General features: G+C 31.4%; 5 protein-coding genes across 7 annotated transcripts in view; 3 read left to right on the top strand and 2 right to left on the bottom strand.

Moving 5' to 3' along the window:
- Window positions 1–7,057: 7,057 nt before the first annotated feature.
- Window positions 7,058–16,258, bottom strand: LOC118045917 (ethylene-insensitive protein 2.1). 2 transcript variants are annotated; one of them, XM_035054668.2, is made up of 8 exons: window positions 16,018–16,258; window positions 14,317–15,123; window positions 13,583–13,669; window positions 13,337–13,447; window positions 13,048–13,260; window positions 11,061–11,246; window positions 8,249–10,942; window positions 7,058–7,765 (listed from the first exon to the last, which is right to left on the bottom strand). In XM_035054668.2, exons 2-8 carry the CDS (start codon window positions 14,563–14,565, stop codon window positions 7,436–7,438), a joined length of 3,870 nt encoding a protein of 1,289 aa, XP_034910559.1. In that variant the 5' UTR covers window positions 14,566–15,123; window positions 16,018–16,258; the 3' UTR covers window positions 7,058–7,435. The 2 variants fall into 2 exon arrangements, with proteins under 2 accessions (XP_034910559.1, XP_034910560.1); XM_035054669.2 differs by having other exon boundaries at window positions 14,317–15,118.
- A 6,868-nt stretch (window positions 16,259–23,126) lies between these two features.
- Window positions 23,127–25,575, top strand: LOC118045916 (RNA-binding protein CP29B, chloroplastic). 2 transcript variants are annotated; one of them, XR_004687063.2, is made up of 5 exons: window positions 23,127–23,691; window positions 24,077–24,178; window positions 24,417–24,713; window positions 25,110–25,250; window positions 25,340–25,575. XR_004687063.2 is itself a non-coding variant. In XM_035054667.2 (5 exons), exons 1-4 carry the CDS (start codon window positions 23,332–23,334, stop codon window positions 25,170–25,172), a joined length of 822 nt encoding a protein of 273 aa, XP_034910558.1. In that variant the 5' UTR covers window positions 23,129–23,331; the 3' UTR covers window positions 25,173–25,219; window positions 25,340–25,575. The 2 variants fall into 2 exon arrangements, 1 of the variants encoding a protein (XP_034910558.1); XM_035054667.2 differs by having other exon boundaries at window positions 23,129–23,691; window positions 25,110–25,219.
- Window positions 25,576–34,705: 9,130 nt separating this feature from the next.
- LOC118045915 (cytokinin riboside 5'-monophosphate phosphoribohydrolase LOG3) lies at window positions 34,706–38,784 on the top strand. The gene is made up of 7 exons (XM_035054666.2): window positions 34,706–34,975; window positions 35,386–35,483; window positions 35,616–35,646; window positions 36,276–36,375; window positions 37,809–37,879; window positions 38,004–38,147; window positions 38,429–38,784. Exons 1-7 carry the CDS (start codon window positions 34,838–34,840, stop codon window positions 38,519–38,521), a joined length of 675 nt encoding a protein of 224 aa, XP_034910557.1. The 5' UTR covers window positions 34,706–34,837; the 3' UTR covers window positions 38,522–38,784.
- Window positions 38,785–46,545: 7,761 nt separating this feature from the next.
- LOC118045914 (BTB/POZ domain-containing protein At5g03250) lies at window positions 46,546–50,204 on the bottom strand. The gene is made up of 4 exons (XM_035054665.2): window positions 49,986–50,204; window positions 49,275–49,344; window positions 47,849–49,078; window positions 46,546–47,276 (listed from the first exon to the last, which is right to left on the bottom strand). The coding sequence occupies exons 1-4, from the start codon at window positions 50,042–50,044 to the stop codon at window positions 46,761–46,763; spliced, it is 1,875 nt and encodes a 624-aa protein (XP_034910556.1). The 5' UTR covers window positions 50,045–50,204; the 3' UTR covers window positions 46,546–46,760.
- A 13,761-nt stretch (window positions 50,205–63,965) lies between these two features.
- LOC118045913 (auxin response factor 18) overlaps window positions 63,966–67,513 on the top strand; it is a 3,947-nt gene continuing 399 nt past the window's right edge. Inside the window, exons 1-4 of the mRNA XM_035054664.2 lie at window positions 63,966–64,788; window positions 64,906–66,035; window positions 66,460–67,379; window positions 67,499–67,513. The exon at window positions 67,499–67,513 is cut by the window's right edge and continues 399 nt beyond it. Coding sequence (XP_034910555.1) covers window positions 64,908–66,035; window positions 66,460–67,379; window positions 67,499–67,513 — 2,063 coding nt within the window. The 5' untranslated portion in view covers window positions 63,966–64,788; window positions 64,906–64,907. The remainder of the gene's footprint in view (window positions 64,789–64,905; window positions 66,036–66,459; window positions 67,380–67,498) is intronic.

Raw genomic sequence — 67,513 nt, 5'->3', positions numbered from 1 at the left:
TGGAGGTCGAGATGTAAGATGTTAGAATTTGGCAATTTATAGAAGGACTAACAAATTTTTTATTTGGCGCATATTGACCTGGCCACATGATCATTATTAAACATTACTCATCTTTTTTTTTTTCTTTTTTAAAAAAATAATGATTTAGATCAAAATGAAGGCTTGCACTAGAATATCTTTTAGGAGTGTAGAGGAGGCGCAGGGTTTTTTAATTTTTATTTTATTAATTTTGAGTTGTAGTAAACTTGTGCTTCACGAATTCTTCTGGAAAGAAAGAATACTAATTAATTCCGAACTCCTTCCTATAAAATTTACGTTCTTCCTTTTCTTTTTTGAAGTGAATCATATATTTTTCTTTTTGAAGTGAATCATAGTATTTATCTTCATTATCTTAAACAGTTTTTAGTTGAATATATTTTTAGAAAAAATATTATTGCATAAAAATAATTTAAAACTGAAAAAAAAATAGTAGGTATAGGATACAGTCAATATGTATATATCTTATCAAGAAACTAATATTCGGTGAAAATAAATAAATAAAGCATAAAGAAAAGAGGCAACTACAGGACGTATATGGTCGTTGGGCAAAGTGGCAAACACGAGTCTTCGTTGCCGACAACATCCGTATATGGGGTTGGGTGAGAGAAAGGCCCAACTTACGACGAAATTGCCAAAAAGAAATGCAAATTGATTATCGAAATAATGCCATAAAGTAATAGCTGAGAAAAATATCTATTATAAAAAAATAATGAAGTGGTAAGAATTTGAGAATAATTTTTATATATATATATATATAATTTAGGTTTGAACCTATTGGTTGTTAATATAATGAGTCACTAAAAATTTATATAATTATTAACTTTAGAATCTATGATATTAATTGAGATACGTATAAACTAATTTAGATATTCATATTTAATAAATAAAAAAAAAATAATGAAGAAAATAAACTTTGGAAGGATTCTAAAATTTATATGATCCTAACTAGTTTTGTATAGGCTCTGGACAAGACTTGTTAGAAGTTGAAAAACCACCAGACCTTCAGAAGAAACCATGAAAGCTTACAGGTGAAAGCTGATGATGTCTAACGCTCCCACAGTCTCTGCTACTAATAGATTTTAGAACACTTCAATTCAATTGGCCAATCAATCATTATCAAAGTGATTTATATATGAAATAAAAGACACGCCAGCTGGAGGGGCGGAGGGGAGGAGGAGGCGTTAATAAAACATTTGGACGGTAGGTCCAAGAAGACGAGTCCTGATTCCACGCCATACATGCCACCTACTACTCTCCTCATCATTTGTCCACAATCTGACACGCTTATACAAGCCGTCGAATCCTGTACCTCCACAAAGCGTTAAATTAAACATCCAACTATAAAAAAAAAAAAAAAAGAGCATGATATTTATCTATTCACAATCCCACGAAAAGCTTCTACTACTGTATTATTCCTGGAAGCAGATTCACTGTCAAAATTTATAATGTTACCGATGAAAATTTACATCAATATTTAAATTCAAACTCATAGCATATTTATATGTATTTTACAGACAAACTCATGAATAAAATTAATCTATTAAAAAAACTTTTATAAATAATTTTTAATTTATCAATAAATCTATCAATAATAAATTTATTAATGAATTTATAAGCAGACAAAACATGTTATTTTTTTTTTATCAACTTCATTTTGTTGATATTTTACCCGGGAAGTTTGCTATGTAACCGACAAAAATACAATATGCAATATCATCAATGTTTTTATTTATCTGTTCATATATCAATTAGTAAATATAACATATCATCGATATAATACCATTTATAATTCCATCGGAGAGTTAACAGCAACAATGATATTAATGATAATTCTTTTTCAATTTTTTGGAATATACAGACAGATGTGATCTCTTGGTGGTCTTGTCTGTAATATTTTAAAATATAAAAAAACTATATTGAACAAAAGTAGTAAAATAATTAAAATCAAATATATAAAAAATAAATTATTTTTTTATACCATATATATATATATATATAATGTGTGTTTGGTAATGAATTTTTTTTAAAATATTTTTTAATTGAGAATAAATTAAAATAATATTTTTATATTAATATATAAATTTTATAAAAAAATCTAAAAAATTAATAATTTTTTCAAGGTAAAATGGTTTGGAAAGCAAATCCAACAATAAAAACAAACACTACGGCCTAACATGGTAATTAGTGAACGCAGGAGATGCCTCGGCCAGCTGGGAACATTCTGGATTATTATAAAAACATTGTTAGTTACTTGGCTGAACCAATGCTCCTCGCTTAAATCTACTTAATTGATCTTCTCTTGTGTTTTATTAAATTAAAAAACCAAAGGACAGTATCATCCTTGGTTACGCGGATAAAATGTACCTTTTCCATTTGTTTGTCTTTACGTTCACGTCGTGTTTTTCAAAAAGAATTATTATTTTTTTTCAAGTTATTTTTTTAAATATTTTAAATTGATTATTAAAAAAAATAAAAATAAAAATAAAAATATTATTTTAATATATTTTTAAACAATAAAAAATATTTCAAAAAACAATTAACATCCCAGTTCAAACATTACCACACAGTAATAAACTGACAGTATGCAGGGGTCAGCTATCAATATTGTTGTTTAGAAAAAAAAAACCACAAATAAAGAAGAAAAAGGGAATGAAAAATTCTTACATTTATTGTATGCTTAGTTTCGGCTAAAAAAAAAAATGTTAAAAACACGAGAAGAAAAAAAAGAAGAAAAACAATATATCTTGGGATGAGAAGAGAAGATGATGCTTGGTGAGAAGAGAAAAATAATGCGAACAACAGAGCAAATAAGAGAATATAAGATAGAAGAAGAGAGAGCAAGAAACGAGAACAATGAAGAAGATGAAGTCGTGTCTGCTGTGCCCATAGTCTTTATATTAGGCTTATACTGACAGAATTACCAATAAAATATTAATATCTTTAAAATCTTTGGTTCATCCATCAGTGAAGTCAAGTTGAGATTTTTAATTCACACCAAAATTCTCAATACCCTTCAAATATTAATTATAGTTTTTTATTCTGTTGGTAAAAAAATAACCGATCAACTATATATATAAAAAAAAAAACATTAATTATCATTGCCTTGGAATACCTATTTTGTCGGTGATTTCATTGAGAAAAGTGTACCTCAATAAAAAAGAGCATTAATTGTCAGAGTGTTGGAGTTTCTATTTTATCGGTTATTTTATTGGTAAAAAAACACATTAATTATCACTAAACAATGTCAAGGAAAAGAGGAACAGTTCCATCACCACTAGAATATATCAACAGAAACATTGTATCGGTATACCCATTTGTAATTGACACTATGAACAATTTTAAAGAGAAGGGAAGCAATTCTCATCGCCATTAGAATTACTTACTGAAACATTCTATCGGTATACTCTTTTGTAATTGACATCATGGAGGGTGCTAGAAAGAAGGGAAACGGTTTCCATTGCCACTGGAATATACTGACGGAAACATTTCATCGGTATATCCATTTGTAATTGACTCCATAAAAAGTGTCAGGAAAAGGGGAATAGTTCCATCATCACTGGAATATACCGACAAAAACATTTTATCGGTATACCCATTTGTAATTGACACTATAAACAGTGTCAGGGAGAAGGGGAATATTTTTCATCATTACTGGAATATACAAACAAAAACTTTCTATTAGTACATTCATGTGTAATTGACATCATAAACAATGCTAGGGAGAAGGGGAACAACTCTTGTCGCCAACACAAATATTTTTTTAAAAAACTTTTTTGTAAAAGATGCATCGTTATAATATCTAGATTAAAATTTTTTTTATCCTTACACCTCTTGCATGGACATTTAGTATTGCCTCCACTAATATTTCTTGGATTAGATGGTGTGTAATTAATAAAATCTTTAATCACATTACAATAATCCATCCTCCACAACTCTTAGAGTGAATTCATGAACGATTATCCATTACCTATATCAAACCTATTTATTGATACTTTTTGGTGTTGGTAAAAGTTACATATCTTTCATGTTTTTCTGATATTTTTTTTTTTTATTTTTCTACTGTAATTCTTTCAGTATATACTGATGAAATGTTTTTGTTAATGTTTACTGATAGATATATTGATGAAAAATTTTATCAGTAAAATTCATCACAATCTATTGACAAAAAAAATTTTGTTAGTGTTTCCCTTTATATTTGTTAAATTCTTGAAAGTGAATACTTAGGTTTCGTGATACTTGGCATTGCATTTGTTAATTATTATTTACCTGTAATATATATTTACAAATGAATTGCAAAACATATCCTGCATAAATTGTAAATAAAAAAAGACAAAAATAACTCTTAATTTCATATTCTAAAGTACTTTTGGATTTAAAATAAAGTTCATTTATGCATGTAAACTGTTGTAAATGTAGGACTGCAAAGATATAAAAAAAAACGAAAGAAGAGAAAAACAGAGATAGAGAGAATAAAAAACTTGGAGGGGAAAAAGAAGCAAGAGGAAGGTGTTAAAATAGATTTTAATGAACCCGAAATTGAGAAGAAACACTCGCTTGAAAAAGTTTTTATAAGCATTGACTTCTAGTAGTTTAATTAAGTGTAATGGTGGTTCGATCCATTCTTGCGGGCTACATGATAAGCTTTTTGGTGGTACTGTATATGAACATTTATAATTTATAATATCAAATAATGATACTTGAAAAAGAAAACAATTATTTGATTTAATTTAAAAAAATATCTTTATTTGATTTTAAAGGAGTGATAGAAAAACTACGAGAAAATATTCGCCATCTTACTTAGATTACCATAAGCAATTTCCTAATTATAAAAATGAATAATCAAATATAAAACATAATACCTACTCTTATAATTTAATTTTAGATCCTTCAAAAATTCTCCATTTTCTTTTAAAATATTTCAGAGAAATTTCAAAATAATGTGTTTTCAAGCCACAAACAGTTAGGGATAAGGATAGACAATTTAGGAGCATTGTTGAAAAAAATTGAAAAAAATAATTAAAGTCAGTTATTACTGCGCAAATTAAAAGTTTGAAGATCAATATAAACAAGATTGTAAAGTTAACATATATGATGAATAAGAAAAAATCAGTTACGAAAATAATAAGAGAAAAATAAATAGTAATAAAAAGCATAACTATTAAACTCAACTCGGGAGTTGATCCGGTCAATGGGTCAGGTATTGGGTTACATAGGTTGACCCGAGTCAATCCGGAAAAAAAAAAATAAGTTTAATATTTTATATGAAAAAATTAAAAAAAACAATCATGTGAATCTAGACTATACATGTTGTAAATAATCAAATTTATAAGATTATTTCAAAAAAAAAATTTATCTCATTGAAAAAAATAAAACATATTTCTAGTATTTATATAAGTGAACTTTAAAAATGGTTAATAACCAACTTAAAAATATGAAAAGAAAGGGTATCTGGCTAGGAAAAAAACACATTTGAAAATAACAGGTCTTTACCGGGTTTTGTTGGGTTGCCCGGGTCACGGGTCAACCTGACAGGTCTATCGGGTTTGACTTTTTTTGTTTTTGTTTTTACCGGTCTTTTATTTTACTCGAATCAGTTCAGTCACCGAGTTTTTTTTTTTTTTTTTTATCATTTGATAGCTTTGATGCTAAATAATTTTTTTTTATTATTAATATATGTATTTAAGTCAACTTTCACGCGCCTCAAATAATTTTACGGGTCTTAAAATTAGACGCTAAACAATTATTTGATTGGGCATATAGATGGGTTATGGATAATTATAAAATGGTGGTTGGTGTATCAATGCCATTTCTTTTATACCCTTAAAAAGTCGTCTTTTTACAACTCAGTTGATATGGCTTTGCGTAGTAGGTATGTTTTAAAGTGTAATTGCGGTTGTTTTTAAAATTATTTTTTACTTGTAAATGCATTCAAAATAATATTTTTTATTTTTTAAAAATTATTTTTTAATATCAACACATCAAAATAATTTAAAAATATCAAAAAAAATATTAATTTAAAGTAAAAAAAAAAAAAAAAAAATTAAATTTTGAAGAGCTAGTATGATACGGCGGCTGGCTGGCTGGCTGGCTTCTCATATGTGGAGGCAAGCTGACGCACTGGGGCCGGCACAAAGGAATAGTTTTCGGAGGGTATCGTCTATTACAAAAAATCAATGGCACCGGAGGAAAGTAAGTCCGGGAACAGTAGGGAGACACAGAACAACGCAGGTGGGGGCCACAACTGTCTTCCTCCATGTTATATCACGCAAAATAACCCTAATTTACTTTATTGAAAAGAAAATGATAACCCGATCGATCGGATTACCTCTCAGTAGAAAATCCAACCGGAAATAGCTGAAACCATTTACGCTTCGCCTGCATGTGGGAGCTACGTGAGCAAGCCTCGCCTGTCGGTTCTTAGGATAATAACAAATCAACGTCCATGTCAACAGTAAATTGACTGCATGTGCGGTTGATCGTTTTACGCACAAGTCCCTTCCACTGTCATGTCAATTTTTTAAACCATGCTCCTCCCCAGTCGTCTGAGCACATCTTTAATTAAATTTTAAAATTATAATAGTTTTTACTTTTATTTTTATTTAAAACAGTCAAAGTTAAGGTTAATCTTTCCAACTCTAACTCGAAATCTAAATCTATCAACTCTTAAATAAAATATAAAATTAAATTTTAAAATCATTATAATAATATTTTATATCTTTACATATTTTAATTGGATAATTTTTAAAATTAAGTTTTCTACATAAAATATTTTAAGAACAAAAACACCTCTATATTCCTCATTTTTTTTAAATACAAAGATTTACTTTAAAATTATCCTTAAAAACATGTAATTTTATACTTATCTAACCAAATGCTAACTAGTACTTGAGTGGAAGAGTTGAACGCAATTCACGTTGCCAGATAGAGACATTCCTGCCTCCTATTTTGTATTTTTCTCCTCTTAAACTGGATTTTCTCGTGCAATAACCAAAGAGTACACAAACAGGGGATACACAAGTGATGAGAAGGGTAATCTTGCTATACAGTACTTGATGAGACATTTAACACAAGGTGATTCTTAGTTACAAAACAAGAACTGCAATTACTCTACTTTCCTCCATTCTACCCATTTTTCTTTAATTATGCTGCAATTACATCTCCACTTATCTTTATCCCTACGTATACATAACATACAAGGAAAATTAAATTTTGCAGCATGGACTTTTTAATACAAGAGAGAGAGAGAGAGACCCAACAACTGAGCTGTCAGCATTCCTGGATTAGCAAAGCTGCATTTCAAAATTATACAGCTCGATACCATCCAGCTCAGGCAAACTGATGAACAAAAGCAACGAGCTCTTAGGAGCTGATGTCAGAACCTTGCTCGACTCACTGTTCATTTACTACCGATTGGTTTGTTGGATAACCGGCGCTTGTAGCGCTTAAGCACAGAAGCCAGATTCTCTTTTCCCTTTGGGAAAGCAACATCACCAGCTGCAGTTCCCGATCGACCCTTTCGGCAAGATATGGCAATCTCCACATCCTTAATTAAGTCCAGAAGCGTTGCTGCAGTTGTGCATTTCCCCCTACCTGGTTTTGAAGCAGGGGGCAACATTCCATTCGAAGCAGGTGGACTTGACCGATGCTGGTGAGATGCAGGGATTTGAAGGCAGAAGCATGGGGACATGGGAGTGCGGGGCTTTGAAAATGCCAATTCTATGATGCCCTATTATTATTCAGAAAGCATAGTTTTAAAGGACAAGGAAAAAAAGAAGACAATATTTGGAAAACACACCATCATAGGATTTCAAGCCTCCCAAAGGGATGTTACAGAGAGGAATTGCTTTCAGTAACATGCCTTGAGATTTTTAATATATGTAGATGCCAGTTGTAATGGAGCAGGAGGGGCGAGAACTAAAGGGTAGTTGACTAAAATGACTTGGTTGCAGCTCAAAAAAATAATAAAAAAGGCACAGCAGCAAATGATTTGGTATAGCAGCGTCTAAAATGCCTATACAAACTCATTGAAATTAAGTGCAGGACATGAATGGTGAGTTTTGCCAATTTATTCATGAACATGATGAAGAGGTTTTTTCCACCTTTTCCTGGAAAATCTACAAGCAGTAAACAAAGTAAAGCATTTTTTGCAGATGAAAAGATCCCTTAATAAAATTGAAATTGCATATAGCAAAATATTGAAGAAATTTACCTGAAGACGATTCAACACATAAGTGTATTTCCCCCACAACTCTGGACGGCTTTCCATTAGTGACAAATCAAGAATCCGGTGAATACTCCAGACCCCAAAGCTTATTATCAAATCCAATCTCCAAACACAGCCCTCCCCACAATGAGGAACTGAGGAAACCATAATGTTGGTAATACTGGCATCATCATTCCTCAAAGCAGAACCAGATTTCCTATCAGAATATAAATATGTAGATCCACCCATGTGATCTACATGGTTCATTTCTCTTGTTTCAGCTTCATACAAATACCTCTCCCTTGCTGCCACACAATCAATTAGATCCTCATCAGCTCCATCGTTTTGCCTAAACAGCCAATCAGATCCTTCCAATTTCAAAAGCTTCACAATACAATGCCTGAAAGACCGAAGAAGTTGGGCCTCTGAATCCACAGAAGAAGTTACTTCGCGATTAATTGAATTAGACCGGTTTCCTAATCCACTCCCAACAGCACGAATTTTTTCAGCAACACCAAACTGTTCAAATGGTTGCTTGGACCAGAGGGATCCAGGGTCTGGAGTCATGTGACGCGAGAAAGCATCCCCATGCCCTTTTGATAGTCCATTAAAAGACAAAGGACCTCCTGCTCCTGATCCAGTATTTGAATAATAAGATTGTTTATAACCTGATCTACTAACAGAGGAACCAAATCCTGAAGACTTGTCCCACTGAGCATTCTTTTCAGACAAATATAGGTCCCTATAGGGACCAGCAAGCCCTGAAATGTCAGGCAAGCTATGGTACTTCTTTGTATTAGCTGACATTCCTGTATCATCAGCAGATCCAGAGTATACATCATGATAAGGTCTTTCAGACTGTAATGGGCTATTTCTAGTTCCTGCAAGATTCTGAAATCCTGACACTTGTGAAGAGCTTAGACCATTTTGCAAATTTTTCCCCATAGAGACAGTGAGTGGATCCCTATAATTTCTAGGTCCCAAGGATGGGGATATTGGTGCTGGTGACTCCATTTGGCCATTTAAGCTACTGAAACCCCTGTCCTTGGCAATTCGATTGACAATAGATGCAATCTGATAACCATGAACTGTAGCTGGCTGATTATCCCAGCCATCAGAAGATGGTGGCGTGCGTACACCAGAATACCGTCTCTCACTTGAGTCAGCAATACTCTGGCTGGGACCTTGTACATATGCATCCAGCAACTGCATGTGGTTGGACCACAATGAGGATGGTCCCCTCTGAACTCCATAAGATGAGTCAATATTGCTTTGCACCCGCAATTGCTTGGGGGAGTCACATAAACTTGAATTGATCAATGAATCAGATGCTCTGCCACCTACCGATGAGAAATATCCACTAGATTCCTTCCCAGCAGTGTCCACTTTCAGCTGGGAAGAAGCAAGTTTCAAATCAACCCCCAGGGCATCCAGTTTCTTGGTCTTTGCTTCTTGAGTTATTTGCCCATGGAAGTCATACAATTGTCCCCAAAACTCATCAAGAACTGCAGCTAATTGACGTCTTGCAGCGCGCCCCAACCCTGCTAATCTTGAAAGACTTCCAGCACCATTCCCACCTGCATCACTTTTACCACTAAGACTCCTAAATGATCCAGGACCATCAGATGTCAAAGACAAAGTGCTTCCAGGAACCACTTTGGATGAATCTTCAGGCTCCCAGTTATCCCCTTCATCATCCTCCTTTTCAGTATGCAACTCACCCTCTATATCCAGAGTCTTTTCAACTGGGTCCATTGATTCGATATTAGCCTTCTTGGCAACAAGCAATTCGGCATCAGGAACCAAGTTGACAGCAGCTGACAGAGATGGTGACTCTGTTGTAGGTGATGTTTCCTCATAGAATGTTTGGGGACTAGAAAATGCGACTTCAGAATGTTTTTCTTTGATAGTAGTCAAATGAAGTTCCTGATCAGACTCCATAATTGTCTCAGGCAAATCAGGATCAGCATTTGCAACAGTTATATCTGAGTAACTCTCAAAAGATTTCCCTGGTTCTGGTAATTGTTCCTGCCTCTCATTAAGTTCCTCTCCAGTACATGTATTTTCAGTCAAAAATTCTTCCTCTATCAGCATGGATGGCTCGGATACAGCATTTTGTACATCCCAGTTGCATACCTGAGCATCTAAGCGAGTAGCAGATTTCAATGGGGTAGCTGCTAGCCAGAGCATCAAACAAAATGATGAACAGGCAGTAATGAGAAGAACAATGTAAGAGGTAGACGAACCACTTACTGTACTCCATCTCAAATTACCTACCCAATCACTATCCCCAAATATCATTTCCACCACAAAAATAATCTTTATGCCAAGCATTCCCATGAATGAAATCAGCGCTACGAACTCCAAGAATGGAGAAATTTTGTAGACGCCCATCACTTGTCTTGATGAAGCAACACGGAAAAGAGGGATCACGGAAGATGGAAGAAGTAAAGCAACCGTAACCTGTGTAAGTATAAGCAACTGGTATATTCCTTCAACTCCTGAAGTCCACACACAATACAGGGCTGGAACAACTGCAATAATTCTGAATGTCGCACGTTGAAGCCAATTAGGAATATTCAATCTGAGAAAATTGTGTAAAACTACTTGCCCACCAAGATTCCAGGAAAATGCTGTGATTTGATTCGCAAAAAACAAGATGAGTGAAAAGCCGAAGGGTGCTACTGGACTCCTGAACACCTGAAATGAGCATTTCGAATCAAAGTAATACGTCTTTACCAAGTTCATACAGAATAATGGTTGCATGCCAGAAAAGACACATCTGCACAACCAATAAATATGAGAAAAAAAATTGTACCTGTTCCATTAGTGACATTGCATCAGGAAAAGTAAGTAAAACAAGGCCACTGCTGTAGAACACATTTGCAGCAGAGTTCATAAGCACATAATTTACCAGATAGATGCCACTGAAGATGCACAAAATGGCAAAAAAATGGTTAAGACACAAGGCATCCCTGGAAATATTTGGTGGTCCCTGATGTTGCTGCAAGAAGATTAAAGATCTCAAAATCTAGAAAGTGATCAAAAAAAGCTATTCAGTGATATTAAACTTGTTTTGAGAGTGTATGAAACCTAATAATAGAACAATGGTAGAGCTTTATCAAATAACAACAATTAAGCATTGACCAGGTGCACATGTTACATTCATTTCTGTTTTCCAACAATGCACATGAGTTCAAAGCTTTTCAGGGTTCTTAGGCAATCAAACCAACAAACTCAAACTGAAAACAAAAATGATGAGATCATGGCTTCCATATGCTAGTTCATGAAGTTAATACAAAAAGGTTGAGCATTAGTTTTAAACTGGAGGGGCCACTTGCAGTGATGTAATTCATTGCAAGCAAAAAATAACAAGATTAGCTTAAGTTCAAAGCAAAAAATAACAAGCCAATTAGGAAGATCCAAAAAAGATGACAAAAACCATCCTAGAATCCCCCTGTAGTTTGTGGCTTTCTCCACCACAATAATAAAATAAGTTTGTGTACCTGAAGATCAAGTTCAAAGCTTGCAACACGTTTTTACTAAAGGTAAACTGTATTCTCAACAAAAGGCCTCCATGGGCAGTTAGTAACTGCTTCAAGCCTCAAAACAGTATCATTCATAATTAATACACAAAAGTTGAATGTTGCCAGAATCCAGGGTTCTTGTTAGGTATACTATATAAAACATACCCATTGGTGCTTTCTGAAAGATTCAACAATTATAAGAAATCAGCTATCAGAATCCTACCAATCAAATTTCAAGATATAATGATTCTGGTACAGGTTGAATGATACAGCTCGCTGACCAACGCCATTATTTCCCCATCACAGAGACCAGCTATGCAATGAATGATACATTCAGCAACTACCCTAAAACACAGACAACTTGATGGTTGTGACTCTGAATCATACAATCCACTCTGTTAGTTTCTTTTCACCCGAACTCCATAGGAGCCTTCATCAAACATTTTCAGACACCTAACCAGCTTCAAATTGTCATATTGCCATGTAAACAAAATGTCTAAAGATTAGACAAGAAAAAGATGCTCTACTAGCTTTAATTTGTTAAGAGAATCAAGATTCAAATCATGAATCTTCTCTTTGCATTTGAACACCCACATCCTCATCATTGCAAGGGAACATATGCAAGCTTACAGAGATGAGGAATAATTGCGTTAATTCATGATTGGAAGCAAATTCATATCCTTTCACAAAGCTACACAAGAAGGATATGCTTTTTTGGGTTTTTGGTTGTGTAAAAAAATAAAAAAGACAGCAGGCTTGATGATTTTGGGATGGTGCACCATAAAACACCAGCCAGCAAAGGTAGATTACTCATATCAAATACCTCATCAAACCAATTGCCAGTTCCATTGTCACAAAGCCAGTAAGTTTCCATAATATCAAAATTTATCAGTTAAATGAAAAACCAAATTATTTTAGAAATGGAAAGGCCATGCTAAGCAACAAAGATCCCAAAACAAATGTACAGTTAGACTCAAGCATTGCATAACTGACACAAAACCACATGTAAATGAAAATAAGTACAAACTAACATTCAAGTAGAGGAGTAGCATAAACACAATAAATCCTCTCTGCTCCAAAATCTAAACCTCAGATGTCCTCAAAAAGACACCCCAAAAATTACAGGAAGGAATTGATATAAAACTAGCTGCATGCCAAATATGCTATGCCAGAAAAGCCTCACTGAACATTATACAAATTGACAATGTACTCAAGGAGTCAGAGACACACAGGGGGGCTTTGGGGGGGGGGGGTAAGGGCGGGGAGAAAAAGAATTACCAGCACAATAGAAGAATGGAGGAAAAAATTGTGAGGCATGATACTTGCTCCAAGTAGACTCATCAGGGCAAACACACTCTCCTCACTTAATTTTGTTCGCATCCCGTTTATGGAAAGAGGGATTTCTGGTTGGCTGATGAGAACCCCAAAGAAATACAAAAGTAATATGAAGCCTGCAATGCATGTGCACAGGAAACTTGCCTTGCATCTCTCCTGGGAAAAAGGTAACAAAATCAATAGTGATATTTCTAAGGTGAGGTGGTAAAAGAATGCAAGCAAGTGGTCTTACCATGAGGGTAGCAAAAACTGGAAATAAAATGGCATCAGCAGCAGCCAAAAAAACACAAGTTGATAAGTCCATCCCGAAGAGAAGATTAAGACCATGTGCAATGCCGAGAATCTATTGAAAACAATTCACAAGTTATGACCACAACAAGGGATCTCAAGTAGTATAAATCACATCCAGATGCCTTAAACCCATATCTTTTGAATAGGCAACCAGATGTACTAAATAACTAAGATCGAGAGAAACTACCATAGTGAGGTCCAATGCAATCACAGAAAGCGCTGCTTGAACTCCTAGAAACATGCATGTCCACTTGTCATACTCATCATTGCAAATCTATGGGATCATAAGGAAAAGGAAAATCGTAAAACTTCAAACCATAATTGGGGGTTGGGGGTGTAGAATAGTTAGTGAACACACCAAATAATTAGAAAATTGGCTAATGAACTTTAAAATGCAAATGATAGGTGGAAAAACATCACCCCATATACATGTGTAGATGTAATTACAAATGGTTTGATAATTTCTTTACAGAAACAGATGTGCTTGCTCAGACATCAATCAAATGGAACATGTAGAGGTCTACGAAGAACCCAGCTAACTTCCAGTCATGCTAAAGAGAGGCACATCCATCAGATTGCAAGGAGCATAACATGGAACATAAAAACAATACAAAACCAGAGTTCTCAGTAGAGTATCCTTGATGAACCTCTACCCTTTCAATTGGAAAGCAAGGGACATGACATAACCAGTACCATGTGGACTAAACCAATCTATTTCTCATTTCCAAATTTTACTATTTCATTACTTTCATTTGCAAAAGGGAAAACAAGCTCAAGACAACCGGATCAAGGACAAAACACAAACAACACAACATTATTTGTCTCTTTGAAGGAAACATATAAGATCATAGTATTAGCATGTCAAGAAAAGTAAATAAACAAAATTTATCATAGAATATCCTTAAGGAAATAGGATGATACCTGAGCAAGATCTTTTCTAGTGATCACACCAATTCGTGCAGCGAGATACTGGCATAATATGGCAATAAGATTGAAAAGGAGCATCGGTAGTACCAGATCAAACCCAAAACGAGCACCTCCTTCAACAGTTGCTGCCCACTTTCCAGGATCAACATATCCAATTGCAATCAGAAGTCCAGGTCCAACAGCAGGAAGCAGCCGATGAAGAAAATGCAGTGGATGGTTGGCATTTGCAAATTCAGTGTCCATGTTACTGATCAGTATTTCAAACAAAACTGAACCACCACCAACGGTATGATATTTAATAACACTTCCAAGCAGCAGAAGAACCTCCCAGAGAATGCCAATATAGCTGCTTAAAGAAGCATCTCCTAATAATTATGCCTCTTTTCACTAATTATTCAAGAGAAACACTAACAACTTTGACTGAAAATGCTTGCATGAGTAAAACTAAAGTCAGAACAGCTTCCTCTGAAGCACTTCAACAGAAAGAACAGGGCACGTCAAACAACAGTAAAGATGATTCGGTAAGCGAGACTATCAAATGCACTTAGCCAGACTACACCCAGTAGAATCTATTCAAGGAAAGGTTAGTCGCATGGGGATGCTAGCAGAAATTCCAATATTAGCTGTGATCATCAGATACCAATCTGACACTTGCAAAATCAGCTAGCATGCTACACTGGAGTGACACTGATGGGCTATTAACGTGGCTATTCATCTCCTGACAATGACTAGCAGCTAGTCAGATTCATGTGAACCTTCCAGCAATAATTTGAATTTTTGCGTCTCCTCTGAAGTGCTATCCTGAAACATGAATAAGATCAGTTTGACAGCTAAACAAATTGCAAAAACAAAACTACATGACTTGGAGCTTTGGTGCTCGATGGGATAAGGTAAGCTACTATAACCGCAAGATTGTCACTTAAATGGCTAATTTGAAGCTTGCAATCACTTCACAGGCTAAAAAAAAAAGACATCGGGCAATAGGAATTCAGTAGACATCAATCAATTCTGCCTAGTATAAAGAATGCAGTTTTTTTAAATTAAAAAAAAAAAAAAAGAAGAACACTAAAGTAACAAAGACACTGTACAAAAAAAAAAAAAAAACTCATATAGTCATTAATTAAAGCATCCCCAACAAGCTCAATTACATAGATACACAGAATCTAGAGAGGCAAATACATATATTTTGCATCCTTATATTAGCATATTTAAAATCATCATTTTTAAAATCATCATTTCCAAAACTAACTTCAACAACTTTAACTCCTAACAAATTAACATGATCAGTTAAGCTCATAGCTAGAACATGAAAATCCAAATCCTAGTAACAACTAAAATGCAAAACCCAACTCAGATCTCACCACGACATAAACCAATACCAAAAACCAGCTCAAGGTGAGCAAAACTGATAAGAATTCATCAAATGAACCAAAAATCCATCAATACCCGAAAACTCAACCCCTATAACTTCAAACCCAGAAATGAAATGAGCCCGCAAAACTTATTCAATCAAAAAACCCTTCACAGATCTGATTCGGCCAAAAAATACCCAGCATTTGTACAAATTTCATGGTCAACTTCGATTCCTCAAAAATGAAATAGACAAATCCGTACAACACCAAAGTTTAAACCTTTCCAACTTTTTTTCTTCGAAAATAAATAAAGAAGATTATTTCTTTTTTCTTTCCTTTTTACCTTTCTCTTTCTATGAGTGTGAGTTTCTTTCAATCTCTACTTGTACTTCTCTCTCTGCAATCTCTATCTGTAGCTGTCCACAAGTAGATCTCAAAAAGAAGAGCCTTTAAGAGAAGCCACGCAGTTAATAGCTTATTAAAGTTTAGGCTTTTCTTTTTTTAATCTTCCTAGAAAGAAAAAGCTCAGTTTTCTGGGATAGTTGTAGAGAGAGAGAGAGAGACGGAAGTGAGAGTAAAAAGAAAAATAAGAAATCTATATTTATAGAATATTTATTGTATTATAATATCATAAATGGGATTTGTCATAGGTAAGAGATTCCGTGTAAAGTCTGACACGGTTTATGCTCGGTTCGTCGGGTTGCTGGTTCACTATAATGATTATTAAGTTAATATCGAACTTATCAAATCCGGACCGGTCGAGCATATTGATTTGGAATTTAATTAACTCGATAACTGAACTGGTTTGAATAAGACAAAAAACCAGTCAGTGTAAAAATACTGCCAAACTTGATCGAAATGGTGGATCAACCCGGGATCCATATATAAAACCTTTTTTTTTTTGTTATTCTAATATAGTTTTTCTCTTACATTCTTTTTTATATATTTTTTAGTTGGTTATTAATTTTTTTTTAAAGTTTATTATATAAATATTAGAAAAATATTTTATTTTTTCAATGTGAGATTTTAAACCCTTTAATATATATACTCTATATTTCAAAAAAAATTATTTTTTCAATGTAAAATTTGAAGTCCTTCAGTATATGTACTTTACATATATAAGAAAACAGTTATATTTTTTCAATGTGAAATAAAAAACTTGTTGATTTAAATAATTCAACTTAAAATGATAATATAATATTTTTTTCAATATGAGATTCAAAGGATTTAAAACCCTTTAATATATATTTTATATTTACTAAAAAAAAGTTATTTTTTTAATATGGAGTTTAAAGTCTTTTAATATATATATTTTATGTTCACAAGAAAAAACTTATGTTTTTTTAATATGGAATAAAAAAAAATTTTGATTTAAATATTTTAACTTAAAAGGATAACATAATATCTTTTTGGTATAAAATAATTTTTTAAAAAAAATATTCTTTTAAACTTCATTATTTATAACATATATAGCTTATATTTTATAAAAATTATTTTTTAATTTTTTTCTATAAAATATTAAAACTTTCAATATTTTTTAAATTTTTCTGAATTGATCTAAGTTGATATGGGATGACCCGTGTACCTCCCGACCTGGTCCCTAGCACAGTTAATCCCGGGCTATATTTGATAACTATGGTTAAAAAAGATAAATTATTTTGTTAAAACAATATTATTTTAATATTTTAAAACAAAAAAAATTAACTTGATTACATCTCATTTAAGTTTGATTAATTCATTACATTACAAGTTAATTTATCACGTTACTGGAATTTAACAAGAAAAGTTAATGCATAAAATGATTTGAAATAAAACCTCATCCAAAACATACTTCAAGTTACCAAATTATTAAATTAATATATTAAGTCAGGTTTAATAATGATAATATTTATTAGGAATATGTGTTTTTTTATTATTTATTTTTAAATATCTTGAAGAGAGAATAAAAAATGAAGTCTATTAAAAAGTAATAAAATAAGAATTTGGGTACAGAAAGTTAAGAAAAGTCACCTGTCTTTTTTCCTAAATCTTTTATATATATATATATATATATTTGACATCTTGTTTGTCTTCTTTCTGCAGTATTAATGTTAGTAGTTCATATTATGTTACCTACGGTTCAAATTAGAAAAAATATAAAAAAAATGTTAAAATTGTAAAAAATTATTTTGTACTATTATTAAATTTAATTTAACATGCCAATATTGAAAATCTCAATTTAACTCCTTATTTAATCGAGATTTAAAATTAAACTATATAAAAATTATCTCAATATAACTCTATTAACTTAGTAGATTAAAAAGTAATTCATAAAATCAGAAAAAAATATGTTTTATCTTTTAAAAAAATTAAAATGATTTTTTTTAATATTAAAATAATAATATATTGAATCAATTAGAATTTCGAGACTTAACCTGTCAAATTCATGATTTAGATTATAGACTCTACTGGATTTAATAACTTTTTTTTGTTTTAAATATATTATTTTTTACTTAGTTATACTATCACAAACATAAATCATGAAATAAAGCACAAGTCAATTACAAACCAAATGCTAAGACAGTTGTTTGAAACTATAATTTTATAAAAAACAAATAAAAAAATTCATGAAAATAAATTTAAAATTAAGCAAATATTAAAGGATTAAGTTTTATAAAGAAAATAAATAAATAAATAAATCCACCTATTTTGCATCCCAAGGTTTTAGTGCATAGTATAATAATTAGTAGCAGCTGCATGCTATATTTTTTTCCAAAAAAAAAATTAAACATGTAGGCTTTTTGTATGCATTTTTTATGTAGAAAATCTTTAAGTGTATATTTAAAAGCTTATGCACGTATCTAATTAAATAATTAAAGAACCGTTCGTGTCAATAAATAAATAAAAATTATTAATGATAACTAAAGATGTTACTAAAAAAATCGAAAGATGAATATAGATTAAGATATGTGATCTCGCAACACGAGTTATTTACTTGGTTGTGTTCAATGACTTTGTTTGTTAAAATTAATTTTTTATATAATCAAATGATAGTAAAAATAGTCACACATATGAAATTGATTAAATAAAATCAAAAAGAAAAAAATATCATGCAAGGTTGCACTTATTAGAAATACTATCCAAAAATAAATATTTTTTTTATTTTTAAAAATAAATTTCATTTATGTAAAACATAAAAAAAAAACAATTATATATAAATTGGAATAATCTCTTCAAAAATTAAATACATAAGAAATATTTTTTTTTTTAAAAGCAAACTCTATTTAAAAAGGGGTTAAACCAAAAGATTAAAAAAAAATTAGAAAGAAAGGGTATTAATTTAAATATAAGTTAAAAACTATCTAAGAAAATACATATAAAAAATAATGAAAAAAGGTCAAACATTATTAGATTTAACTAGCTAGGAGCATGTAGCCTATTTAGAAAGCACCCGAACAAGGGCTCTTTTTTTTTTTTAATATTAATGGTGTCATCAGCCCCAAATATTTTTGGAAAGAAAGCTAGAGTAAATGTTGTTTGTTTTTTCCTAGATTCCGACCACTATGATTGTAAAACCTCAGTTAAAGTTTTTTGAAATATTAAAATTTTAACTTGGAGATAGAATAAGTTAAATTAAATTTAGGATATTGAATTAAATGACAATAGATAAAATTTAACAAAAATAATAAAGAAGAGAATATAGCACTAATTGTTAGAAAATAGAAAAAGTGGAGATAAAATAAAATAACTAAGTAAAATGGGGTCAATATATAAATAGCAATAGATTGAACTATAAATGCCTAATTTTTCTCTCTCTAAATCTGAAAACAAAAGAGAATAGATAGGGAGAATATTTCTCAATTTTCTTCACCAAAATTGAGTAGAAATACTCCAAATTAAAGGGTTTGGGTAAGATTTAGGGTAAGTAGTGAGGAAAAAAACATCAAAGCAAGAATCTAAAAAGAATAAGTGAAAGAAGTTTAGGAGAGACAAAGGGACGACCAAAAGGAAGAAAGAAGGAATATTGAGAAATTTTGTCAGGTTAAGAATCAAAGCTTATTTTATCACTAGGTAAGAGGTTTTAGACTTGATTACCCAAGTTAAATTGAATACGATTAATATAGATGTCTAAATTATAAATATACTAGGGTTCATGTGAGGATGTGGGGGGAATGAGAAATTTGCTTTGTGTTGATGTAATTTGGACAGAAATGGATGAAAGCAACTTAGAAAAATGAATAAATGAAGAAACAATCCTAGTGTTGTTGAAGGTGGTGGTGTCAACCATAAAGAGAAAATTTTTTTAAAAAAAATTAAAACAAGGCATGAATGTTGTTTGTTTATATTTATTATAGCATGAGTTGAAATGTTAATAATGAATTGAGAAGAAATAGAAATCTTGTGTTTAATTTGTAATGGAAAAATTGATTATGCTTTGTTTGATGTAATTTGGATAGAAAGTAATGAAAGCAATTTAGAACAATGAACAAATGAAGAAACAATCATAGTGTTGTTAAAGGTGGTGGTGTTAGCTATAAAGGGAAAAAATGAAAAAAAAATGCATGAATGTTGTTTGCTTGTATTTATTATAACATATGTTGAAATATGAAGAATGAATTAAAAAGAAATAGAAATCTTGTGTTTAATTTGTAAGGGAAAGATTGATTATGTTTTGAATTATGAACAATGTAATCTTGTAGGGGATTATGGAATTTTTATGTAATATTGAAGTATTATTGATGAAGGACTGTTAATGAAAGTGAATGTGTTTTCTGTGAGAGAGTTTTTGTTATTTTAAGTAGGATGTGAGAAAAACGAGTTGATTATTTGGGTGTTATGTTAATGATGTTATAAAATATGTAGAGGAGAAATACTTGCTTTGAATGGTGAGAAAATAAATGAAAAAACTTTAAATGTTATAAAGTATGTAGAGGAGAAATACTTGCTTTGAACGGTGAGAAAATAAATAAAAATACTTTAATGCATGTTAAAAGCAAAAATTGAAAATCTAGACAGCTTTATCACCTAACTTCCAGTTGAGTTTAGGGCTAAATAACAAAAATTGAAAAAAGTTTTTTTTTTTATAAAGTTGTAGTTAAGGATGTTAGTTTTATAACAAGACTAGTTTTAGTTAATTTAAAGTTATAAAACTCTAGATAATAGTTAAAAATTAAGGGAGGGTTAGATTAAATCTTTTTGGATAATTTTTAAATGTTGCAATAATAAGTAGGTTTGGATGTGTTAATGGCAGAAATAAGTTTTCTTCCCTTCAATAAAGATGCGGCCTTCTATCTTAGCTTTAAAAATAAACAAACTACATGTAAAATCAAATTCTATAACTTTAGATATATTAAAAATATTGATCAGTATTCTTGAGCGATCAAGTTAAGTTAAGTTAGCTAGAAGTAGCCAACTTTAAAATTTGTTTAAAACTGCCCTTAATGAAAGAATTAAATGATGGAAATTATAAAAATGAAATTGTCAATATAGGTTAAATTGTTAATGATGATTAGCTTAAGTGATATGGAATCATGTTGTTTGAGTGGGGTAACATTGAGCTGGTATATGAGACTAGATACCTTAAAGATTTGATGATAGAAATATTCGGTGGTTGCTTTCATTAAACAATATGAGTACAACATGAATATTTCTATAATAGAACCAGCTTGTCCCATCTAGAAAAAAGAATAAAGAAATCATAAAAGAGTATGCTCAAAAGTGGATGAATTTGGCTGCACAAGCACATCTTCCACTTTTTAGATAAAGAAATGGTTATCTTATTTGTAAATACATTCATGGCATCGTATTACGAGCATATAATGGATAGTTCAGCACAACAATTCATTGATGTTGTAGCAATAGCCGAGCATATAGAGCAAGGGATAGGGAGTAGTAAAATCTTCACACCCACTAAGAAAAAGGGCTTTAGAAAGAAGAAGAAAGATATCGATCATATTGAAGGTGGCTACAAAAGTAAGAAAAACCAATTCCAAAACTATAACATCCTATCCCCTTCATCCTAAATTGCTAACACTAACTTTAACTCTCTATTTTCTACCAAAAAAACTAAGATTCAAGATATCTTAATTTCCCCTCACAATTTTCTAATTGATTTTCTCATATCTTAACAAGTGTCTTACCACTTTATTTTTCACTCTTAACATAAATATAAATTTTTAATTTTCATAAATCTTAATATAATCCATTTTATTTTTGAGTTAAATTTATTATCTTATTTTTAGTCGGGATTTTACAGAGGATAAGAAAAATCTAAGATATTTTTAAAGCTAACCAAAAAGAAAAGGAGTCAACAAGAGAAATGATAACGAAGTGCACCAGGTAGAAACCAATCATTTTCAATCCAGAGGTCATTATAATAAGTAATGAAGGTCCAACTAGCAAGCTAATACTACTAGTACCAATTTTTATCCATTCAATTCAACACTAGCCAATGTTACAACTATCCTTAAACTAAACACATTCTTTAAAATTTCTTATTTACCTTAAACTAACAATTATCCATATGAGCATGGAAAATATAATTCGATCCCTCTATTTTATGAGTTTTTCATATTTGATCATTATAGCTTTATATTTTATATTTTAGTCATAAAAATCATTTTTTTTTTACATTTTAGTCATTGGATGTTGAAATAGGAGTTAAAAATTATTGAAATAATATTTAAAAAATCTTCCAATTATGTCATAATCTTTGAATCAATTAATGCTTTTACTGTATATTATCTATTATTTTATGGATTATTATATATGAACCTAATATGTAGAGCTTTTTTTTTTTTAAAAAAAAAAATTATTTATGAGTATTTAATGATAATAAAATATTTATTTTGTTATTTTTATTGTTAATTTTTATATATATTTCTCAAATTAATTATTATATTTTTATTTTTTAATACAACCACGTGTGTGTTTATATATTTATTGAATTTTGCTTTCCATATCATGATAAGTTTTAATTTGAGAATCATGCTTCTAATAATAGAAGCATTTTTTTCATCAAAATCAAAATAAAATGAATAAAAAAAGAGAGTCTTTATTTAAAAACATAATTTTCCTTTTTAATTAAAACATTAAGATTCTTACAAATATTTATTTTAATTGTCTTATATTTTTATTTAAAAAATATTGATGTTAATAAAAACTATATATAATATATATATATATATATATTATAGTTAAAAATATATAAATTAGTATCCTTGGATCATGAATAGATATTATGTTATATTGTACATGAGTAAAAAAATGGATTTCAATATAATTTATTTCTATAAAATTGAAATGATTAGAATTCTTATAAATATTTATTTTCTGTATAATTAAACAAAAATATATTTATAAAAAAAAGGTGGAAAGGAGAAGGGCAAGCCTTTACCCAAATCATATCATAAAAATCTACAATCAGGGTTTTGTTATCCCATCAATGCCATTGCCTGAACGGTCTCTGCAACTTGCTTTCTTCAACGTTATTACCAAACTCCCCAATTTCCATTTACATCCTCGGAACCAAAAAGGCCCAAACCCTACGCCCCACAGGCTAAGTGCCCATAAATACCTCGCTTCACTTCAAAATATCGTTCCCTGTTCCCTCGTTCGTTCCTCCTCCAAAAACCTTATCTCATTTCAAAACTAAGCCAAGACGCACAAGAGAGAAACCATGTCTGCAGCATCTGCCTCTTCACTAATCCTCCCATCGCTCAATCACCCAAATACCATAAAATCTTTCTACAGCAAACCCAATTCACTCTTTTTTCTATCTCCTTCTTTCACTTCTTCTCTCAAGCCCGTTTCTCTCCTCCTCTCCTTTCAACACCAGCAACAGCCTCTGTCCTCTCGGTTTCTAAAAAATGTTGCCATTTCATCTGAATTCGGACAAGAAGAGGAGTTCTTGAGTGATGGGGACGAGCGCAGTTTCTCTCAAGACCTCAAATTGTTTGTGGGAAATCTTCCTTTTAATGTTGACAGTGCCCGGCTAGCTGGTCTCTTTGAAACCGCTGGAAATGTTGAGATGGTTGAGGTATTGTCTCCCTCTTGCTCTCTTTTATGACCCTACTTTTATTTCTCTTTTAGCTTTGCTTCTTTCTGAACATGAGTGTTTTAAGGTTAGAATTGTTTCATATTTCCTGTAAATTGGAACATTTTTTTAATGTAATGATTTTTGTATTGAGTGTTTTACTGTTGGGTCTGTTTATATGGTTAAAGATAGTGTCTTTTTATGGTTTCTTGGTGAAGCCAATTTAACGAATAAAATTTTAGTTTGCTATGAGCTTTACATAGGTATTGCTTGTATAGTTAATGAAATGTTTTCTTTGGATCCTCATGGTTGACTTTTAGAGGTTGGATTTATTTGAAAGATTAGTAACCATCTGCTTTGATGTGCTAAACTTTTTACTTTTTGGAAGGTAATATATGACAAGGTAACTGGGAGAAGCAGAGGATTTGGTTTTGTGACCATGTCGACTATTGAAGAAGTTGAAGCAGCAACTAAACAGTTCAATGGCTATGTAAGTCAATGAAAACAAAGATGGATAGATAGTTTGCAAAATTATGAAATTTAATTATAAGGGTTTGAAGTGGTACTCACTTTTGCTTGAGATTGTTTGGTGGGAGTGCAACTCAGTGGAGCTTGCTTGGTGGTTTTAAAAATTGTTTTTGCCCCATTAATGCATCCTTTTCTTTTCTTTTTTATGAGGCCATGCGCATACAAACTAGGTTTATTGTATCTAAGTGATTATCATGCAGGAACTCGATGGGAGGACATTGAGGGTGAATTTTGGACCTCCTCCTCAGAAGGAAAGTTCCTTTTCAAGAGGGCCTCGAGGTGGTGAATCATTTGATTCTGGCAATCGTGTTTATGTCGGCAACCTTTCATGGAATGTTGATAACTTGGCACTTGAGACATTGTTTAGAGAGAAAGGGAGGGTGATGGATGCTAGAGTTGTTTATGACAGGGATAGTGGTAGATCAAGGGGCTTTGGTTTTGTTACTTATAGTTCTGCTGAAGAGGTTGACAATGCCATTGACTCCCTAAATGGCGCTGTAAGTATATCATTCCCATTTTTCTTGAAGATATGTGCTTGTTCTTCAAATGGGCTACCATGTGCAGAAACTAAAATCCTAAAATTGCTAGTTTTGCAATTGGTGTTCTGTGGTTAAAACATAGTGCTAATCATTTGTGTTTTTGTCTCATTGCCTTTGAGAGTTTTGGTTCTCATGTGCCTGATGTTTTTTGATTAAATTTGTAATACAGTTTATTTGCATTCATTTTAAGGACTTGTTTGCACACAAAGGTAATTGTCTGGCAGTTTTTGTGAAAATGCAACTCAGAAGTTTATAATGTCAAATCTGACACTTGCTACTGCTACTCCACCAATGCACTTCAAAGTGTATTTAGCTACAAATTAAGAGTCACTTGGTAAAATTTGTTTGGTGCAGGAATTGGATGGCAGAGCAATTCGGGTCTCAGTTGCAGAAGCTAAGCCAAGGCGTCAATTTTGAGCGCTAGATCTTTTCCTGATCTTCTCCCTGAGAAAATATTTTGGGCGGTACTTGTCCAAACATTGCACTTCAAGTCTGGTTGTGAACATGAGTATTGTTTTAAATTGAACTAACTTATTTCCTATCCTCCAGCTGGTTCCTTATATTATATCTAATTGCGGTTGCAGGGACTTGGGAGATACACAGTTGCAGTATGTTTCATGTCATGCAACCTCTTTGAATATGCTCCTTGTGCCTGGGAGAGTCATCGGGCTCTTTGAGAGATGTATCTAAGATGAACAAGAGTTGATTAAATGTGTTGAAATTTTTTGATGTATGTTTTAAATACTGTGATCCAGATGAAAACATGAATGTAGTTTATTTATCGAGGTGATGTGAATTATTTAGTGCTTTGGCTTTGCTATATGGATTGTGCTAGAAGAGCTTTGTCATTGTTGAATGAATTGCAGCGAAATCCAAATTCAGGATCAGGTTCCAAGCTATAAGACTAGTAGTTGCATGGGTGTGTTCAGTAATGGAGTGATACACCATTTTCCCAAGAAATATAGAAAACAGAACATGCAAAATGGAGTTTGTGTTCAAATGTACTATTTTTACAAATTGGAAAAAGGAAAAGACTTATTTTTCCATGATAAAGCTTGGGGTTGGAAAACATCTAAAGGATGTTCTCCAAATTTTTCATCAGTTTTCCATGTAAATGTTTTTTTTTTTTAAAAACTAACTTTTTTTTTTTAATAATGACAATTGTATCTTATATATATACAAAAAAAAAGAAGAAGAAGAAATTAAAATGGCTGAGCTTTCTTGTAGCATGTAAGAAATATTGTGAATTCTTGACTAATTTATCCTTGAATGTGCTAAATTTGTTAAATGATCAAAATGTTATTATTTAAATAATCAGGATAATTTAGTAAATTTTGTTTTTTATATACAATGGAATTACTTCGTCACTTTAAAAAGCTAAGAAAATAGGCTTTTTGTTTAGGATTTTTTTTGTGTATTTTCAATTTTATTTACACAATTAAAGGATGATGGTATCTTTATAAATTTAAAAGTTTTGGCCTTACAGACAAATTTTTTGTCTATGTATTTTTTCTACAATAAAATGACTTGTCTAGACTTTGACATTAAAAAAATTTAAACTTGGCAAGGGAGGGTGCTTTTGTCTTAGCCACATATATTTTTTTTTTTTTTGTAATAGTTGGATGCTCTCATGGGTTTTTTTAGTAATTTAAATGATTAAAATATTAATAAATCAATATAAAAAACTGACACACCCCACCAAATGAGTGGCATGTAGTACATATTACAATGGTCAAAATTCACCAACCTTTGTGTTATTTGAAGCATCAGGTGGCAGTGCAATTGTTGGTTTGGTGTGTTTGAACTAGTTGGCGACCATTCGGCCACAATAAAAGTTTTTTCTTCTCCTTTTCTTTTTTCTCTCTCATGTGTATTGGTTTTCATGCTAAGTTTTTAAAAATCTAAATGTGTCTTCCTGTTAGTATTTATTCTAAAGTTGATTCTTATTGTTTTGATTTTAAGACTTCTTGAATATTTTTTTTTTTTAGTTCAATTTCATCAACTTGCATTTTATTTCATAGAATTTTTGTATCCAATTTGGTTTTTATTTTTTTGATTGTTATTTTTTATCCTTTGCATTGAATTTTTTTTTTTTGATTTCATCATTTAGAATTTAATTTATTTTTTTTGTTTTCAATTTTGGTCATTATTTTTTTACTATTTTTTTATATCATTTTCTTCATTTATTTTATTTTGAAATTTAATCCCTAATTATTTTTTGTGCATGATTTAGTCCTCATTGTTTTTATTTTTGATTCTTTTAATTTTTTTTATGATTGATAATTTTGCTTCGTTATTTTTTCTTGTTTGTCTTTTACAATCATGACCCAGTCTATCAATTTCAATGATTAGCTCAGTTTAAGTTTGGTTTTTTTTTTTTAAATCCTTTTTAAAAATTAATTTTTTTTTTCATTTTCATCATTTGATATTAACTTATTCGACCTTGAGCTTCATGATTTGTTATGATTTTTTTTTGTGAGGTTATTTCTATCTCATTGATAATTTTGCTTCATTATTTTTTCATGTTTGTCTTTTACAATCATGACCTAGTCCACCAATTTCAATGATTAACCTAGTTTAAGTTTGGTCTTTTTTAAATCCTTTTTTAATTTTTTTTTTCATTTTCAGCATTTGACATTGACTTATTAGGCCTGGAGCTTCATGATTTGTTCTGATTTTTTTTTTTTTTATGATGTTATTTCTATCTCATATCTTAGGTCGCGGACAATTAAAGTTAAGCTGGCTTAACTCGAGTTTTTTTGTTTGATCATTTGGTATTTTTTTCCACTTTCAAGGAGATATTTTTGACCTTTTGAGAGTAACACGGTTGCCTTGGTTTTTTTTTTTTTTAATCTTTGTTGGATCTACCTCTTTTAAAACAAAATTTTTTTAAGTAGATTAAATTAATATATTTCACCCTTCAATATCAAATTGGTCTAGTATTGCCTTGGTTTTTTTTTGGTGCTCTTTGTTAAATCTTGCCTTTTAAAAAGATTTTTTTTTAATTAAATTAATTTATCTCACCCTTCAATATTTATTTTGTTTTATATTGAGCTTTTTAATTGAGCATAGTTTTGGAATTTAACGATTTGTAACTCTAAGAGATTAACCTGAATTTAAAAAGTTCATTTATATTTTTTTGGTTATTTTCCCATTTTCTTTTGGTTTCATCCTCAAATGTTTTTTTTTTTTTAAATTCCTATGTGATTTTCCATTCGTTTTGAAAAAAACATGTGTTACCCAAAGCTTTTTTTTTTTTTTTTTTGTGGGCTTTGTTAAATTTAATTTTTATGAGGATTTTTGTTTTTGAATTAAATATAAAGCATCAAAAATTTTTCATGCCTGGTTCCAATTACTTTTAAGACCCAGGCTGGCTTAAGCCTCGGGTCTCCTGGGTCACGGGTTAACCCATTGGGTTTAACATTTTGAGTATTAAATGGTGTATTTTGATTTTGATTTTTTTTCAAATTTTTTCCTTTTTCAAATTTGGTCCTCACTCACTTGGTTTTTATTTCTATTTTGGATTCTTTTGTGAATTTGTGAACTTATGAATTTTTAATTTGGCTATTTAGTTCAATATTTGATGGTATTTTAAGTTTTGACCCTTAATGTTCTAGTTTTAAAGTTTTGTTATTGGCACTTTTATAATTTTTTTTTATTTTTGATTTTATCATTGAATTTATAATCTTGATTTTTAAATTTTTTTTTTTTATCAATCAAGGTTGTTGATATTTTAAGAAAAAAATAAAATTTTTAGAAAACACAATTTCAACTACAACTATGCTCCTAAACGCTATCTTCAACTGTTTTGGTCCCATTTGAAACTATTTTTTGCAGTTACAAATACAAATACATCATTTTGTTTTCAATAATTACAAGAGTGTTGATCTTAATTTTAAAATTTAATAAATTAAGGAACGGAATAAATTTTTTTTAATTAAATGGAAGAGTTTTTAATGAGTTTGAATCCCACACCATCAAATTAGGAAAACACATGTGGCAAGTTTTAAGGTAGCATTTGCTTACTATCTCCATAAAAAATGGAGATAAAAATATATTTGGTTGAAGATATATAGATAAAGATATAAAAAGAAATATGTCCCGAAACAATTTTGAAGTGAACTTTTGTACTTTTAAAATAGGAGTATGGAGGGCACATGTCTCTGGAAACAATATTTATTATTTTTTATTTCTAAAATATCATTGTAAAAACCTCTCAATTCTAAAATTGTTCAACTACGACATGTAATACTAAAGATTGTTAGTATCATAGTTTTAAAATCCAATTCGGGAGTTGATTTGGGACAAGACCGGGGTCATGGATCGGGTTGACTCAAGTTGACCCGAGTTGGTATAAGAATAAAAGTGATTATTATCATAGTTTTAAAAACCAACTCGAGAGTTGACTCAAGGCAAGGCTCAAGTCATGGGTCAGGTTGATCGTTGAGCCATGTTAACACAAAAATAAAAATAATTATTATAATAGTTTTCAAACTTGACTTTGGGTCGATTTTAGGCAAAGCTCGAGTCATGTTTTAGGAAAGTCAACCAGGTTGACCTAAGTCAACGTATAGATAAAAGTGATTATTATCATAGTTTTAAAACTTGACTTAAAAATCAACTTTAGGCAAGGTTTGAATCACGAGTCGGGAGGGTCAACTCGAGTGGACCTAAAAACTTCTTTTATAAAAAACAAAAATCAAGGCAACCTTGTTTTGACAAAAAAAATCCATATAAAATTCAAATGGTTTTTTACCCATGTTTTATCCCGGCTTAAGTTAGGCCAATCCTTTCTTTGTTTTTTCTTAAACTTGGATTGATCCAGACTAATTAGGTCAAACAAGTTTTGAGTCAACCTATCGAGCTAGTCCGGGTTTTATAATTAGAAATAGTATAATATAATTAATTTCAACACTTAAATATAATCTAAAATAAAAATAAAAATATTTAATTGTTTTTAAAATATATAAGTTTCACAATAAGGTATTGTAATTTTTGACCAGTAAATATTTATGTGAAGCTATAAGAATTCATAATAGTATTAGAAAAAAAAACCTAATTATAATATATAATAACATTATTTCATTGATCGAAGTTTTGATTTGAAAGAAGCATAAAAAAAGAAGTTATGGGAGCATATATACAACGGAAATTCAAATCATGCATCGGGAAGGGAAGGGTAATAAAGGATAAGTCGGGTGCTGGTAGGACTAGAAGGTTGATGACAGATCGTAGACATCTTCTTCATCTTACTCTTCAGATCTTGTTCAACAGCTAGCGTGCCCTCCTCCTGCAAACAGTACTACAGGGTATGGAGGATTCACTATTAAAATCCTTACTAGACATTTACTCATTTATATCTTCTCAAGGAATTCCTCGTGCTACTTGTAGAAATTAAAAGAGAATTGTTTTTGCCAGGGCCCTTAGGCTTTCTTCACCGGATTCTTTCTATTTTAGTCATATGATAATTAAAATATATATAGGGTTGCTGAAGAAGACGTTGATATCTTACCAGATACGTATTGAGAAACCTGTATCCAAGCATAATCTATTATGGCACCCTTTCTTTCACTTTTTCATTGGAAATTCAAATTGAAAGGTGGTTTACAGTATTTAGTTTCATGTACTTGGCAAGCCATTTCATGGACGAAGGAGTTGTTCATCCTTAAATTTGTGTCTAACTGGATCATATTGTCTATTCCAGTATAAGCATGAGCATGATTCTTCTTCTTCTTCTTGTTTGCCTTTTCTTTTTGGTTTTGCACGGCCTCTTGTAGATCGAAATTAAGTCTATCTTTTCTATCCCGTAAATGCTAGCAAACATAAAATGTTAAGATTCTGGACTTGATGAGTATTTTAATTGATTAGATAATATTCTATTTATCACTTAAAATAACGTCAAACGATTTTAATTATATACCAGGAATTTACTAAGCTAGGCATGATACATTCCAGGTTTTTGTTTGCCTTGTTTAATGGTATAATCAGAAGAATTCACAGCAGCAGCAACAACAACAAAAATAAAATAAAGAAGAAGGAACACGAGCAGCACTAGGTCTAACATGGTACACAAGCGACACTCACTAACACACAAAAACATGGGTCGAGTGCGCATGCAGGAGGTACACAATTAGTTAACGAGTAAAACGCTCGATCCCCTATTAAGAACAGTAATTACGAGTTTATAATCTCCATGCTTGGGGTCTGGGCTGGAAGTAGACATATCATAAGCAAGAACAGCTAGCTACCTTTAGCCAGATGAAGGCTAGCTTAGGGATTGCGGATTTTAAGTAATATAATACATGGTTCAGTTCCGGCAATCCTGGCAGCAACACTGTAGAAAATAATAAGAAATGGGCAAGTGGAGCTTAATGAAAGTATATTTGGTAAGAAATTGTGGGTTTTTCTTCTTCTTTCTTTCTTTTTTTCTGGGGAGTGAGGTGGAGGAGAGGCAATTCGTGGCACAGCATGCATCCATGGTGGGGGTGAGGATATGGGGGAGGGAGGGGGGAGAGGAAATAAAAATAAAAAAGTTTCCTTTGCATACAGCAGGTGTGTCGAGCAAGGGAGGTGGATGAGGGTACACAGGCTGATAGGCCATAACCCGCTCATGTTCTTGTTTCAATCATCAATGCACAAGGCTCCATACTATCATCTCTTATTTCTGGATTTTACCCATACCACCTTCCTCATTTTGAAGTATGTTTTTCCTTTTTTCTTGGTTTGAACACATATAAATGATCATTATTTTAAGAGAGGTGGCCATGTTTTCTTATAATGTCATATATGACCTTGTTTTCCTGTATATTTCTGGCTTAACTTGTTTGTTTTTGTGTTTTAAAAAAATTAATTTTTTTATTTGTTTTGTTTTAAATTAATATATTTTTGATATTTTTAGATATTTTGATGCGATTATACTAAAAATAATTTTTAAAAAATAAAAAAATTATTATTTTAATAAATTTATGAGTGAAAGTATTTTAAAAAGCAACCTCAATTATATTTTTAAATAGCAACATGTAAAAGACATTTGGGAAGAAAAGTAACCCAAAAAATATTAAAAAGAAAAGAAAAAGAATCTTGAGTCTTGATGTAAAATGAGAAGAATGCCAGTTTCTTCGTTTAAAACGATCCTTCTTCTTCAGTTTTCCAACTGCCTTTTCTTCCATGGTTCTAATCAAACTTTCACCCTCTGGACAGATAAAAAACAATTTTATGGTTCTAATAGGCAAATGGCTTTATTTGCTTTCACAATCTATCTTTTGTTAGGACACATAATTCGTCACGTGCCCCGCCCTCTGCTATGGGATGGGACCAAAAATAAAAATTCAATGCAAAAAAATAGAAATAATGTTATAGAAAGAAATTAATTGCATGCCTGTATGTTGTTGCTAGCCGATTTTGAAACATGTATTTATTTAATTCTGTGATAATAAGAATAATCCCAATATTATCAATATACAGAAAAATATATTTTTTTAGTTAAAATTTCATTTTTTTATCAATGCATTTCTTTTGTTTTTGGACGACTTTACAAGTAGTAGGATTTTCTAAATGAAAATCTAACACAACTAAACAAAAATTCAGAAGAATTCAAATGATTTTAATAAAGGAGTAAGAAATATATTTTTTTCCTCAAAAACCCTTCTTTTTATTAATGTTTTTCAACAAAAAACATGTCCTTTTTATTAGAAAAATTCCTTTTTTAAAACAAAAACTTAGAACACATAAAAATAAAATTTCAATACAAAAATAATCATGTCATCATAATTCTGATGTATCCGTATAAAACATTTTCTTAAAAACTAATTTGAGAAAATTATATAAAATAATTAACATAAAAAATAAAAAAAATATTCTCATCGAATATTGAAAATTAATTGATGATATCACCATAAAAGCTCAAATCTAATTTGAAAAGTAAGGATTTTAATGGTAAAAAAGTTGACAATGTTAATTAAAAACTAAAAAATAAATATGATTTTTCTTGTAAGAAGCAAAAAATAGATGTACTTGTAGATATTTCACCCCATCTATTATTCTCAAATTTTATTTTCTTTTTCTTATTTATCTTAAAGACTAATTATGATCGTTAACTACATATGATTTATTCTTAATAATGTATCATACAAATATAATTCATTTATTTAAAATTAAATAGGAAAAAAAATTAATTTTCTTATGATAATTAAAATAAATATTAGTAAAAAAATCTAATGATTTAAATTCTATGAAATAATATGAGAGAATTTAAACAGAAGGGATCAAATGAAACTTTTATTTGTTTTTTATGAAAAAATCCTTTGTTTATCTCTTTATATCAATTATAATCTTCTATCTCTCAATTCATTTTTTAGAAATAAAATTGATCATTAATAGAATAAAACATGATTAGAATAGAATAAATAACACAAAACCATTCAACAACATACATTTTTACGCGTAAGTGAGAGAAAATAGAACAAAAAATATCTAAGCACATAAAAATATAACTTTAAGTGATGAAATTGAAAAAAAAAAAAAGTTCATTTACCAGATTATAAACCTTGTAAGACATAGGAACTAAATTGAGAAAATTAAACAAAATGTATAGTAAATAAACAAATTTTGTGCTTGTTGATGGATAGTTATATTTTAGATAGCAAAATGGGATGTTGTTTTAGTTTATTTGTTAATGTTAATGTTAATGCACCCTATTTTAGAGTTGAAATCTAACTTTGCATTGATTTGAACAAAATAGGATTAGAATCGAACAATCAATACTCTAACCCATACCGAACTCCAAATCTAAAGAAACAAGAACAATAAAAGTTAAATTATAAAGAAAGCTAAATGACGAGGGATTTTTATTGTAACTCTAGACACAGATTACTATGGATTGCGACAATAAAGTTTACTTGGGTATGGTATGTAATTAAGAGGATTATGGGGGTGTTTTAGTATTTTCACATTGTCTTTTCTATGTTTTATTTGAAAAGCTGTTGATATGTATTCATACATCCCAGCAAGTGGGTAGTGCTCATGCCATTTAGAAGGCGCGTGAGACGCTTTCTAGAGATCAAATCTGGCCAAACACCATCTAGATAGATGCGTAGACGTGTGCTCTTTGACATGGTACGGTGTGTGTAGACATATCATGGATGGATTGCCGCCAATGATAGATTATTTGTGTTTTTTTCTTTCTTTTCTCTCTCATGACAACTAAAATACACAATTGTCCTCTATTTGTTTATTGTTTGTCATGACCGCCATACCCAAGATACATAAAGCTAAATGGCATGGGGTTTTCACTATAACTTTAGATATAAATTACTGTGGATTGCGACAATGAAATTTACTTGAGCATGGTGTGTAATTAAGAGGAGCATGTGGTGTTTTAGTATTTTTCATGTTGTCTTTTCTCTTTTTATTTGAAAAGCTATTGACACGCATTCACACTCAAGCAATCAAGGAGACGCGTGAGATGCTTTCTGCAAATCTGGCCAAACGACATCTAGATTGATGAATAGACGTTTCCTCTTCCACATGGTGTTGTGTGTATAGACATATCATGAATGGATTGTTGCCAGTGATTGATTGTTTTTATTTTTATTTTTTTTTTCCTGATAACTAAAGTGTATAATTGTCATCCATTTGTTTGGGTCTAGTATGATCACTCGCTCAAGAGGTTTAAAATATTTTTTATACTTTTAATATATTTTGTATATTTTTTAAAAAATAATATTGACTGCTTGTCAATATACTAGGAAGAAAGAAAGAAAGAAAGGGTGTTCATATTTTTGATGGGGTTAAAGAAAAGAAGGGTCCACGCGTGCCAATATTACATAGGCTGTATGTGTGAGTCGACATGAAGGGGAGAGCAAGCGTGCTATGAGGACTAATCACGTGTACGTGTAAACGTTTATATAAACAAACAAACAGAGGCACTCAAGATCACTACCGCCCAAGAAATAAACCAAACAAAACCAAGGCGGTCATCCTTCCTTTCGTTTGACATACACAAACAATACCAAGTAGGCAAAGAGGAAGAATCATGAATTGATTAAGCTTAGTTGTGAGTGAATCGAGCGATCAGAACTAAAATGGAGATCATAGAGACAACTACTCTGCAGCAGCAATCAATGTCGTCTAAGTTCAAGAGGATTTGTGTTTTTTGCGGGAGTAGTCAAGGCAAGAAGACTAGCTATCAAGTTGCTGCTATTGACCTTGGCAACGAATTGGTACCTTTTTTTTTTTTTTTTTAATATATCTATTTGTCTCTGCCTGCCCATTGCTTTGCATGTTCTGTTCTTTGCTAAAACAAGAAATAAAAGAGCATTTTGCTATGAATTTATAAACATTGTGAAAGCTTTCTCATGTTTGTAACTCGGCCCTCATGAGTCTCGACATTTTACTTGTGCTAAATTTGGAAACTTTCTTCTTAATTACTCTGCCCTTTTTTTAATTCTTTCTTGAAGGGATATATGCTTTAATGAACAAACAAGAACACATTTTTCTTTCGTCAAAAACTTGACCATCCATCATTCTTTGCATAAGGATATCTGAGCCCATACATAACCACATTAACAGATTTCCTGGAAAAGACCTCATTTTGGTTTCCTGATAATTATATTGTGGTTTTATTTTGCAGGTCTCAAGGAATATTGATCTGGTCTATGGAGGAGGTAGCATAGGTTTGATGGGTTTGGTTTCACAAGCTGTTCATGATGGTGGTCGTCATGTTATTGGGTAATCAAGCCTTTCCTTCATGTCCAAATTTTGTCTTCTAATTCATGCATTGAAATAATATTGAGATGAGTTGAGAAACAAAATCAGTGAGCTGGGTCGTGATTTTTCTGTCATATTGTTGTCTCTCTGCAGAGTTATTCCGAAGACGCTCATGCCTCGAGAGGTATGTCTGCTAGACCCAGCAAAAATAAAGTCTCCTACCTTTTCATTATATTTTCTTCAAGGAAAAAGGCTCCAACTTTATTCTTCTTTTCTTAATTTTTCTTTACTGGATTTGAATAAAAATAGATTTTTGGCTTTTCATTTTCTTTCCTATTGATATTCTTCCTTGCTTTTGTCTACATTCTTCATCTACTTCCATCTTTCCACTGTATAAACATATATTTTTTTGTTTGTTTCTCAAGGCTTCTGTTCCTCTGATGAATACATCATAGCCTTATCCACTGTCTGCTTGGTAATTGGCACTTAGCATTAGACCTTTTGCATATATAATCTTGGTTTGTATTTGCTACTGTCATCTCTGGTTAGTTCATTACAAGTAGAGTATTTACTTCCTGTGTTTTTCTTGCCTGGATTCTTCTAAAATTCGAATTTACTTTTCTTTTAAGCTAAAGAATTAATGGCTATGAAGTTGCTGAGTTGAATACTATGGATTGAGTCCACCGCTCCTGCAAACACTCATTATTGCTTCACCACACAACACTCCAAATTCCAGACACACACACTCTCACACGCACACACAATTTTGATCCTTTTATTTTCTTTGACTGTGCCTGTGGTACCCTTTTGCAGTTGACTGGTGAAACAGTAGGAGAAGTGAAGGCAGTTGCAGATATGCATCAAAGGAAGGCAGAGATGGCTAAGCATTCTGATGCTTTTATTGCCTTACCAGGTTAGTTATAAACTCTGCAAAATTCACACTTGCATGAAAATTTGAAAGAAATTCAATAAATCATATATACAATCAGTTGGTTCTCTTTCCTTCTTACGAATTTTATAATGTCAGATTGGCCATATCTCATGTTTTGATTCTTGGAGTTCCAAGGATGCCTGATAGCACTTTTCTTTGTCTGCTGTCGCAATTGCTGACTATTAACACTCAAGAAAAAGCACAACCTAACCCTCACAAAAGAATAAAAAAGGAAGAGAGACAAAAAAAAATAAAAAAAAAAAAAAAGAGCCCCAATTAACTGAACCGCTGAAAATACGTTCCTACAAATGCTCATCAGATTATTGATTGTGTTTAAGTTAACCCCTTTACAAGATGAAATATGAAATGAAAAAGAAATATGGATCTTTATTTGTAATAGTTATATACTTTATGTCATTATCCTTTTGATATGTTCTTTCATTTTCCTGATCCTCCTTGTGTCGCTAAACAAGTGGCCACACACACAAATAATGAGGAGAACGTTGACTGTCAAAAGTGTCTAAAAACGTCAACTTAATTAGCACAAAGTGTCTAGGATTTTTTTGTTTTTAAACGAAGGGTCTAGGCTATAGTTGCTGTTGTATGCTATTTCTATAAATGGCGTCATCTTGTAATGCTGTGAAAACAACAGTGTTAAGCCTCTTTTACCACATCCTTTTAAACCTTCCATCACCAGCCCAATACTCATTTTTACAAAGAAACAATTCAAACCCAGGTTTTTGACCCATCAACATCTTACATTGAAAATTAGAGCTTATAGTGAAGTCTGCAACTGTGGCTACTGGCTCATATGCTCCTTTCCTCTAATGTAGTTCTACGGCCTGTAAATGTTACAGTGCCATTTATTTCTTAGCATATTGAGGGCAACGAACGCACAAACACACTCTGTGTATTTGTGCCAGCTAGCACCAGTACCTAATAGGCAATGATGGGAAATGGAAGACATGCTTGGACAGAATGGCCCATTTATCTTCTCATGGACTCCATTTTGTAATAGAATCCACAACCCCAGTAAAAATTTGAAAGACATCCACTCTGTAACGTGATAAGATTAGAGCCATTATCAACTTCATGGGTTGGCAGAAGATTATGTCCCTGCTATGAAGACTATGTTCAGGATGCTGACAAATCCCCCCCCCCCCTAAAAAAAAAAAAAAAAAATCGAGAAAGAAGATAGCAGTTGAAAAGAAAAATTTGATCAATAAGCTACAAAACCATGCAACTCTAAATCCACAAAAGTTGAGGTCAAGACGTAGAAATGAAGTAATGATTATCCTAGAGGTCATTATTGCAACTATTTAATCTGGAGAGTAAATTGTAACAAATATACATACATACATATAGTAATTTGGATTAGAATGTTAATTTTGAAATACTACATGTTTTAAATACAGGTGGTTATGGAACGCTGGAAGAGTTACTTGAAGTCATAACCTGGGCCCAACTCGGAATTCATGACAAACCGGTGATTTCCATGTTTACATTACTGATACATGTTATGCCTACTGCTGTAATATCTGCAGGAGACGTCTCAACTGCTTCATCTATTTTAAGGAACTAACAGTGCATCCTGTTTCCACATTGTGAAGGTTGGATTGCTTAATGTTGATGGATATTACAATTCCTTACTCTCGTTTATTGACAAAGCTGTGGAAGAGGGATTTATTAGTCCCAGTGCACGCAACATTATCGTTTCTGCACCAACAGCAAAAGAGCTGGTGAAGAAACTGGAGGTTTGCTAACGAAACCATATCTCCTTAGTCCTTGCCTAAGCTTAGAAGATTTTACTTCTCAAATTCATCTAACTAATCTTAACTTGGCAAAAAATATATTTTCATGCTTTTAACTTTACATCGAAATAGCACACACCTGATACGTAAAAAGCCTACTTGCCCTGTTTCATTAGGTTAATTATCTTCCTTTTAAAAGGCTAATAATAAAACTTTCCTTGGTGTGAAATACAAGTGATAATACTGAAATTTTGTTCATCATGTTTACTTGCTGAATATCATAGGAGTACGTCCCCTGTCATGAAAGAGTCGCGTCGAAGTTGAGCTGGGAAATTGAGCAACTTGGCTACTCTCAAAATCATGGTATCTCTAGGTGATTTGCGGAAGATTGCACTAAAGGAGTGGATGGGAGTGGAAGTAAAAGGAGCCAATTTTGGACAATCAGTATTGAAATTTCCGTTGTGGGAAATTCTTTTTGTAAATTATTTCAATTAATCTCAATATGTTTAAGCTTCTTAAGAGCCCTTCTAGTGAATTTGGTGTTTCTGTTAAGCTGTAATTAAGTACTAGATGCATATGAAAATTCCCATTTTAAATGTCGAGTAATTTATGTTCCAAGTGTTAACTATCTTTCACTTGCCTATTCGTTTCCTTGCAAGTTCATTTTCTTTCATTTCTTAATCAATTAGTTTCTCTTTCTCCATCCTTCTTGCTTTTAAAAGCTCTGGACAAAAAAAAAAAAAAAAAAAATCGAGAGTAAGAGTTTTGACAAATTGTTTCACCTGACTTAATTCAATACGGATGAGAAGATAACTTTGGCAATTAGTTACTTACGAGATAAATGTCACATGCTAACCCACGGGTTGGTTTGGTACTAATTTGGCTAATATGGACAGCAGCAGTAGATAACAATTTTGATGAAAAGAAAAACTAAGATTTCTTTGGTGACTTTTGGTGAAATCTCTGATAGGGACTTGTGATGGCTAGGGAGGTTAAAGGTTTTGATGGGTAGCAGCCGGGTTTTGAGAAGGAGCTTGTGCTTTTTAACAAAGAGAGTGTGAGATGAGATAATGTTAACACAAAAAGAGAGGACGAGTTGTGTGGTAATGATACTATTTTAAAATCTACTTTGACCTAGGTTGTAAAGTATAATAACAAAAAACTTGACTGTAAAGTGGAAAAAAACATCAAATTATAAGATAGTTAGAGTAATTTTTCAAATAAAATGTAGATGGGGTTATTGGATCGAATTAAATCAATAACCTAATTATGAAGTTTCTCTTGCCTCTTTAAAAATATTATCATTGTCTAAATATTTCTTTTAATGTTAAGAAAAAATTTGGTTTGGCTCATGGCATGATGCGTGCCAACCAATCTAGTCATTAGATAATCTATAAATTGACATTAGCACCAATATACATATAGCTTATAGTCCATTTTTACACCTACATAGTTTGATGGAATTGATAGCCTAGGTATAACTACATTATTATTCACGCTATGTTATAATTTAAGTCAAATTTTTTTTAGAGACTATGTTTTTTAGGTATTGTTAATGTGGTTTTTAGCGTAAAAAAAGTTAAAACTATATGGTGATTGACCTGATATGACCTTGTTAATTTGGCAAGTTTTAAAAAAACTTGAATGACTGATAAAAATGTAGTTGACTAAAAAAAATAAAGATGTCAACTTTTTTAAAATATTGAAATTATAATATATTAGATCAACTCAGATTAACTTGTCAAATTTGTTATCCAAGTCATGAGACCCTGATAATCTTATAGAAAACAAATAAAAAAAAAAAATTCTTGAACCCAATTATCAATCAACCTAATGTTAAAGAATGAAATTGAAAATAAAAATTAATTAAAAATTAAGTTGAGTCCACCCAAGTCGACCTGCCAAACTTGAATCATGAGACCGAGATTACCCTGTAGAAAGAAAATCAAAATGGATTATGAAGCTCAATTCCTAATTGGCCAAATATTAAAGGATGAAATTATTAAAAAAAAAAAAAAGGACACAAAACACTACCTGAGTCATCTCAAGTTAGCCAACCAAACTTGTTGGGTTATGAGTTTGAATAATCTCATAAAACATAAATCAAAATAAATTATGAAGCCTCATTCCCAATCAACTCAATATTGAATGATAAAATTGAAAAAAAATTCTACTAAAATAAGACAAAAAAAAAAAAAAAAACTTGAGTCAACTGGCCTTACCCACAACCCAGGTCATAAGATTATGAGAACCCTATAAAAAAATATAAAATTTCTTGAAGTCCAATTTCCAATCAACCTATTATTGAAGGATTAAATTGAAAAAACAAAAGTACCTAGTTAAACTCGAGTTAATCTACCAAACCTATGTTAAGAGATCATGATAACTCCATAGAAAATAATACACACACACACACACACACTAAATGTTGAATGATTATATTGAAAAAAAAATATATTCAATTAAGAAAAGGACAAAAAAAAAACCCTAGTCAACCTGGCAACTCCACGAGTTAGATTAATTTTTGTAACGTAAAAAAAATATCCAAATGTTGCTAACGTCTTTTCAATTTAAAAAGAAATTAAACTATGTGGGGGTTGACTTAGTCAACTTAACGGGTCTAAAGATGACTTGGATATAAAAATATAACTTGAGTCAATCCGAGTTAATCCACTAAATCAACGAACTAAATCATGATATCAGGATAAGCAAACCTATTAAAGGATAAATTAAAAAAACTTAAACCTTAAAAAAAAAAAAAAAAAAACCTTATTCAAGTGAACAATACTCTGTAAGAAGAGGAACAATAAATTCCCCTCCTTAGTTTAAAAAACATAAACCATGTAAGAGTTAACCGATATGACTCAGTTAACTTGATAGGTCCAAAGAAAACTAGATATAAAAATAACTCAAGTCAACCCGTATTAATTTATCAAACTTACGATTTAAATTATGATACTGAGATAAGTAAACACATTAAAGGAAAAAACAAAATCATTTTTCAAGTGAACAATGCTATCCGGGGAGGGTAAAGTGAGTTGCCATCCTCAATTAGTTTATGTTATTGAGTGAAAAGAATAATTATATATAAAATGAATTCATATAGACCTACAATTCATTGATGTAGGTGAGATTTTATGCATGTAAATCCAGTAGATCAAATATGGATGTGCAGGTCTATACATATTATGAATTATCTTGATTTTTCATATCGGATCAAAATATTATGATGATAAATTTTGGGATTTATTTGAGAAATTCAAAGGATTCATTAATTTTTTTTATTATTATTAATATGAATGTTCGGATTAGTTTGTACGTATCTCAACTAATCTTACGAGTCCTGAAATTAATGACAATGTAAATCTTCAATGATCCTGAGAAGACTTAAATTCATGATCGTTGAGGAGTAAATTCAATACTTGACTAGTTGATTTATTTAGTTGAGTACATGTAATGTAATGGGCATTTTATAATCTCTAAATAAGCCATCAAGAACACCGTTCCTTAATTTTATTATTTATTCATTCTTTACTGTATCTCCTATAATTCTCCTAATGCATACAACTTTCAAACAATGTACCTGGAATTATTAGTTTCAAAGCTCGAGATAAGGAAACACAGGGGACAGGAGGAGGGAAGTGTAATTGATTAGGATAAGAGAAAAGGGTCCAGATTGTTTTTCGTTCACGACTCCATTTCCAAGTACTTGGTTTGCTGTTATGGTTTGTGGACTGGAGGCAAAAGACAGGCCTAACTCAACCACCGACCACTAACGGAAGGAGGGGCCAGGTGGTGTTTATTGGAATATAAAAAACAGAGGACCTCATGTTTTCACAGACAAGGTTTCAGGGACCAAATTGGACATTGACATGTGTTATGAGGGGCCACATGTTGCCATTGACAAAGAGAAGGAAAGATGATGAGCTGATGTTCTGAGACAGGGCGGTAACTCCTCTGAGTTTTGTTATCTTTAAGGAAAAAACAGAATATGGTCCAGATAGAACAGATTTTGCTACCGTTTGTTCTTCAAGATCACCAAATCAAAAGGCCGCATTGGATGTGAAAGCGGATTGATTTTGAAACAAATGAATGGATCTCTCCCTACCAAAATCGTTCAACGTTTTTTTTCCCAGTCAGTCGAGGCGTTCATTCGATGGAAGGAGAAGCTTTAAAAAACGAAAAGGGTTCTATACCAACTTGCGTTGTTGTTGACTAGACATGAATTTTGAAGCTAGAGATATACACATATCGAAACACGAACACATGCATAGAAGACTAGGTTTCTTTTAGTCTTTAGGACAGGAAAAGCATCAAACTGACAACACAGATGATCCCCTGTTTTCCCCTGTCTGATGTGAAATGTCATCAACAAGGATACAAAGACATCCCACGATGAAGCACCTTTTTTTTTTCTTCAGATTTCACGGCTCTTTTCACCATCTTTATCGAGCAAGGTGGCATTCATGCAGCACTCCATTAGCAGAATACGTGCTACAATTTATTAATCTTCACAAAACAATAACATCACTACTTTACAAGCTAGTGTTGCGCTGCTGATTGGGTCAACAAAATCTTAAATGTAACATAAAATATTCAGGATATAGAAAAATAATAGGTATTTTTTATTAAATATAGCCGAATGGATTAACTTTGAAATATTCTAATTTGATTTTTTTCCTAGTTTCAGTTTAAATTTGAACTATGTAGAAATTATCTCTACATGATTTAGTCTACTTGGTTAATCCAAAAACATCTCATCCTATATGTAAGAAATTAAGAGGATTAAATTGAAAAAAAAAAAAAAAAAAAAACTCATAACTCAACTTCTTGTCTAGATCAAGTTTAAAATTAAATTATCTTGAAGTTTTTATAACATAACTTAGTCAACTTGACCAATTCAAATATAACCTGATTGACTAGTAGAAAAAACGATACAATTAGATTTGTACAAACTACAGGTTCTAAGTATTCAGGAGAGGATCTAATACTACTAGATAGAGATCTGACTCATAGAGACTATATGAATGGCTTAGAGTATGCTTTTATGGATCAGTACGATAGGTCTATGTCTAAAAAGAAACCCGATCATGCTAGACAAGGTTAACACATTAAATTTGTGATAACAAGAGATCCAACCATTGTATTTCCTAGAATCAGACCTAGAAGTTACTGTTTGGGTCAATTTTGTTATTTTTCATAGTTTTTCTTTTGAATTTTACGTTTTAATTTGGATTTTTATTTTAATAACTCAATACTTTCAAATTTCTAGTTGTTTTCAAGTAGATGTAGGATTTATAGCCTATTTAACGATCTTATAAGCCTATTAATGAGGCAACCACCATATACTTAATTTTAAATAATAAATTTGTGAATTTATGGTTCATACTTGCAATCTTTTTTGCTCATTAAATCATTTTAATTTATATGTTGTTGTCGTTTTATTAGTTTTCACTTGCATAAAAATATCTAAGTATAAAATTGAGAAAGAAAAAGATGAAATTGATAAGAAAAAAAAAAAAAGCATTTTGACTTGAATCCTTATTTAGCCAAGATTTTTTAAGTAACATCATTGAATTCGGCAACTTAGATGACCGATAGCAATGTGGTTTGTATTTTAAAAAAAATTAACATGACAAAAAACATCATAAAAAAAAAATTGACACAGGAACAATGAAGACGCTACATGCTACATTGACAATTCAAATAATGAAACTGTGACAATCATGTAAAAAACAATTTTGAACAAATTAATCCCGTATGACACCGCATTTGCATTAGATTAGAACAGTAAACTTAGAAGCTTGAATACTCCACAATTTCCTGCCAAAGTCCCCGTCCACATCGATCGCCATCTCTTCTACACAATTGGTTTAGGACAGAACCCGTGCCCTACCTGCGAAAATGATACACAACTTCCAGCCTCATTGGACAACATAACCTTTGTGAAGTCCAAGAATGGACTATTGCAGGCTCATTACTTGAATATATCGGGAGTTTTCAGAACTGACTTCCCTGATCGACCTCCTGTCCCTTTTAACTATACTGGTGTGCCCCTTACAGCTAACTTATTCGACACTTCATTAGGAACAAGGCTCAGTAAGGTAGCTTTCAATTCCACCATTGAACTGGTAACAGTTGAATCCCACCCATCCCATCTCCATGGTTTCAATTTCTTTGCTGTTGGAACTCCGACCCTGCAAAGTTTGATCTAAAAGATCCTCCTGAGAGAAACACAGTTGGAGTTCCAACAGGAGGATGGACTGCTATTAGGTTCAGAGCCGATAAGCCAGGCAACTTTTTAGCTAAAACTACGTGAATTGTACAGTTTGCATTTCCGTCAGACTAACCATCAGATCATATGCTTATATGGAGGTGTTTAGTTCATGCACTGTCACCATGAACTCCACACCATGTGGGGGTCAAAGATGGCCTTCGTCGTTGAGAATGGAAAGTCGACTGAAGAATCCATTCTAGCACCACCAGAAGACCTACCACCGTGCTAAATGTTTTAAAACAAAGATTAATTTTCTTGAGAGAGATTGATTTTCTTCTGCGCTTCCGTTCATTATTTATATCACGGCATATGCTGCTTCTCTGGAGTTACAAAGGTTCATTGAGGATTCAATCTCCTTTTATTTTAGTAATTCATTTTTTATTAGATTAATATGGGTGTTCAAACCAACTTGTATATATCTTGACTAATTTCATGGATCTTAAAGGTAACAACTATGTAAATCTCCAATAATCATGAGATTTACGAGACTCGAATTAATAATTTCTAAAAAACAAACTCAAAACCTAAATAATTAAACTATACCTTTTAAGATTTAGAGCTTCATTTTTAATGATTGTTTTGGGCGCTGCAAAAGAACTCAATATGTAAATAAAAGAATTACCATCAAGGAAGCTTGCGTTATTTGAAGTTGTATTCCTCTTCATTCTTCTATTATGCTTTTGTTCTGACAAAAAAAACAAAATGCTATTCCGTGGTTTCATTTCATTCTTTTAATACAATCTCCAGAAGAACCTGGAAAGAGCAATTTCTTTCAGAGAATCGAAGGATCGCATCTTCAACGAAAATCAGTATTTTTTAAATATTTCTTTATTAACTCAAAACCCTTTCTTTAGTAACAACAGGTCAGTCCCTGAAGGAATCCGGATATGGGTTTAGTGCCTAGGCTCACAGTCTAGACCTAGCGTAGTTGTTGGCCTTTTATATAAGCAGTATATGGCACCAGGCCACCGGCCTGGCATCGTATATTGATAAAGGTGCCAAAGCCTGTTGTATTTGGGCCTAGGCCTCATGTATAGGCCCATATCCAGGCCACTCAGCTTAGCATCATCCCCTCGGTTTAGGAGTGTAGCCTCAACCCAGACCTAGGCATCGATACTTGAGCCTGGTCTTGAGCATTGCCCGACACCTGCCTCCCGCGTCCCATGTTTTCGGCCCTGGCATCGTACTTGGGCTCAAAGCGAAGCCATCCTACCAACAGACTTGCTCAGAAAATTTATACTTCATCCACATCTGTATAAAAATCTTCTATAAACTCTATATTTTTATCTCGTTAACATGGAGATATATATATATATATATATATATATATATATATATATATATATTATTATTTTTATATAAGCAATAGTTATCTTGTATTAATACATATATATAAAATATTTTTATTCATTATTAATATTACTAAAATACTTAAATGATTTTCCAACCCTCTTGTTCAAGTAAAGGAACCAAATTCAAAAATATAAATATCCGTGAATCATTTAGATATAAATTTCATAATTCTTCAATTCTTAATTTAAATATATAACACTATTTTTTACATAGGATCTATTTTATACCAAAATAAAAATGTACAACTTTATTCTTAAGATTTAATATATTTTTGTATATTTCAACCCTTTTGCTTAAGCAAGAGAACGAAATTCAAAGATATAAATATCTCTAAATCATCTAGATATAGAATTCATAATTTTTCAGTTCTCAATATAAATACTTAACACTATTTTCTTACATAGAATCTATTTTCTACCAAAATAAAAATAAACAACTTCATTCTTAAGATTTAATATATTTTTATATATTTATTGTGCTGTCTCTCTGTATAGCATATAAAATACCCCACATCTACTTAAAAAAAGGATTGTTTTATGGGTATTATATTTTTTACATAAGCTATTATCTTCCTTTAGTATGAATAACGGATTTAATAGGAAGAACACTTAATTAAACACATAATTCAACAACCAAAAAATCTCTATTTCTGGGCATCCTACATTTTAGATGCAAATGAAAGAGTTGCAATTATAGGCAGCAGGTAACAAAGTTTCTAAAATGTTTATAAATGACAAATCTAAAGTTACAATAGATGAGAAAGATCGGATGTCTAAATAATAATCTTTTAGGCTGGCGAAAAAAAGTATGATTTCGCATTGAACAAAAGCTGAAAAGAATAAAGTGATGGTTCAAAAAGCCAAGAATGGGACCAGAAAGCCAAGTTGCTGGGAATGAGAAACTGATCCAGACTCTCAATTATTTCACCAAACAGAAACTTGATTGTTCTATTACAGAACTGCAACTATGCGTGCCATTCTACAGATCTACTGAGGCATGCCACCATTCTCATGATTCTGGAGTCCATTTGCAGATGCTTCCGGCTCTTTCAGTTCACATGATTCTTTTGAATTGCAGGGCTGTAGTTTGCGTCTAAACCCGAATGTCTTGGAAAATATCCTCCAGCTTCTCTTTGTCTTTAGGATCTTTTGAAGATCTTGTTTCATTGTCAAACATTCCTTTTCAAGCTCAGAAACACGCTCCTTCACGTCATCAACGCCCACAGTTCGGCCCTTTGAGTTTATTTGATGAGAACCATCATTTTTGGGAAGTTCAAGGCTTCCACAAGGATTTTGTGAGTTGTCAAGATTCTCAGAGACATAGAACCATCCAGAAATTGATGTCCGAAGCCGAAGTTGCTCGAAGAAGAGGACTTGGACAATTACCCGAAGAGGTAGCCTCTCATTCTGAGCTGCATGAGTGCAGGCTTCCAGTGAGAGCTTCTGGCAGTTCATAAGTCTGCAAAGCTGCTCCTTCTCTGTATCTGTAAGCCAAGGATGAGCCTGCACTTTTGAAAAACAAAAAGAAACAAAAAAAGAAGAAGAGCAATAACAAATTATGTCAACTGTTTTGGATATTGAGAACTTAATAGCATATCAGGTTATATTCCCATAAAAAGAACTTTGGTTTGCAAGTAAAACTACGAGCCAAAACCATGACAACTAAATTTTATGTTTGAAGGGCTCCAATAATCATGTCTACAAGAGATGTATCTAAGAGTTGAATTCATCAAACTCCAGATTGTCTAATCACACAACCAGTTTGTTTGCCATTGCAGGTAAACTGAACTTTCAAGTCAAATAAACTCTAAAACTTCTAAAACATGTACGCTGTTCTGAAACATGTAGGAAACATGCTCATAAAAGCAACTCTTCCACTTTCAGACCCTTCCAAGGGGCATTTTCCATGTTAAATGAGTAACATACTCAAAGCCCCAGCATGTTGCAGGATCTCTGGTAGCATAACCATCTCAAATCAAAAGATGTAAAGTGTTTAAAATGTGTATACAAGAAATCTAGACGTAAATTTCTGTTGACTTTAAATTCAGTAAGCCACGCATTCAAAGTTGTATTACCTTCAGGTATACATCAATAGCATGATAAACTCCATCATCAAGTGGCCTGGCATAATCTGGGATGGTCGCTGCAAGTGCCTCAAATTTTGAGGGCTTCAAATTTACATCTGGTGCAACCTCAGCAAGAAATCCATCCACCAGACTGGCCACCATAGTCAATGGTTGTAGTGTATCAGGCCCGCCCAGAAACTGGCCTTCTTCAACTATGCAGGGGGGGGTTGATAAAGCCGCGTCTTGGTTTAGAGACATAAAATGGTCTAGTATTCTTTGAGCACAATCTATATCATATAGGGTTTCCACTGAATAACCCATATTTGGAATGAGAAGATCTACAAGTACTGCTTGGTCTAACTGGGCTCCCGCCTTTTTCTCCAAATTTTCTCTGCATGATGGACTTGCATGCAAAACCATAGCTGTACGTAGCAGCATAATCAAAAACTCGGGGGATGTGACTCCCCTTTTTTTAGGTAATAATGTCACGATCTCTTCTAGGAGAACCCTTTGATCTGTCTCAGAAAGGATGGAAACAGTTGCCCAAGGATTGCCATTGTTGGCATCGTCAAAGCTTGATTGTCTACTCATCAAGGGGAGATATCTCTTGGCATAATATATTAGGGAAGCAGAAATAGTCTCTGGTTTCATGCCTCTTGATTCAACAGCTAAAATCAGTCTTTTGTAGAGAGGTAAGTTGAGGAGTGAGACATCTTGGAACCACCAGTCTTCACTGATGGGTTGTGGTTTATTTGCAGAAGATGATATACCATTCCATAAGATAACGTCTCTCTGGCTTTGGGCGTCAGTTTGTCCCGCAACAGGCAAATTAAACACGTTTGGATCTGCACAAGCTTTCATTGCTAAGGAATCGATGCACCTTGGAACAATGTGAATTTCTTCTGCATAAGGCAGAACTTCTTCGCAAGTTTCAAGAGCTTTTATGGAGTCCTTCCAACTGCCAAAGACTTCGTCAAGGAAAGCCTCTGCTTGCACAATGAGATTCCCTTCTCCATAATCTTCAGTCATCCGAAGGTACTCTGCTGCACATCTAAGGCTAACCACATTCAAAGAAGTCATCTCTATTTTGATACCATAGCAAAATCTGGCTATAAGTTCAAAAGCTTTAGCACCAGCAGGCATGTCATTAAGTTTCAAGACAGAAACAGAGGATCCATCCTCAATAGAAAGCTCTTCAATAAGCTTCTCTAGAAGCCCACTTCTTGAAAGCAATGGAAACTGTAGCAGGTAGAAAATTGGGAAGTTTAGTTCCAATTTAGTCTTGAAATCAGAAGAGAAAGAAAGGAACATTAAGTGTGAATCAATGAAGAAAATCCAAGCTACAAATGGAGAGAGAACAAGAAACGATATGTGGAGCACATGAACAAAAATGTGTGCATGCATGCAGTCAAGCACACACAAACAATTACTGCACCTTGTGGAGATTGAAAGTCATTTCCCCAACCTCAATGGTAACATCACTTGGAAGCCCAGTTGTGCAATACCTGCAGATAAAAACAACATATATAATCCATAAAAGTAGATTAGAAGTTTTGAGTACGAAAGCAGAGCTCTTTAGTAATGGAACAGTAAGTGATTCTAATAAGAAACTAATAACTAATCTCTTTTTATCTGATCGGATGATGGACAGATTCAGTAGTCCCAATATCCTTCGGTTTGAAATTTTTACATTAACAGTTCATCAAATAACTTTTATCACGGTGCACCGTGCATGGCATCAAACGACATTTTTCTCTTTTAGGAGAAGCACTAGATCTTAAACAACCTCCACACTTGAATTAAATTAAAAAGCTGTGTACATAGTTCTAGCTTCTAATTAAAGTGCTTAAAGCTGTGGAAAACGGGGAAAAAGGAGGTACAAACACAAAGCTGTGGAAAACGGAGAAAAAGGAGGTACAAACACAAAGCATGCCAACGATAAAAACACAGTTTTAAAATCATTGCAGAACCAGCTGCAACACAATCTTAATTATACTCAAATCATAAGAGAGAAATGTTTTGTTTTTTTTTTTTTTTTTATCGACAGCAACATAAACACAACTTCTGTAGAATCAAATCTCATCTGATCATATTTTCCGTTCCCTAGCTAAACACTAAAACCAAGAAAGAACAAAGAAATGCCTACCAAGTGTTTCCATCACGGTGAAAGCCATCAGTTTTTGAGCCCAACTTCAAGGACGCCATGTATCAATTAATGCAGCAGCTAGCTAGACCAGTGGGCAGGCTTGAAACCATGTATGAGAAAAGACATATAAAGCAATATTCACTATAGGACTGAAAAGAATGAGAGAGGGAGAGACGATGATAGGGTAAAAGAGATAGACCAACGTAGAAAGAAGTGAATATTGAGGGAACAACTGGGCATTCTTGAGAGAGGTAGCGAGTCTAAAGCAAGAAATAGTGAAAAGGAGAGACAAAAGCGCGCGCCTACTGTAGACCGTGTGTACGTATGGGATAAGCGGTTGAAAAAAAAATTTATTTATTTATATTTTTTCATTATTTTCTTGATGTAAAAAAAATTTTAAAAATATTTTTTTAATATATTTTTAAGTAAAAAAAAACATTTTAAAAAACAATAGGGCTGCACTTCTAAATAAATATATCTTTTATTTTTTATAAATTTAGATTCAATGACTATGCTAAAAATTAGGAAATTTAGTATGTTCAATAACAAAACAACTGTTTTACAATAAAAAGTTGAGAATTTGTATTCATTTATAAAAAATATTGAAGAATTATGAAATGTTTGTACGTATATTGTATATTGATAGAATGCTTCTGTATAATTTTTTAAAATGTATAAATAAAATATTTATATATTCAACGGATTCGGTCATATTTTCTTTCAATAGTATTTTCCTCTCATATATCCTCATTTTTAAATAGGGATACGGTCAAAATACATTTGGAGCATATTTTTAACTGTTTTTTTTAAAAATTGCTTCAATATAAGTGGAAGTTATATGAGTTAAAATACTTAATGATTCAAATAACTAGGAGTTTATATCAATTACTATTTAATTAATTCTTTTTTTTTTTCCAGTGATTTCAGCTAATTATGAAATAGGTGAATGATGAGACATGTGAATGATGATACATTAATAACGAGATAATATTCGTATAGCAAGTAAGGAATAAAGAGTGAATATAGTGTTTGGAAATAAAAAAAATATTTTTTATTTAAAATTTATTTTTTAATATTTTTAAATTTTTTTTGATATAATGATATTAAAAATAATTTTTAAAAAATAAAAAATATATATTATTTTTAATAAAAAAATATTTTAAATAGCGAATGTTATTACTACTGTTAAACACCGCTAAAACATAAAGATATAAGGAAAAAAATTGGACCAAACTGAATGATTGGACCAAACATAAACATATAAATATTATTATTCTATTTTGCTAACCAGCTAGCTTGTCAGGAGCAGATTGGACGCTTACCTCTGATAAGGTCTTGTTTGTGCAGATTGAACTAACTTAGCCGAAAAAGAAGTTTGACGGTGGAGCCAGTTACATCCCAGCATCATCAGAAATTGATGTAATTTTTATTACAAGTAACGTAATATTATTATTTATCAATAAAAGATAAAAGGGAGATAAATTTGAAAGAAAAAACATGAAATTATCACCAATTCTTTTATAATCATCATCACCATAATAATAATAATAATAGTTAAAATCATTTGACTTTTATGGATTTGAATTCCTTTAATTATAAAGGAATTACTAAAAGCATGCTTGTTTTGCATAACATATCTTTTAGAAAAATATTTTCTAAAACAAATATTGTAAAATAAATTAATGAAAAATCATTTTTTTTAATCAATCCCTAAATAGAAAGAATATAATTTATATAAAAAATATTTTTCTAAACTAAATAAAAATAAAAATAATTAAGAAAACAAATAATTTTTCATAAAAATTCTCCGGTATTAGAATAAAATATATATTTTTTAATTAATTATTTTTACATTAATATTGATTGGATGTGTATTTAATAACATAATTGTTTTAGATAGAATGACCCTATGATATGTAACATCTTTAGTAATATATTAATCTACTTCATAATTATAATTTTATAAAGTCAAATTCTTATTTTTTTTTATAAAAACTATTACTATCTTTTACCAAAAATCCAAAATTTTAGCTGGATTTATTTTAACATAGATGCTATGTGTATCATATTTAAACAAAAGTCCAATATTTATATTTTAAGAATTAAATATGGTGAATTTTCAAACTAAGATGGTAAATTTATTAAATTTCTCTTGAGTTTTTAATCATAAACTAAACATAAAAAAATATATATTATAAGAAATTTTCATTTTCAAACTAACACAAATATCATATTTTGAACTATTACATCTAAAGCATTCTTATCATTAGATTAGAATATAAAATAAATAGCACAAGGTTTGTACTTCAAGGGCTATTCATACTTGGCATTTTTTAAATAACTCTTCATCCTTGTTTTTGAAGAACATTTTTCAATAAAACTATTAAAAAAAATTTATATTTAACTGATTATGTTATAATTTTCAAATAATACTAGAGCTTTTGATTATAATATTAATAATTAAAGATCTGTTTTTTTTTTATTATTTCTTAATCATTGGTTTTTAATTAATTTGATAAAGTTAATTATTCTTTTTTTTTTTCATACTCTCACATAAATATTGTTGTCATAAATTCTTCCTTTTTTTTTTGAAACATGCTTTTCAAATCATGATATAATTTTATTTAAAAAAAACAACGTTTTTGAAAAAACAATATTTTAACCAAAACAAAAAAGAAAAACATGAACAAGAAAAATGAATTTTTATTAAAGACATATTTTTTTATCTTTAATTATAATTTTTTGAAATTTTGATGAATATTTTTTTCTGATCCTTTAGTTTTTACTAAAAAATATCTTGCTAATAAAAAGTGTTTTAAAAAAAAAACATGAGAAGTTTGGCTTAAGGAAATATTTTTTTTTATTTTTAAAATTAAATTATTATTTTTTATGAATATTTATTTAATCACTATAAAATCAAATTAAAAAAATTAAACCTATATGCTATACAAATTTTTAAAATATTTTATTCAATATTTTAATATCTTTCTTCAACGCGACTCATTTTGGCCGGGAAAAAAACAAAAAATGTAGAGAAGAAACTTAGAGTGTGTCTGGTATTGCGGTAGTTATTGTGGTTGTGGTTCAAAAAAAGTTGTTTTATAAAAAGTACTTTTAGTTGAGGTTGGTTTGAAAAAATAGGTGTTTGGTTAAAACTGTAGTTAAAATTAAGGTTGAAGAAAAAATAGTTTAATATGTTTGATTAAGAATGCTTTTGAAATTAAGATTAGTAAATAATTTTAAATAATATATATTAATATTGATGGTTTTAAATTTAAATATTGTAAAATTAATTATTCCTATTACATCATGAAAAAAATAATATTTTATATAAAATATTTTTTATTATTCCATTAAACTATTTATAATTCTATTACGTACAAAATTCATCCGATAAGAACTATAGTTTTCATAATTTTTTGAGCGTGTAATAAAATTATATAAAATATTATCAGATATAAAATTAATATTATTGTGCAAGTAAATTTAATTCACTCTATATTAGTTTTTCGAGAAAAAAATATTGTTCACATCGCGAATGAATTTAATTCTCTAAACTAATATTTTTTTTTAAAAAAAAAATTAATACAATTAACACACTAAAAAAAAAAAACAGTGCGAGTGAATTGCACTGTTCATGTTGTTCATCGTGAACAGTGCAGTGAATTGCACTGTTCGTTAGCTTTTACAGGCTACAGTGCATGAAAAGCAGGTTTTTTATGCTTTTTATTTTCAGCGTTTTAAACGCAAAAAAACATGTGAGCCCCATGCACAGTAAATCAAGTTTTTTTATTACCAAACGGCTGCTGACTGCATTTTAAATAAAAAGCAGCCGCAACCGCATAGATAAACAGACTCTTTAGAGATTTGAAAGCTGTTTGTTCAGGCAATTTTTATCATTACTTTTTGAAAGTATTTTTGAAAAAATATATAAAAAAAAATATTTTTTCTTTAAATTAATATGTTTTGATTTTTATTTTTGATTTACTTGATGTCAAAATAAAATTTTTAAAAAATAAAAAAATATATTATTTTAATATATTTTAGAATAAAAAATACTTAAAAAAATAACCGTTATTACACCTTCAAACACCCTATTAAAAAAGAGACTCTAATGTTGTCACCGATTAATATCATGTTTTTTAATAAAAAAAAATAAGCACAGAAAAAAATAAAAATTTAACAGGGTAGTATCATTTCAAAAACTTTGAACAAAATAACATATTTTGATATAGTCCTACTTTATAAATATATTATTCAATAATATCACTATTAAAAAATGTAACAAGCGAGATGTCACGCTGAAGCACGACAACTTGTAATATTATATTTTCAAAATTACAATATTAATTAAAATTTAAACATGACTCATATAAAATAACACACAAAATAAATGATCATTTTCAATCTAAAACTGACAGTCGCCCCCCACAATCTCTCTAAAAAAGAGTCCATTAAATTTTTTTTATTTTGCTTTTAAAACAACTGAAAATCAAACCTATCTTAGTTTTTAAACATTTTGAACGCAATTTTGGTTCAAAATTGAATTTTTTTTTTTTTTTTTTTACCGTGATCGCTGCCACCACTGCTGGCAAGTTTTGTAAAAATTATAAAATTTTTAACTCTCCAACCATCATAAAAAGAATTAAATTTTAGAATAACAGAAATGATGATTTTATGAACTTTTTCGTATAAAAAAAACCACCAAAAAGTGTTCCAGGTGCCTGGGCAAATCAGCAAAGCATCTTTGTACAGGTCAAACGTCTTTCCCATTCGAGCTTGCCGAGTTTCTGTTTGTGGATCTGATCAAATTATTGAAAGACATGATTTTGTTTTTCTTTTTATTACGCTCAATGAATAATCTGGAAGCAAGGTTGCTTCTATCCTTCGCTTAACTCTTGTTTAAGGGTCTCTGATAGGTATGCCCGCCACCGCCACCGCCGCCACCACCGCAGAAGGGATTCCTTTATCCAAAATATAAGAGAGACGATAAAGACAGGGACAGAGTGAGAGTTAATCAAAGGATTTTCTGTCTATTTTCATCGCCTCTTTTGCAGCGGCATTAAAGCAGAGTTTTGCTACTCCCTTGTACGGTGGTTACCTTGGTGGGTATAATATGGCCATATGGATTTGAACGCCCACATTGAGAACGTAGCTAAATTATTGTACTTCACACATCCATCGGCAATAAATTTAGTAAGAATTATGAGTTCATCCATTAAAAAAAAAATTCAAAGTAAAAAATCATCTTTACCATATTTTCAAGATATTTCTATTTATTTTTAAGTATAATTAAAAAAAATTACCAATCAAAATTTGTCATTTTTATTTTATTTTTACATGCAAAAATAAAATAAAATAAAAATAAATGATATGAAAAATAAATGGACCTTAATATATTTTTTAGTTAATGAAAAATTGACACATGAGATGAGATATTTAAGATATATATCTTGTCATAAATACAACATTCTATCAATAAAAATCAACCTACATTCACGTTAATGCAAAGCACAAATCTTAACTTGATTTTTTAAATAAATAAAGTTTCCATGTATCAAATTCGATGGAAGAATTATATAATTTTTATTCTTTTGTAAGATTGTACCGAGTCATATATTTTAATAAAATCAAATATTTATATATGTGTGCTTGTGTAATTTCAAGTGCTCAAAATTATACCTATAATATTAAATGATAAATTTGATTCAATTAAAAATATAAAGATAAATTAAAGAAATATCTTATTATATATGGACAAATTGAGTTATTAACCTTACATTTACTTCAATATTTTTTTTTCTAAGAATTGATTAAAGTGGCTATAGTAGAGTTACTGCATTATATTATCGCCTTAAATTATAATTCAACAAAAAGTTGTGAGAAATAAATTTTTTAAAGATGCACACATTTAGATGTGGATAAATGTTTGAAATTCTACATGAAAGGGATATAAAACAAACCAAATCAATCCTGATAAACTATATTCGTCGACATAGACTAGTGGTTAAAATAAAAATGATGGTTTGATTTCAACATGCCTTTCCTCATTAAAAAAGAGGTCCACTGTCATATATATATATATATATATATATATATATATATATATATATATATGCGCACGTGTATCCGGATTAGCTTATGTATATCTTGATTAATTTTATTTGCTCTGAAGTTAACGATCATATAAGCCTCTAATGATCATAAAGTTTACGAGATTTAAAATAATAATCTTTAAAAAGTAAATTATATTTTTTATAATTAAATATCTTAAATTATGAGATGGAGAATGATGTTTTTTTTTTGCCAAGTTAATTTCATGTTGGTAAGAAAAACATAAAATACTTTATCAACCAATTACTAGCTATCGTCACATTCGTAGGTGAACATGGTCAGGTAAAGTAGGGTGGGAATTGATGTTAACTGTTAAGTATATCTTAAAACCATATTAATATGGATAGAAAGAGATAGTACAAAATTGGGGAACAGGCACCCAAATCAAAAGCTTAGAATAAAGAAGTGGCTGATCGTTATTTTGTAACTCTCCATGTTGATGGGTAGGATAATTTATTTTATTTTGTGTTTGGTAGATACAAAACAAAACCCCACTGATTCAAGGTTTAAATTGATCTAGATTTAAAAAAAAATAAAAAAAGGATTTATCCATCCTGACCTGATAAGAAACCTAGGTCAACTTAATATGAAACACAACTACTCTGAATCAACTCTTGAATCGAGTTTCAAAACTATGATACTAATTTTTTTATTTTTACGTTGTCTCAGGTTAACTCGAGTTAACCTGGATCTTGCTCCAAGTCAACCCTCAATTCAGGTTTTAAAATTATGATAATAATCATTTTAATCCTTACAGTGACCCATGTCAATGGTTAACTTGACTTGTGACCTAGATCTTGTTCTAAGTCGACTTCTAATTGAGTTTTAAAACTATAATAATAATGGTTTTTATTTTTATATTTACTCGGATCAATGTTCAACCTAATCCATGACCCGAACCTTACCTCGAGTCGATCCCTACTGTGATAATAACCACGTTTATCCTTACTTTGACCTGGGCCTCGCCCTCAATTGGTCTAGTTGGATTTTAAAAATATAATAATAATCATTTTTATCCTTACGTTGACATGAGTTAATGGTCAACTCAACCCGTAACCAAGGCCTTGCTTAGAGTCGACATCCTAGTTGGGTTTTAAAACTATAATAATAATTATTTCTATCTTTATATTGAACTATGTCAATGCTTAACCTGACCTGTGATTGACCTCGAGTCAATTTTCGAGTCTGATTTTAAAATTGAGATAATAATCATTTTAATTATTACGTTGACATAGATCAATGTTCAACCTGATCCATGATCTAGGTCTTTTCCTGGATCAACCTCGTAGTTAAATTTTAAAACTATAATAATAATAATAATTTTTATTTATATTGATTCTAATCAACCCGAGTTAACTATTATGCAAAAAAAATTAGATAAGCTTATCTTATTCTTTTTAATGAATCAATTTTTTTTTTTACTAGAACAGCCTTAAACATGATAAAAATAATTTTTTTATACTATTTTAAAGTTATACCTCATAAGAAAATTATAATGTTTATTAGTTCATATTTATCCGGCGTACGAAACTGTAACTTAGTGCTTATGCATGGTTTCCGTCTCAAAGGAATTGTGGGGGGGACGCCTCCATTTGACGGGGCCCGCTTAGGATATAATCGATGATGCTACGGTTTTCCGGTGGGGGTTCAGTGTCACGTTTGGTTTTGTTCTGTGTCCTTCAACCACTCTATACTTCCATCCTATTTCTCTAATAAAGGGCAGGGGCCCATGCCATTGGAAACTATTTTCAGCGTGACCCTACTTTATATATAAAATTAATGAAAAATAAACATAGAAAAATCTTGTCTGAACTCTGAAAATGGGAAATGCTCTTTACGGTCCTTATTGAATTTGAAAACTACTGCAAATCATTTCTCTTGTAAAATCTACTCGATGAATGAGCTTAAAATACTTCGAAGCGAAGAAGAAGAAGAAAGTCTTGCATGTTCTTCTCTCTTTTCACGTCGGTAAATGCTGCGTAATGAAGAACGCGTAAAAGATGACATTTTAATTTAAATTATTGATGCTCTAAATTTTTGTTTTTTTATATTAGTTGTATATGAAAATAAAAAATTCAAATATTAAAAGAAAATATAAAGCATGAGATTATTATCTATTTTTTTAAGGAGACTAAAATTCCTAAAATATACATTTATTTCAAAGATCTAGATAAGTAGTTAGTTATGCTTAAAAAATATAAAAATTACTTTTACTGCATTTTTTTTAAGAAAAAAATTATCTTAGCTTTATGTTTCTCCAAAATTTATTTTATATATGCCATCAACTTCCTAAATTATTTTATGAGCTTATTTACAATATATTTACTATTGATGGATGTTCATTGAATTAGAGTCGAGCCCTAAATCAGAATTCTCATAATTTGATAATTATTTTTATTTTTTTACATATTATTTTTTTATTTATATATATTTCTTGAATTATTTAATATTATTTTTAACAAAAATTGAACAAAAATACTACATTCATCCAATGTATGTTCCTATTTCCGAGGATATTGCGGATTTATTATTGACCTTGTTTTTTGTTTGAAAATATCACTCTAGGCCTACTCAATCCTTAAAACTAGGAGACACGTCAACATAATATTAAAATTTCCAAGTTTTCAAAATATGACGCTAACTTGATAAAACTGTGTTGACTCGTTATTAAACTCGTTTTGAGGTTAAAAATATCATGTTAAGCCTATGTGGGTCCCAAACAAATAGAAGACACTTCAACCTAGTTATTAAAACTCAAACTTAATAAAAACATTATGCTAACTTGATGAAAACTAGTTGACATTGTTTTTGTTCTTTTTTTCAAAAATAAATATTTACACATATATAAAATGTAAAAAGGCAAAAGCGTAGTTTTACAAAATGCAAATAACATTAACATGAAGCAAATAAAATAAAATAAAAATACATTGTTGAATAGTAACCTATTTTTTAAGATGAATTTTTACACAAATATGCATATGTAAAAAGACAAGAACACAATTTTACAAAATGAAGCTAATATAATTGCAAAGTGAACAAAAATAAAAATGCATGGATGAATAGTAATCATGTATGGATAGTGTAATGTGCATCATTTCATTTGTGAATACTAAAAACAATGCAAAAACCCTACTAGAAAAGAAGAAAATAAGGATTTGACTTACCTTAGGGTTGATTCAAGATGAGTGAGGAGTTTTTATAGTGGAAAAGACAGTAATAGTTCAAGATCTAGACAGTAACAGTTCAAGACAGTAATAATTCAAGACAATAACGGTTGGACAGTAACAGTCCAAGGTCTCGACAGTAACAGTTCAAAGTCTAGAAAATAATAGTTAGACAATAACAGTTAAGCGGTAATGGTTAGACAGTAACAGGTCAAGATATAGACAGTAATAGTTGGACGATAACAGGTCTAGATTTAAACAATAACAATACAAATATAAAGAAATGGATGATAACTATAGTTGGACAAAGAATAACAATATTAATGGGTGTAATGAGAAAAATGTAAAATGTAAGGAAATGAATGAATGAAAGAAAGATTTATTGGCTATTATTATGGTTATTATAAAACGTATCCTTGAATGAGGAAAATTTATGAGATAAGCTTGTGATTTGCAAGAGGGGCCACAAGCATGGGGTAGCAGCAGCAGCAACAGGGGCGCACGAGTAGAGCTTTTACTATAGGTATGTGATCTTCACCTAAGCTTTCTAGTTAAATTCAAGAATTCAATATGTTAATAATATGAGATATGAATTTGGAAAATATTATGTGAAAGGATGGAAGTTGATGTAATGATGTTGTTATTTCGGATAGTATCTCGAATGTATGTGTGTTCACGGTGAACGATCCTTATGTGAATTGCCAAGCGATGGGAGTACCACTAACAAGGAAAATATGAGAAGTATAATATGTGTTTCGACTATCATATATTTAGTATATGTTAGGATACCGGGTAAGGGGATTACCATGTTTTTTATTAGCATACATTTAGTATATGTTAAGATCCCGGGTAAGGAGATCTCCATATGTTAATGCTAATGGGATGATGATATTGATAAAAAAGGTATTAGTAATGTGTGGGTGAAACAGTTGCAATTGATTTTAGTGGAATCTTGAATGGAAGTTGGAAATGAAAGATGAAATAGTTTTCAGTAGATAAATGATAAGGAGTTCTAACGGAAATAAAAAGAAAAAAAGAATAGAATAAGAATACATATCTACCTTTTTAAATTATTGGAAATTTGTGTTATTTTACTTATTATGATATTCATATTTCAATAATATGTATTTTGTTTTAGGACCATCTCATGCATGGCAGGAGTAAATGTTAACTTTTATTCATTTTTGTTATGTAGTCTAGGGAGGATGACCTTACATTTTGTAAATATGAAAACATTTGTATAACTTAATTTATATAATTAATGTTTAAAACTTGATTAGATGAACTTAACTCTGTAGTTCATATAACCATGTTCCATGTATGCGTATTTATAATAATTTGGGACCTTCCGGTATAGGGAAGACTCCGCTAAAATTTCAGTAGACGTTATTATGAACACCATGCATATATATATATATATATTACTCTATTTTTCAGTTGACAAGAAATTGTTGTTTTATCCCGGATACTAAGGATGTTACAAGATGCTTAATTCTTGGTCCATGCATGATTGAGAACAAAACTCTGAATTTAATTGCTTGAAAACTTGTCTGGCTTGAATGTTCATTGGTATTCTTCATTTTTTATTTGATCCATTTTGACAAATAATTTTTTGACTTTTTATGTTTTTTAAGTCTAATTCATTTTGGTTTATAGTTTAAGTCTTGGTTTGTTTTTCACGTCAAACCAGTGGTCTTGGTTCAGTTTATGATCGAACTAAGGGTTTCAGGTCAAATTATGGTTTTTGGTTCGGTTCAGGGTTGAACTAGTGTTTTTAAGTTAACATAATTGGTTTTTTTTTGGGGGCTAGATACCTAGGCTTTGTTTGGTTGGTTACTTTTTTGTTGAGGAATTTTTGGCCTAAGAAATTGTTTGACAAATACACCTTTAAGCCTATTTTAACAGTTTTGTTTTAAATGAAAATGGTTTTTTGCCAAACAGACCTCAAATAAATTCTTAAAAAAAATTCAAGGACCAATTTAAACTTATTTATGGATCATTCACATATTTTTCTAGCAATTTTATTTAATATCATGTTTGTATACTTACACCGTAAGATACTGACTTGATATTAAAATATTTATTTATTTTTGTCGAAATCTAAAAAATTTTCAAATTTTTTTAAAAGAATTTAAGCACTATCTAGACCACGCATTGCTGTTTACCTTAGATAAAGTACGTTAGGAGTGCTAATACCTTCTTTAATTATGATCAATCTTTTATTTTAGAATTTCATATAAGACTAGACCATTTGGGTCTTTTAATGATCTTAAACCAAATAATTAATTAGAGACTTTTTGGTTCCAACACTTCGCGTACTCGTGCGACATATAAGAATTTTAAAATTTATTAATAGTTTTATGGAGAGATTTTATTTTATAGATAATGATGAGTGAGAGAGTTTTATTATTTTTGGACTTTATTTTTTTTTTTAATATGTGATTTACGTGGATATTAGTCATGACTTATAAGAAAAAAAGGAAAAAAGAAAAGAGAAGGGGGTCGCAGTAGGTGACAACAATTTACCAAGATGATTTGTGTGAGTATACCAAAAAAAGAGGCTGGTACACCAAAAAAACAATGGATCCCACCCTTTTGAATCCCTAATCTGTATTCTACTGAAAGTGATATTTTAGGGAAATAAAGAAGAAGTTGGCAAGGACGGAAACCGCTTAACTCCCGGCTCACCGGTCTCCATCGTAGTGGGCGTGTGAAGGTTGCCTGAACTTGTTGAGAAGGCTCTTGGTAAAAACTGGCAAACAACCAAACATTTTGGTTTTACTTTTTTGTGGTAAAGATGACTTACTGATTGACCCATTAATTGGCTGATGATAACAGGAGGGGAAAAAAAAGAAAAAAAAATCATTACGGTGACAAAATCCAGAAGAATCCTCTGTTTATTTATGAAAAAAAAGCTCCAGCTTTGTAAAAGAGTCAACACTTACAAAAAAAAAAAAAAAAAAAAAAACAGGTTAAATGAAATAATCATAGAAAAATAAATGTTTAAAAATTATAACTTTTTTAAGTAAATAATGTGTCCACCCGTGATGCAAGAGGATTTATTAAAGTGTACCAAAAAGAAAACAAATAAATAAATAAATAAATGTGGCTTGTCTCTTGTTACGGCAATCCACTTGCCCCGGGAGAGAGTGGCCCCAATATTCAAAATAGCAGCAGTGTCTCTCTCAAAACAGTAGCATAGGGTAAAGCCTTGTATTTTGTAGCTAACTCGAGCCGGAGCTAGCGGTTAGGGCATTTAACCCTAGTTGGCCTGAAACCGTGTGCGGCCACTTTCTTTTTCCATATCGCCCGTATTCTCGTATTCTCGTATTTTTTTTTTTAATATCAACTTTTCCTTTATGGCATCTCAAATTATCCATTTTAGATCGGAATTGTGTATTTCTTAGTTTTCTTCTGAATTTATTTCTATATTAACTGCTTGCATGCCCGAATTTGTAGAGGGGTCCAAATTTGATCGAATTTTATTTGATATAAATAATCAAATTTCTAGTAATTTGAGTATGGATACTTTAGACTATAATTAAATTTATCTGTAATGTTAGTGTTTTTATTTTAAAATGATGGTATCAAAACTAGTATCTTTAAAAATATTTGTCTAAAACATCAATCTATTTAAGATACACATTTGAAATTTTATCAAGAAAGCTATTCCCAATTTAAACTATTTTTTTATTATCTCAAGATTATTTTATATTACACGCTTATTCAATCTTAATCCATTCATCCAATTGAATCTAATATTTTTAGATCATTCATGATAAAAAAAAAATTATTTTAGTAAAACAAAAACAAATGTATTTATGTCTGTATATTTAATTAAATTGTTAATTTACTCTTCATTTTTTTAAAAAAAAAATCACTAGAAATTGTATCATCTAACTTAATCATTTCATAGGAAAAAGGTATAAAAAAGCTATAAATAATATACAATTCAACTTCTATAACAATTAAAACTCATAGACGACGTACGTCTGTATGAATTGAGGATACAACAGATAAATATTTTAGATTTGGTACCTAATTAAAAATGAATATACAAGTTAAGGACTAAATTAAGTGTCAACAATGTCTAGTTGAGCGTTGTCTTGGCTTTCTCTTCTAAAACTCAAAAAAGGATATTAAGAATGTGTTTGAAATTGTGGTAGTAGTCATGATTTAAAATATATTTTTGTTTAGAAATATATTAGAGTAAAATTTTTTTTATTTTTAAAAAATTATTTTTGATATTAGTATAATAAAATAATTTAAAAACATAAATTATTTTTTATTTTAAATAAAAAATAAAAAATAAAAATTTAAGGGAACACGATTTGCATCTCCGCGTGTTCCCTAAACACATCCTGAAATCAATAACAAATCATTATATTAATTCTAGGGTTATTTGTGATTGTAGTTGTGATTATTTTTTAAAGTATTTTTTTTAAAATATATTAAATAATATTTTTTTATTTTTTTAAAAATTATTTTTAATATAATACATTAAAATAATATGAAAAATATTAATTTAATATAAACAAAAAAAAATTAAAGCAAAAATAATATTTGGATTGAATAATGGAAAGGGATTTAAGGAGAAATGTTAATGCAATAATCAAAACTAAAAAATAAAGGGAAATTGGACAGGCTCCTTAAAGATCCCTGTTGTTTCCCTGCCTTCTAAAGATACACAGAGTGCTCATCAGATCCGGATAAAAAGGTAAGTGAAATAGGAAAAAGAAACACATGAAGGACTTGTATATCCACTACAATTACTTTACTGCTACCACTCCTTTCTGCCTTTTTTTTTCTTTATTGGGTGCGTGTTAAACCTGCCCTTTTCCTGTTCTTTCAAAGCAAGTGTCTGTCTCTCTTTTTGGACTCTTGCATGATTCAAAAAATCTTTTCTGCTTATTCGATGATACCCTTTTTATCTGCTTCTTTTACTGCCATGATTTCCTGGTTGAATCAGTGACGACTGACTCTTGCTGGGGGATTACTTCAAGACTTCTTTTTTTCTCTGCTAAATTTAGCAGAAGAATTGTGAGGATATGGTGAGATAGTTTTCTCTGTTTCGTTAGTTACTGATATCTTCTCCTTTCGGCTTTTCTAAAATCCGTGGGAGAGAGAACAGGGTTGGGGTACAGTTTTTTTTTTTTTTTTTTTCTTGAAGTCTGGAAACTCAGCTTAGTCTAAACTTCCGTGGTTTTTATGCCAATCCAATCGTTTTGGACAAGCTGTACAAGAGCTTGATTTCTTAGTTTCAACAACAGCAGAAAGAGTTGCAAAGAAAAGGGGTTTAGAGCTGAGGGAGCCTTACCTGTAGAGCAGCTTCGTTTCTTCAACGATATTGAGATTTTCTTGGAATTGGAATCGCAGTTTTGGATACAGCTGCTGCTTGTGAGAATCAGAATTTAGCGTGTATCTCAGCGAGGAAGGAAAAAACTCCTTGTTCTCTATGTAGCAGAAATAAAGATTCTTCGAATTTTGACTCTCCTGCTTTTTGATCATAGTGTATGCCTTTTGAGGTAATAACTTTGTCGGGCTATACTTTTTAGTTCTCTTGATTGGACCATACTTTCTTTTATTTTATCCAGAAATCCCTGATTGTTTGATCTTTTGTACTTTTGTGGCTTCTACTAAAGAGATGATAACATTTATGGAAGCGAAAGAGATTTTGAAAGAGGAGGCTGACAAGTGCTTGGATTCTCAGTTATGGCATGCCTGTGCCGGCGGCATGGTCCAAATGCCGGCGGTGAATTCTAAGGTCTTCTACTTCCCTCAAGGCCACGCCGAGCATGCGTGTGAGCCTGTTAATTTCAGGAACTTGCCAGGTGCTTCCCATACCCTATGCAGAGTCTCAGCTATCAAATTCATGGCTGACCCGGAAACTGACGAGGTCTTTGCTAAAATTAGGTTGGTTCCAATTAACTCTAATGAAATCGATTTGGATGACCAAGAAGTTGCAGTTAATGGTGAAAAGGAAGCCGCACATGACAGTAAGAAGCCGGTTTCTTTTGCCAAGACATTGACTCAATCTGATGCAAACAACGGTGGAGGTTTCTCCGTGCCAAGGTACTGTGCGGAGATGATTTTTCCACGACTGGATTACACGGCAGATCCGCCTGTGCAGACCCTTCTTGCTAAGGATGTTCACGGTGAGACATGGAAGTTTAGGCATATCTATAGAGGGACACCGAGGAGGCATCTTTTGACAACTGGATGGAGCCCGTTTGTGAATCATAAGAAGCTTGTTGCTGGTGATTCTGTTGTGTTTTTGAGGGCGGAGAATGGAGATCTCTGCGTTGGTGTTCGAAGAGCTAAGAGGGCGATCAGTGGTGGACCCGAGTCCTTGTGGAATCCGGCTCTTGGGAATCCTGTAATGCCTTATGGGGGATTCGGTGCGTTCTCGAGGGAGGATGAACATAAGATGATGAAGAATGGAAGGGGGAATGGCAATGGTTCGAAGTCAAATGAAAGTTTGATGGGGCGAGGGAAAGTGAGGGCTGAATCGGTTATTCAAGCTGCTGTTCTTGCTGCAAATGGACTGCCTTTTGAGACTGTTTACTATCCTCGAGCCAACACTCCCGAGTTCTTTGTGAAAGCCTCTCTGGTAAAAACAGTAATGCAGATCCGGTGGTGTTCAGGGATGCGGTTCAAGATGGCCTTTGAAACTGAGGACTCTTCTCGGATTAGTTGGTTCATGGGAACTATTTGTTCTGTTCAGGATGCTGATCCTCTTTGCTGGCCAGGCTCACCGTGGAGACTTCTCCAGGTAGTGTCATCTCTACGTAATTTTGTCGACTGAAAAGGAGTAGTTTCTTTATCCTAGTTTTAAGAAAACTACTCTTGTCATGACCTCTGTAGTTGATAACTTTTTCTATGTGGGTTTTCTCTAGTTCCATACGTTTATTCTTATGCCATTAAGACAGATATGCAGTTTTATGCATCCTAATGTTGATACTAGACTTGTTTGCGTTGTGGTTTGTGCAAGTAATGTTATTGAAGTTGATAGTTATCTACAACTGCTGTCTTTCGATTTGAGTTGTATGAACACTTTCAAGAAGATTTCACCTAGTATTTTAAATTAACATCAATGGATGGATGGTTTTTATGTTATCATGCACATGATACTTCCATGTCTGAATTTTCATTTTGCAGATACTAATCAATAGGAACTTTTTATTTGTATGTTGTAGGTTACATGGGATGAGCCTGATTTGCTTCAAAATGTGAAACGTGTTAGCCCGTGGCTAGTGGAATTGGCATCACATATGTCTGCCATCCATTTGTCCCCCTTCTCATCACCAAGGAAGAAGTTGAGGCTTCCACAGCACCCGGATTTTCCCATCGACGGTCAATTTACAATGCCGGTTTTTTCCGGCAACCTCCTTCAGCCCAGCAGTCCCTTTGGTTTTCTACCCAACAACATTCCTGCTGGCATGCAGGGAGCCAGGCATGCTCACTATGGTCTACCACTATCAGATCTCAACCTCAATAAACTGCACACAGGTCTACTTCGGGCTGGTTTCCCGCCATTGCTTGATCATACTGCTTCACTCACAAAAGCCTCCAATATCCAAACCATTCAAAAGCCTGTCTTGAGCGAAGGGGTTTCTTGTGAGCTGACCATGTCACATTCTACCCAGACTTCAAAGAGAGCTGATGATGTGAAGATACCTCAGCTTGTTCTTTTTGGTCAACGAATAGTCGCTGAGCAGCATATCTCTCTTAGCTGCTCTGATAATACCGGCTCGCCAGTTCTTGCTAGAAATAGTTTTTTTGAAGGAAAATTAGATAAGATGGAAAAATTTTCTGAGGGATCTGTGTCCACTCTTCCTCATCGAGGCCTGTCAAAGCATTCCTCATGTGAAGGATTGCAATGGAATAAGAACAGCCACCGAAAGAGTGAGCAGTCCTTAGAGATTGGTCACTGCAAAGTTTTCCTTGAATCAGAAGACGTAGGTCGCACCCTTGACCTTCAATTGCTTGAGTCTTATGAAGAATTGTATAGAAAGCTGGCTGACATGTTTGGCCTACGGAATTCTAAGAAATTTAGCAATCTGCTCTACCGTGACGATAATGGTATTACCAAACACATTGGCGAGGAACCATTCAGGTGTGACTCGTTTTCTTTTTAGCTTCTGTTGTTTATTTTGTTCTGAGGCCTTTTTCACTCAGTGAGTGGAATCGTGCACATTCCCATAAGAATGATTGTTGCTGGTTCATTTCTTGCAGCAACTTCTCAAAAAC

This window comes from Populus alba, chromosome 16 (assembly GCF_005239225.2).
Source record: "Populus alba chromosome 16, ASM523922v2, whole genome shotgun sequence".
Taxonomy (NCBI): domain Eukaryota; kingdom Viridiplantae; phylum Streptophyta; class Magnoliopsida; order Malpighiales; family Salicaceae; genus Populus; species Populus alba.
The sequence above is the reverse complement of the archived record's forward strand: the minus strand, read 5'-3'. Positions and strand labels throughout refer to the sequence as shown.

What these genes read in the sequence shown, in the direction of transcription:
- LOC118045915 (XM_035054666.2), top strand. Translation starts at nt 34,838, where the DNA reads ATGGAGATCATAGAGACAACTACTCTGCAGCAGCAATCAATGTCGTCT. An exon ending in AGACGCTCATGCCTCGAGAG is followed by an intron (nt 35,647 to 36,275) that starts GTATGTCTGCTA and finishes ACCCTTTTGCAG; the next exon opens with TTGACTGGTGAAACAGTAGG. An exon ending in TGCTTTTATTGCCTTACCAG is followed by an intron (nt 36,376 to 37,808) that starts GTTAGTTATAAA and finishes TTTTAAATACAG; the next exon opens with GTGGTTATGGAACGCTGGAA.
- LOC118045914 (XM_035054665.2), bottom strand. Translation starts at nt 50,044, where the DNA reads ATGGCGTCCTTGAAGTTGGGCTCAAAAACTGATGGCTTTCACCGTGAT. An exon ending in CACCGTGATGGAAACACTTG is followed by an intron (nt 49,345 to 49,985) that starts GTAGGCATTTCT and finishes TTTTATCTGCAG; the next exon opens with GTATTGCACAACTGGGCTTC. An exon ending in TGACTTTCAATCTCCACAAG is followed by an intron (nt 49,079 to 49,274) that starts GTGCAGTAATTG and finishes TACCTGCTACAG; the next exon opens with TTTCCATTGCTTTCAAGAAG.
- LOC118045916 (XM_035054667.2), top strand. Translation starts at nt 23,332, where the DNA reads ATGTCTGCAGCATCTGCCTCTTCACTAATCCTCCCATCGCTCAATCAC. An exon ending in GAAATGTTGAGATGGTTGAG is followed by an intron (nt 23,692 to 24,076) that starts GTATTGTCTCCC and finishes ACTTTTTGGAAG; the next exon opens with GTAATATATGACAAGGTAAC. An exon ending in CTAAACAGTTCAATGGCTAT is followed by an intron (nt 24,179 to 24,416) that starts GTAAGTCAATGA and finishes ATTATCATGCAG; the next exon opens with GAACTCGATGGGAGGACATT.
- LOC118045917 (XM_035054668.2), bottom strand. Translation starts at nt 14,565, where the DNA reads ATGGACACTGAATTTGCAAATGCCAACCATCCACTGCATTTTCTTCAT. An exon ending in CAGTTTTTGCTACCCTCATG is followed by an intron (nt 13,261 to 13,336) that starts GTAAGACCACTT and finishes CCTTTTTCCCAG; the next exon opens with GAGAGATGCAAGGCAAGTTT. An exon ending in CAATGTCACTAATGGAACAG is followed by an intron (nt 10,943 to 11,060) that starts GTACAATTTTTT and finishes TGCTCATTTCAG; the next exon opens with GTGTTCAGGAGTCCAGTAGC.